This window comes from Hylobates moloch, unplaced genomic scaffold (assembly GCF_009828535.3).
Source record: "Hylobates moloch isolate HMO894 unplaced genomic scaffold, HMol_V3 SCAFFOLD_20, whole genome shotgun sequence".
Classification (NCBI taxonomy): domain Eukaryota; kingdom Metazoa; phylum Chordata; class Mammalia; order Primates; family Hylobatidae; genus Hylobates; species Hylobates moloch.
Genome location: NW_026652295.1, coordinates 25914889 through 25986977, shown reverse-complemented (window position 1 = coordinate 25986977; position 72089 = coordinate 25914889). Strand labels below are relative to the sequence as shown.

Genomic DNA, 72089 nt, shown 5'->3' with positions numbered 1-72089 from the left:
TATTTTTTTAACCTTTTTTTGAGTTGGAGTCTCACTCTGTTGCCCAGGCTGCAGTGTAGTGGTGCAATCTTGGCTCACTGCAACCTCTGTCTCCCTGGTTCAAGTGATTCTCCTGCCTCAGACTCCCAAGTAGCTAGGACTACAGGTGCCCCGCTAATTTTTGAATTTTTAGTAGAGATGGGGTTCCACCATGTTGGCCAGGCTGGTCCCAAACTCCTGACCTCAGATGATCCACCTGCCTTGGTCTCCCAAAGTGCTGGGATTACAGGTGCGAACCACTGCACCTGGCCTGGGCTTAACTTTTATATTTTATTTTATTTTATTTTATTTTATTTTATTTTATTTTATTTTAAGACAAGGTATCACTTTACTGCCAGGGCACTGGTGTGATCTCTGTTCACTGCAACCTCTGCCTCCCGGGTTCCAGCGATCCTCCCACCTCAGCCTCCTGAGTAGCTGGAACTACAGATGCATACCACCACACCGGCTAAGTTTTGTATTTTTTGTAGAGACAGGATTTCACTGGGTTCCTCAGGCTGGTCTCAAACTCCTGGCGTCAAGGGATCTGCCCACCTCAGCCTCCCAAAGTGCTGGGATTACAGAAATGAGCCACCACGTCTGGCCTTGGGCTTACCTTTCAAGTCAACTTTGATTCATTGTCTTCCATCAAACACCACATTCAAGGATTTGCCAAATAATGAACATTATTCTTGCACAACTCTTTTGAATCTATCCATTACTTTCCACTCATTTAGTACATATTCACTGGGGAGATGCTCTGTGCCAGACACTGTAGTATGATCAGGTAGTTCAGAGGAAGTATAGACACCCTAGACCTCAAAAGAAGACAAGATAAATATAGATGAGGGAAGATCCACCTCCAGATTCACCATTTTCAGTCTTTCTGTCATTTCCAGCTAAATAATGCCTTCAAAACTGTTTCAAAATAACTAAGTCACTATTTCAAACTCTTTCAATAATAGCACCCTTCTATATGCTGGACCACTCTTAATTTCCTGGTTATAACACAATCTTACTTTTCTTTTAATTTTTGTCTTGCTTTCTGGCTAAATTTTTATTTTGCATTATGAAGTTGATTAGATCCATTGGTGGATGGTGTGGTTCGGTTCTCCAATATGTTTGCTGATTGGTTGTCTACTAAGCCTACCAATGACTGAGAGAGGAGTTTTTGTGTCTTCAGCTAAAATTGGATATTTCTATTTTTACCTGGTTTACCTAATTTTATTTGTGAGTTTTGAAAATCTGTGTCCTCATATACATTTGGAACAGTATTCCCTGGAGAATGGACAATCGTAATTATTTAGCAGCCTTCATTATTCCTGAAAAGTTTCTCTGCTTTCAAATCTACTTTGTCTGATTTCAATGTATACACCACAGCTGTCTTTGATTAATGCTTGCACGAGATATCTTTTCCACTCTTTTCCTTCAATCTGCTATATAACTTTTATTCTTATATATAAGTGTTTTGCGGGTGGCTTTCTTACAGTCAGCATATTTGCTTTTAATACATTCTGATGATCTCTAGTTTTTAATTAAGAATTTAGATCATTTACATGTAATGTTAATATAGATAAGTTTTTAGATAGATCTACTATTTAATAATTTATTAACCTTTGTTCCCTTTGTTTTAATTCTTCTACGTTCCTCTTTCTATCTTGTTTTGGTTTATTTCGATCTGGTTAGTAAGTGGTCTAGGGATTACCATATACATATATAACTTTTCACAGTATACTTAGAATCAATATTTTACCATTCAAGTTGAATATAGAAACCTCATCAAGAGTTAGGCCCATTACACTTACCCTTTTATCTTATCTATGTAGTACATCTAGATACAATGACGACTGCTTCTGATAAAGTTACAGTTTTGGTTTTCAATCATCAAACAAACCTTAAGGAACTCAAGAGAAGAATAATAGTCTGTTATGTCTACCCAGACATTTTCTATTTCTGCTTTTGTTCCTTCATTGATGACGTTCTAAGTTTCCTTCTGGGATCACTTTTCTTAATCTCAAATCTTTGCTAGTTCTTTTCCAGCATTCTTGCTAAGAAGGAGAATGTATTGACTTACCTTCCAATGAGAATGCATTTATTTGCCTTTATGTCTGAAAGATACTTTTGCTGCACATAGCATTCTGGGTTGATAGGTCTTTTTCTTTTGTTACTTACTGAATATTATGACATTTTTTTCTGGCCGCTGTGGTTCCTGATGAGAAATCTACACTCATTCATATGGTAGTTTCTTTTTCATTTTCCTTTGACTGCTTTCAAGATTGTTTTGTACTTTCCTCGTTTTCAGCAGTTTGATTATGATATGTCTTGAAATGGGTTTCTTTGGGTTTATCCTGCTTGACCTTTGCTGAACTTTAAAAACCTGGTTTATATCTTTTGACAAATTTGATACATTTTCAGCCATTAATTCTTCAAAGTTTTATCCCACAAAGACCTCTTTGTCCTTTTCAGATTACGATAATGTGGATGTTAGATTTGCTATTTTTTATTTGTCCCTGAGCCTCTGTTCATTTACAGAAATACTCCTTTCTCTCTATAGTTCAGATTATGTAGGTATTCTTGTTCTGTTTTCAAGTTCGTTGACTTTTTCTTAGTCATCTGCATTCTATTATTGAGATCATCCAGTTAAGCTTTTCATTTCCCCTAAGAGTTTTGGTTAATACGTTTTTTTTTAATTCTTAAGCTTAAAATTGGTGTTTATATTTTCCAGATATTTGCTGAGACTTTCCAACTTTCCATTCACTTCACGAATGTTATCCCCTAATTCTAGGAGCATTGTTATCATAACTGCTCTACCGTATGCGTCAGATGATTTTGACATCTGTGTCCTCTCAGTATTGTTATTCGAGGAGTCTCTTTGCCATGTGAATTAAGATCTCCCTGTTTTTTTCATAATGCTGAATATTTTGGGGCTTGTAACCTGGACTTCTTTGGATTATGTGATGAGACACTGTGTTTTGTTGAAATCTTAAGAATAATGTTGCTATTTTTGTTTTTGCAGGCACAAAATTGCCTTGTATTCAAGTTCCAAGTACCAATCAGCCTTCCATGTGTTGTTGTTTCAAAGATAACTCTATTTGCAAAGCCTTTACACTACTGTTCAGTTATTTCCGGAGTGCGTGCGACTTCAGTGAGGACTGGAAAGTGGGCCATTGTGCAGTTCAGCTCTCAGGCTCTTTGTAGGTAAGTCGTTTGGGATTAGAGCCACTTATTCACAGCTGGCAGGTGTGTCCACAAGCTCATGAGCAACTTTATGGATTTGCTTTCTACAGTGTCTGTCCAGGCACATTCTAGTTACCTGACACATCCTGGTTTCAGTCCCCTGAGCAGAAAGCCGAGGCTATATTTACCCAGGTGGCTCTGCCCTGCACTTTTCACGATTGTCTGACGTTTAGGACCAAGCTGCAGGCAGAAACAGGGAGAAAAGAGCAGTTTTATATGTCCCTTGGTTTCACAGCTCCTTGAAGAAACAGCAAATGAGTTACACAGTAGATCTACACTATACTGAATGCCAGGAGGGAGCCATGGCCAGCCCTGTATTGTTGCTGCTCCTATGTCTTGAACCAAAGCAGCATCCTGCTCTCAGACACTAACTTGGGTTTGGATACTTGAGTGTTTGGAGACCCAAGGTCCAAATAATAAAGCTTGGAGAATGTGGGCATCGATCCCACTACCTCTTGCATGCTAAGCAAGCGCTCTACCACTTGAGCTAATTCCCCACATCAGGGGAGCTTTATTGATCCTTAGTAGGTGTCCTGGAACACAGCGGATTTCAGGGCCTTCAGCGGGAAAGCAGGGCTCTACTAAGAGCAGATCTTCTCATTGATGGCCCAGGGCCAGGCTCAATGGCTACTCATTCTCTGCAAAGAAGGAGGAGAAAGGGAACAAAGAGAAAGTCACAAAGGGAAAACTCGTGCTGCCAAAATGTGAAGTTTAGGGTATTCCGGGACAGAAAAAGGCACATCCCAGCAAAGGAGGCCCTGCTTAGACCTGCGCAGCTAAAGTGTCACACATTTTTAAAAAATGATTAAATGATTAAAAATGATTAAATGATTTTATGTGTGTGTGTGTGTGTGTGTGTGTGTGTTGTGTGTGTATGTTTATACAAGTGGGATGAAATTATCACTTTTTCCTTGTAGCTGAGACTGTCTGGGGGTTGTGAGATGGTCCAGATTTCAGGAAGGCAAATAGCTCCTGCTGTTTTCGTATCTAGACCATTTCACCAATGAGGCCAGCGTGCTGACCACTTCCCTAGGAAACCCCTGGAGAGTGCTTCTTTCACTTACATCTGAGATATGGGTTGCCTCCTTGCTAAGGTGTGTCATGTACAAGTTACATGTCCAACTATATCTCAGAACAACAACAACAAAATTACAGAGCAGAGTCATAAAGAGTAAGAGACAAGATCATATCAGAGTATAAGAATACGTAAAATATCAGAGTGTAAGAATCAAAATTGAGCTATGCAGAGAAGGAGTGGAAGTATGGTGGAGAAAACTGGGCTGTTTGTAGGAATTCCTGTGTGAAGAAATAAACCTTTTCAATTTAAGTACAGTGTGTTTGTGTGTGTGTGTGTGTGTGTGTGTGTGTGTGTGTGTGAAATACACATGGAGGAAAGCAGTGATTGACAATCCTGGCCACTTGGAGATATGTTGGGAGAGTTTTATGAAAACTCCCAAGAGTAATTGAAAAAATCCCAGGCAGAATGCTTAAATAATTAAAGCAACATGTTAGAGAAAGGTGTTTAGTTTTGAATGTCAGAGCTTGGACATGAGAAAACAGGAACTGGGGAGAAAGGGAAAGAAGTCATAAAGATATTAAAGGATTGAGGTTTATCCACATTTATCGTGCCAGCTCCTGAGGTGGACAGCAGGAGTCTTTCTGCAGCCCCAGTGCCCATCACAATTCATGCCACAGAATGCATCCTCCATAAACACCATAGCATGGATGATGACAGAGGTGAATGAAAAGGAAGAAAAAGATTCTGGGGATGTTGTGCAGGAAGGATCTACAGTATTTGTCAAGACATTGGGTGGAGAGATTTGAGGGGGAGGAGACAAAGACATTGGGAAGTCTTGAGCCTAGTGTGGTAGACACAAAAGAGATTCTGAATTAATAGCTGATGAATGACTCCACTCATTTATTTGTATTTGTTATGTGAATGAATGTTACACAAATGACCTGGTGTGGAGAAAACAGTTGGCGAGACTATGTGCTAGGGTAAAGCAAGAGCTCAAGTTTTTTTGGTTTTGTTTTTTAATTTAGAAAGAAATCTGCTTTTCATATCTGGTTTTCCTGTTAAAGCTACATGATTTGAGGAAAATGGTTTAACTCCTCTGAGCTTTACTGTCATCTACAAAATTTGAATAACGTTACTGAGGGAAGCTGAAAAGTCATATCAACCAACATATATAAAGAATAATAAACATTCACTTCCATTTCTAATGCATGGTGCTGAAAAGTCCTTGTATGTGGAATATTGTTCACCTTTAAGGAATCTGCTCTCAAGAGCTGATGAGGGACTATTTTAGTGCAGTTCTGTTGTCACTGGCTGTTGCGCTCACTCAGTTAGCACCAACAAGTCTCTGTGAACATAAAAATAAAATAAAGATTGTGGAGGAATAGAATATAAACACATAGTAAGGTGAGATTTGCACAACAGAATATAGTAAAGATTTGCGCCTGATTCTTTTTGCATTCTCTTTGAATCATTTTTAGCCTTTATTCTAAGTCCCCAATTACGGTTACCCTTCTCCCAATAACATTGTTTCTCTTCACCACGGATATTCTGGTCAGGCCCTCTGCTTAACCGTCTTGACCTCCTGAGCAATCTGTTTGTAGTGAGACACTGATTTATGTTCAAATGATGCTCTTCCATAGCAGGGCTTCTTGCTTCACTCAAAGAGCATTCAATTTTTGAGGCCATTTAGGGCTCTTTCCTCACCCACTATCTATGTGAAAACTTAGAGGGAAGCCTATTCATTCCATGAAGAGAACCCTGCTGGGTTCTAACCTCAATCTGGAAATCCACTGGGGTAACTGGGGTTAGCTCAGATTAGCAACTGGGGTTAGCTCACCTACTCCAGAGCTTGCTCTTTGAGAACGGATGGTGCTGCTACTTCCCATGAAGGCTGAATAAAAAGAGGCATCTGCAGGCAGGAGAAAGCCCTATGGTAGTTGCTGGAAGATTCCTTCTGACCATTGGCTATCTCTCTGACCTGATGGGAGAAGGGTGACAAAAATTGGAGACTTGAAAGACAGGCAAAAAAAAAAAAAAAAAAAAAAATTCAAAGGAATTTTAAAAGAACCATGCACAAATTCTTAATTAGATTCTTTTATTCAAATCCATTTTGTCTGGAAAATAATACCTTACTATGTATCTGTATTCTATTCCTCCATAATCGATTTTATATTATTTTATTTTAATGTTCACAAGAAGCTGGATGCTAGCTACCAAATGAGCCATGACAACAGAACTGCACTAAAGTCTCTCATCAGATATTGATACAGTCAAGACCCTCATGAGTGCCTGTGATACAAATTCAGTGTGAGAGGCCAGCTTTCCACAGGGAGAAGGCAACCAAAGCAGTAGCTAATACTGAGCAGTTCCTATTGCCCAGATCCATCTTTAGGTGCTGAGAACCAGCCAGGGAATCCCACAGTCCTCATTTTTCATATGAAGAAACATGTGAGGGATTGACAACCCCAGTCCTCATGTATCATCAGTTTTCCAACGAAGCCAACTAGCCTTCTGTGCAAAAAGCTCTCCTAACCCCCAGTTGCCTTAATAGGTAAAAGTACTCTTATGACAGTGTTAGAAAAACACGGGCACAAGTGTTCTGGCAAGAAGACTAGAAGGCCACGCTAAAGTTCTCAAGGTGACAGAGTCCCTGATTGTCCTCCTGAACACTGAATGTGCCACCTGCACATTCCCAAACCCTTTACTGCCTAGCGATTCCCTCACAGTAGACATCGTCAATCACTTCTTACATATTTTTGATTGTTTCCTGTCTGTTTCTCCCCACTCCTCCCAAGTAGGATGTAGTTTCGCAATGGTAGGAATATTTGTGCTCTATACACTTTCTCCCCACTCCTCCCGACTAGGATGTAGTTTCACAGAGGTAGGAATGTTTGCGTTGTATTCACTCTTGACCCCAAACAGTCTCTTAACAAGATATGTGTTCAAGAAATATTTGTTGGATGATTAAAAGAATAAATGACTTCACCCATCCACCCAATAATTAGTGTTGGGTGACCCTGAGAACGGGAAGTTGGAAGAGAAATTTCCCCTGCTTCCTGTGTCAGCTAGAAAGACCAATTATATGACATAGCTTGTAGTTTCTGGTGTAATCTACTCTTCTGTTTTCACCACTCATTTTACTCAAACCACTGGAAAGTCGAAAAAACAAGAAAACTTAAGTTATGTTTCCATTTTTTACAAATATTGGGTCAGTCTTGAAATCCTTATGTGCTATAACATTTGCGTTCCGATATTTAGTGTATCCAACTTCTATGGCAAAAGCGTTGCCCTCTCTGAGGCTTGAACTCAGGACCTTCAGATTATGAGACTGACGCGCTGCCAGCTGCGCTAAGAGGACTTACAGTGAAGCCTGGGCAACATCCACTTTGTCGAAGTGTATTTCCCACCGCTTTACGGTTTCAGCTTTCAAAAACCACAATCAATCCTATTTGAAAATTACTGTATCAATCAATGCTGCACTAGGAAGATTTCATACCCACGACCAGAGGAGTCTACGCCTTTCCAGTATTTCACAGGACCGTCTGGGTTCTGCGTTACCAGGATCAGTTGTACCTGCCTTTTGCTGCTCTTTTTCCCTTTTCCTTCCCGCAGAAACCTTAGTCACTCTGACACTTTCCATGGTCTCCTCTGTTGAAAAGAGACAGGAGGTTCTCAGTTCGTGATAGTTCACTGACCACCTGGATAAATGAATGAAGGAATAGTCATCAAACCTGTCTCTTGATCATACTACTGTCTTCCTTCATATCTCCACTTGCACCTACATGACTGAAGACATTGACGCTGCAAGAAAACACAAAATACTTATAATGGTACCCTCTTTGGTTTTTACCCCTGTTTTTTCTTGTGTGCTGTTAAGTATACTATGAGATTTCTTGCGTTTACATAGTCCAATTGAATTTTGCTAACAGAACGATGTATCCTAATGTGCACTTTCTAGATGTAATGGAGGCTCATATAATTATTGTTTCTAAGATGCCAGAGATGCTAGGTGGCAAAGCCTGAACTGAGAAGCAGATTTATTTTAGATTCCAAAAGGTGAGTCTTTTCTCTGCTCCTGCTCATTATCTCTCTGCCTGTTTTTCTCCACAGTAGTCCATTCATTCATATACTAAATATCTAATTCTCAACCTCCTCCTGGGCCTAGATTTCCAAGTCAACTTTAACTCATTGTCCTCCTTCAAACACCACATTCAGTGATTTGCCAAATACTGAACATTATTCTTGCAGGTCTGTTTTGAATCCGTCAGTCCTCTCTACTCATTCAGTACATATTTGCCAGAGAGATGCTCTGTGCCGGACACTGTAATAGGCCCAGGAATTTCAGGACAAATTTGGCCAGCCCAGACCTCAAGAAAAGGTAGGATAAATGTGGACAAGGAAAGATTCACTTACAGATTCGCCGTTATCAGTCTTCCTGCTATTTAAGTAACTGTTTCAGAAACGTCAGTTTCAATAATGTCACTTTTCTGCACTCGGACCATTCATGATTTCCTAGTTAAAATATGATCTTGCTTTTCTTTGATTTTTTTGGCTCATCTTTCTACATAAGTTGTGATTTTGCTTTATAAAGTCTATTAGATCCATTGGTGGATGATGTTGTTCTGTTCTCTAATATGTTTGCTGATTTGTTTTCTCCTGAATCTATCAATTACTGAGAGAGGAGTGTTAATGTCTGCAACTGTAATTGGATTTTTCTATTTTCTTTCTGGTTTATCCATTTTGTTCACAAGTTTTGAAGCTCTGTGGCCAGAAACAGACATATTTAGGACAGTTGCATCCCTTCGGTGAATAGATGCTTTATAATTATGTAACATCTGTCTTTCTATCTGAGGGCCTCATCTTGTGTTAGGCAAGTGAGTGAGATAACTTCTACACTAGGGAAACCCTCAGACTTCCTAAATCTAAGATAAATGTATCTAAGATATTTAAGATATGTGTATATCTTAGATTTATAAGATATATAAAATATATTTATGTTAGATTTATATATATACACATACATATATCCAAGTCTTTTTAAGTTACATCATATAGAACTCACATATTCACATCATATAAGAAAACAGCAAAAATCACAAAAGTATTACAGACAAGAACCATGGGGATTAAAAGATCAGCTTGTAGTGAAGGGATAAATACGAACCTTGAAGGATGCAGATGAGGAAGAATGCATGTAAGTTTGAAGGAACATGCATAGATGTAGGAATTCCTGTGTGAGGAAACATGCCTGCTCACTTGGGATGCATAGTGCACAAGTGCACGTGTGACTGCTTGTGTGTGTGCCTGTTTATAAAATGAAAGGAAGTAGTAATTGAAATGCCTGTGCACATGGAGATAATGATTGGGAAAACATTGAGACTTAAGAACCCTTGGAAAAATTCCAGACAGCTTACATAATCAAATTAACATTTAAGAAAAAGGTGTTTAGTGTTGGATGTCAAAGAGCTTGGGAATAGGAGGACTGTAATTGAAGAGAAATGGAAAGAATTTATAAATAGATTAAAGAATTGAGGTTTATTCACATGTATTCCGTCAGCTTCTGAAGTGAACAGCATGAGTCTTTCCGTAGCTCCAGTGCCCATTACACTTTGTGGTGCAGACTACATCCTCCATAAATGTGGTAGAATGGGCAAGAGATACGTGAGTGAAAGGTAAGAAAAAGATTCTGGAGAGATTGTGCAGGAAAGCTCTATGGTGTTTGTCAAGACCTTGGTGTACACATTTGAGGGAGAAGTCTTGAAACTGTGTGGCACAGAACAGATCCTGAATTAATGTCTGATGAACGGAACAATAAATCTAGACATTTCTAAGTATTTGTCAAATGAATAGAAGGATCAGATGAGCTGGTGTGGAGAAAAACAGATGAGACTATGCGCTAAATTAAAGAAAGAACAAGAGTTTGTGTTTTCTTATTGCGGTAAAATATACATAACCCATTTGACATTTAAAATTCCAAGTGTTCAATTTAGTGGCATTAAGTACATTTACAATGTGAACAACTATCACCACTACCCATTTCCAGAAGTTTCTCACCATCCCAAACAGCAACTCTGTACCCATTAAACAATAACTCCACATTTCCCTCTCCCGAACAACTTCTATTCTTTCTGTCTGCATGAATTTGCCTATTCAAGATATCTAAAGTAGAATCACAAAACAAGTTTTTAAATTGGGAAAAAATAAGCTTTCTGTATTTGGTTTTGCTCCTTACAGCTACATATTCGCAACTCAGGGGTGCACTCGGTGAGTTGACAAACCACTTGTGGGTTTGCTTTCCACACTAACAGCAGGACTTTCCGGTTACTTGGAACTACACTTTACAGTGCCCTGACCAGAAAGCAAGCTGGAGTTTTACTTATCCTGCTCTGCCCTGCACTTTCCAGAGCTGTGCTGCATTTTGGGTCAAGCTGCAGAAAGGAGAGAAAAGGAACAATTGGGTATGTCCCACCCTCTTGGGATCTCTTCTTTCCTCTGAATAAAGAGAAAACAACTTAGAAAATGGGTACTGCGCACTGAACGTTTTAGGGGCTATTATTAGCACTGTTTCTTTATGCCCACATGTCTTTTACCAGTGAAGCATTCAAGATGGTTGGTACTTCCTCGTTTTCTTCGACAGGTGACTAATGAAGCCATTCTCCATGTAGTACTGTATGGACATGGGGCCCCAAGTGACAACATCGATCCCACTACCTCTCACATGCTAAGCGAGTACTCTACCACTTGAGCTCATTCGTCACCTACCGCAAAACTTTCTGCCCTTTCCTTTATTCAGGAGTAGATGTGCCGCGATTACCCACCAATTCTGGAGGCTCAGAACAAAGCAAATGTCTCGATTATTAATGGGGAACCAGGACTCGACTTAAAGCGAGTCTACTCACAAATGGCCAGGGGCAAGAGCATGATGGCTATTCCTCTGCGAGGGAGACGGGAAAAACGTAACCAGGAGAAAGTGGGCACTGGAAAAGTCTGGTGCTGTAAGATTTCACGTTCCAGATTTTCAGGGAGAGAAGGGAGCACGTCCCAGCTGGGGAGCGCCCGCCCAGAGCGGCCTGCTAATTTGGCACAGTTATCCCAGGATGACGATCTTTTTTTTAAAAGAGGCGGGATTATCACTTGTTCCTTGCAGCTCTGGACTCCCGGGAAGAAGCGGCCACTCCAGGTCGGATTCTGGGAGACCTGAGAAACCTGTTGTTTCCGTTGGGTTTCAAATAGAGGACCTTTCATGTGTTAGGCCAGCGTGGTAACTACTACACCACAGAAACCCTTTGCATCGCAGGCTTTTATATTTTGAGATGAGCATTAAATACCTGTTTTTACAATTTTTTTAGTTGACAAATACAAAACGTATATATTTATGATGTACAACATGCTGTTTTGATATATGCATACATTGTGGAATGGTTAACTCGAGCTAATTAACATATCTGTTACTTTGTGTGTGTGTGTGTGGTGGGAACACTTAAATCTACTCTTTCAGTAATTATCAAGTATAGAATACACTACTATTAACTGTAGTCACCATACGGTATAGTAGATCTGAACTTATTCCCCCTGTTTAACTGAAATTTTGTGTCCTTTGACAAACATCTCCATTCCTACCTCCCATCTCCTCCCCCAGCCCCTGGTAACTACCATTCTACTCTCTGCTTTGATGAGTTCGACTCTTTTTAGAGTTCACATTTAAGTGAGATCGTGCAGTATTTGTCTTTCTGTGCCTGGCTTATTTCACTTAACACAATGCCCTCCAGGTTCATCGACATCGAAAATGACAGGATTTCTGTTTTTTAAAAGACTGAATAGTATTTCATTGTGCATTTGTAATATTTTCTTTATCCATTCATCTGTTGATAGACGCTTAGGTTGATTCGGCTACTTTAGGAGTAATTCTGCAATGAACATGAGCGTGCGGATATCTCTTCAATAGACCGATTTTTGAACATAAACCCAGAAGTGGGATTCCTGGATCATATGATAGTGCTCTTTTTAGTTTTTTGAGGAACTGCTGCACAAAACAGCTGCACTAATTTACATTCCTACCAACAATGTACAAGGATTCTCTTTTCTCCACATTCTTGCCAACACCTTTTACCTTTTGCCTTTTTGATAGCAGCCGTTGTAACAGGTGTGGTTTTGGTTTGCAAGTGCCTGATGATAAATGACATTAAGCAACTTTTCATATGCCTGTTGGCAATGTGTCTTCTTTTGAGAAATGTCTATTAAGGTCCTTTCTCCATGTTTTAATTGGGTTATTTGTTTTCTTGCTATTGAGTTGAGTTCCTTATGTATTTTTTATATCAACCACTTACAGAAGTATGGTTTGCAAATATTTTCTCCCAATCTATCGGTTGTCTCTTCACTGTTGATTTTTTTTGCGGGGGGGGGGTGCTGTGCAGAAGTTCTTTAGTTTCATGTAATCTTATTTATCTATTTTTGTCTTTTTGCTTTTGGGGGGGTTCATATCCAAAAAATCATTGCACGGACCAATGTTATGGAGCATTCCGCATATGTTTTCTTCTAGAATTTTTAGAGTCTCACATCTTATGTTTGTCTTCAATCAATTTTTAGTTGATTTTTGTATATGGTATGAGATAAGGACCTCCTATCATTTTTCTGTGTGTAGATATCCAGTTGTCCCAACACAATTTATTGAAGAGACTATCCTTTCCTCATTATGTGTTCTAGGCACCTTTGTCAAAAATTAATTGACTATAAATGTGTGGATTTATTTCTGCCCGCTCTATTCTGTTCCACTGGTTTATATGTCTGTTTTTCCACCTGTACTATGCTGTTTTGATTGCTATATATTTGTAGTATATTTTTAAAGTCAGGTAGTATGATGCCTCCAGTTTTGTTTTTGCTCAAGATTGCTTTGGCTATTTGGGGCCTTTTGTGCTTCCATATGAATTTTAAGGGTTTTTTTTTCTATTTCTGTGAAAAATGTCATTGGGATTTTGAAAGAGATTGCACTGAATCTGTATATCACTTTAGAGGGTATGGACATTTTAATAATATTAATTCTTCCAATCTATAAACACAGGATATCTTTCCATTTGTGTCTTCCTCAATTTCTTTCATCAGTGTTTAATAGTTTTCAGTATACAGACCTTTCATCTCCTTGGTTAAATTTATTTCTAAGTATTTTTTGTAGCTATTGTAAATGGGATCTTTAAAATTTTTTATTTTGGTTAGGTTGCCGTTAGTGTATAGAAATGCTAGCTTTTGTATGTTGATTTTTGTATGTTGTTTTGTATTCTGCAACTGTACTGAAATTGTTTTTTATTTCTAACAGTTTTGATTTTTGGTGAATTTTTTAGGGTTTTCTATATATAGGATTATGTCATCTACAAACAGGGGCAACTTAACTTCTTCCTTTCTAATGTGGATGTCTTTTATTTCTTTCTCTTGCCTAATTGCTCTGGCTAGCACTTCCAGTACTATGTTAAATAGAAGTGGCAAGAGTGGATATCCTTGTCTTGTTCCTGATCTTTTTTTTTTTTTTTTTTTGAGACGGAGTCTTGCTCTGTCCCCCAGGCTGGAGTGCAGTGGCGCGATCTCGGCTCACTGCAAGCTCCGCCTCCCAGGGTTCACGCCATTCTCCTGCCTCAGCCTCCCGAGTAGCTGGGACTACAGGCGCCCGCCAACACGCCCGGCTAATTTTTTGTATTTTTAGTAAAGACGGGTTTCACCGTGTTAGCCAGGATGGTCTCGATCTCCTGACCTCGTGATCCGCCCGCCTCGGCCTCCCAAAGTGCTGGGATTACAGGCTTGAGCCACCACGCCCGGCCGTTCCTGATCTTAAAAGGAAAGCTTTCAATTTTTTTCCCACTGAATATGATGTTAGATGTGGGTTTGTCCTATAAAGGCCTCTATTGTGTTAAGGTACATTCCTTCAATACCTAATTTTTGAGAGTTTTTAATCATGAAGGAATGTTAAATTTTGTCAAATGCTTTCTCCACATCTATTGAGATGATGAGATGGTTTTTGTCTTTCATTCTGTTAATATGGTGTATCACACATTTACAGATTTGTGTAAGTTGAACCATCTGTGTATCCCTGTGATAAATCTTGCTTGATCATGGTAAATAATTGTTTAAATGTGCTGTTGAATTCAATTTGCTAGTATTTTATTGAGTATATTTGCATACATGTTCATCAGGGATATTGGTTTGTAATTTTTTTTTTCTTTGTAGTGCTCTCCTCAGGCAATGGGTTCATGGTAATACTGGCCTTGTAAAATGTGTTTGGGAGTATTTCCTCTGCTTCAGTTTTTTGAAAGAGATTGAGAAGAACTGGTATTGCCTCTTTAAATGTTTCATCAAATTCAGCAGTGAAGTTGTCAGGTCCTAGGCTTTTCTCTGATGGTAGATTTGTCACTGATTTAATCTCCTTACTTGTTTTTGGTCTGTTCAGAGTTTCTGATCCTGTCTTGCAAGTTGCATGTGTCTAGGAATTTATCCAGTTTTTAGGTTATCCAATTTGTTGGCATATAATTGTTCATAGTAGTTTTTAAATAATCCTTTGTATTTCTGTGGTAACTGTTGTTACCTCTTCATTTCATTTCTGATTACATTTCTGATTTTATTTGAGTCTTTGCATTTTTTTTCTTAATCGGTCTAGCTAAAGGTTTGTAAATTTTATTTACCTTTAAAAAACAATTCTTAGTTTGGTTGATCTCTTTATTTTTTCTATCTTCTGTTTATTTCTGTTCTGACCTTTATCATTTTCGTCTCCTACTAACTTTGTAACTAGCTTAGTTGATTGTTTTTCCAGTCCTTGAGGTGTAATGGATGCTAGCTTGTCTATTTGTGATCTTTCATCTTTTTTGATGAAAATTCTCTTAGAACTGCTCTTGTATCCTGTAAGTTTTGGTATATTGTATTTCCATTTTCATTTGTCCCAAAATATTTTTTTCAATTTCCCTTATGATTTCTTCTTTGACCCACTGGTTGTTCAGAAGCATGTTGTTTAATTTCCACATAGTTGTGAATTTTCAAAAATTCCTCCTGTTGTTGATTTCTTGTTTCATGCCATTGTGGTCAGAAAGGATACTTGATGTGATTTCAGTCTTCTCAAATTTATTAAGACTTGTTTTGTAGCCTTATATATGGCCTATCCTGGAGAGTGTTTCATGTGCACTTGACCAGAATGTGTATTCTGGCTAGGACTTCCAGCACCATGTTAAATAGAAGTGACATTCTACTGCTGTTGGGTGGAATATTCTGTATATGTCTGTTAGGTCCATTTGGTCTAACGTATATATCAAGTCCAATATTTTCTATTGATTTTCTCTCTGGATGAGCTGTTCATTGTTGAAAGTGGGGGACTGAAGTCCCCTCATATTATTCGATTGCAGTCTATGTCTTTCTTTAGATCTATGAATATTTGCTTTCTATATTTAGGTGCTCCAATGTTGGGTGCATATAAATTTATAATTGTTATATCCTGTTGATGAATCGACCTTTTTAACATAATATAAAGACCCCTTTCTCTCTTTTCACAATTTTTGACTTTAAGTCTACTTTATCTGATATAAGTATATCTGCTCTCTTTTGGTTTCCATTTGCACATATTGTCTTTTCCCATCTCTTCACTTTCAATCTGTGTGTCCTTAAAGGTGAGGTGAATTTCTTGTAGGCAGCATATAGTTGAGTCTTTTTTGGGGTATATTTTTTAAAATCCAGTTAGCCACTCTATGTCTTTATATTGAAGAATTTAATCCATTTACATGATTGCAATTATTGACAGTTAAGGACGTAGTATTGACATTTTGTTAAGTATTTTCTGGTTGTTTTTTAGGGTTTTTTGTTCCTTTCATCCTCTCTTGCTGTTTTGATTGGTGATTCAATTATTTTCTGTGGTAGTATGCTGTTATTTGTTTCTCTTTATCTTTTGTGGATTTACTATAGGTTTTGGTCTTGTGGTTATTTATCGTGAGGTTTACCTAAAACATTTTATAATTACAACCGGCTGTTTTAAACTTATAAGAAGTTAAATTTCAATCCCTGTTAATGTGTTTCATATGTAGTCACATAATCATAACATATGAGTGAATAGCAAAAAACTAGAAACGTATTACAGAAAGGTGGCAAGGGGCAAGGCCATATTAAAGAGAAGAAATAAAAATGGATATAGCTGAGAAATGAAGATGAAGATGGCACACAGGACAGAAAGAACAGTGATAGTATAGAAATATTTTGGTGTGTATGTGGGACATACCTATTTAATTGGTAGGGGTGTGTGTGTATGTTTGTAAAATGCGTATTGATGGAAATAGTGTTGGGAAAGCCTAGACATTTGGAGATATATTGAGGAGAGGATTAACTCCAGGCAGATGTCTTATGTAATCGAAGTAACATTTTAGGAAGAGGATTTTAGTTGTGAATTTTAAAGAGGTTGGAATTGGAGAGAAAGAGAAATAAATTATTTAAAAAATTAAGGATCCAGATTCATCCTCATTTATTCTGTCAGGCCGTGAGGTCAACAGCATGAGTCTTTCTGCATCATCAGCATCTAATTCAAAATACACTCTAAATAAATGTTGTAGAATGGATGAAGGAGGAGACAAATGAGAAATGAATATTCTGGAGAGGTTGTATAAGAAGGCTCTACGGTATCTATAAAAACCCTAAGTGTAAAGATTTGAGGGAGGAGAAGTCAAGGGCAATTGGGAGTTTTGAACCTGGGTGGCAGACACAAAAGAGATTCTGAATTAATGTCTGATAAATAGAAGAACTATTCCACTTCTTCAGAGGTTCAAATGTAGATAGTAATGGATGTTCGAGTTTTTGGTTCTTTCTTCATTGGGCATGTACAGGTTGGGCTTTATTTAACTAACACTCCAAGTAAAAGACTGTAAAAGGTAAAGAAAACCAAGAGAATTCGCGCTGCATTACAGAGGGTGGGAGCAGACATCCATTCCCTGTACTCTGGGCCCAAAATAAGGTGATTTCAGTGGTGATGGGAAGAGCTTTTTGCTAACTGAGATTGAGATTTATGTGGAGATTTAGCCTCAAAAATAAGAAAGGCCGATATCTGACACTGGAGATGACAGACAGAGAGAAAGCCAGAGTCAGGGAATAAAAGATTTGGCATAAACTAAATCCTTAGAAAAAAGTCTCACAGGCAGATTAGGAATAAGGTGTATGTGGCAGCAGAGAGTTAACTGTGGTTATTTCCATCTGCCTTGGGCCTCACCTTTGCAGTTCTCTGTCTACCGTTTAATGTAATAACATCCAGAGAAAATTCCTCTGGATAACCTGCTAAATTACAAACAGAACAAATGAGGACATTTTTCAAAGTCACACATGAAACCTGGTAGACTTTTTTTCTCTAAGTGCACAGTGAACTGGAGATTGACCTAATCATGCAGTAAATGCTCAGCAGAAAATGCTGTAAAGCAATTCCTTCCTCATCAGTCCTCAGAATCTGGTGAGGGTGAGCTAGAAGGGAAGGGCAGGAAGGTCATGATCCTCACTGAGCTGAGCAGTGGGACTGTCCCGCATTTCACCACAGGAAAAGTCTGCTTCACCTTGAGCCTATGCGTTAGAGTCACCAAGGAACTGGAAATGGAGTGACCTTGATTGCTTGGGACTTTGGTGTGCAGTCTCGAGGCCTGAGAAAAAAGAACATTTTCATATTTGGCTCTGCCGTCAGTCTGGTAAGTGCGGTCCTCCATTGGCTCATCTTCTGGCTGCCCACAGAGGCCCAGACCCCAGCTGTCAGCCTCTGAACTCCACCGCTTTTGCTCCAGATCCAGAACAGTGGACTCATTTTCATCACTGAGGCCACAACTCAAATGTCACTGTCTCAGAGAGCCCTTCTTTGACCTCTCTAGCTGAATCAATGTCCTGCCTCTCTCTCCATCTTTTAAATAAAATTTTTAATAAATTGGAAAACATATTAAATTATTGTTTTATTTTCTATCTCTCCCCTAGAATATGAGCTTCTTGAAAAGCTGACAATCTAGATTCCTCAGTTTATACCCAGTGTCTACAGTTATGATAATACTTTTCTTGTATTTTCCTGTTCAGAAATCAGTGACATGCAGAGGGAAAGCTTTCTTCTGTGTGTTTTCTTTCACAGGGTAAGTTCAAAAAGAATTCTTAAACCAAGATAAGATGGCAAGCTGTGAGCCTTTCTGGTTTTCTGGAATGAGCAAGATAATTGGCCACAGGTGAAAATAAGCAAGATTAATCTACCCATGAAGATTTTGCAAAGTTATTTCTACTTTGTAATCATAAAGTATGCTCTTTTGAGCTCTTACTGGTTTGATGAAAATGCAATTGGCATGACAAAATTGTAATAAATAGAAGTCATCAGCTTTTCCCAGTGGCCTGTCATGATCCTTTAGTGGTTAGTATTCTGCACTGTGGCTGCAACATCTGTGGGAATCTGAATATGACAGTCTGAAATCTACTGCTTTTTTAGTTAATCCCAGAAACTAATTCTAAGGCTTTAATGGGGAGCTAGGTTTTGTGTTATTTAGAAGATGTATAAAGAAAACCTTCTTTGACTCCTTCCTAGGCACTGATTATCAAATCAGACAAGAATGAGAAAGCATGAATTTTTACAATCCATTAACCTTCAGCTTCCCTTTTCTTTCCATCTCCACTCAAGGTAGTATCCACGGTTACATTTAAAAATGAGGAGCTATCCAGATGCCTTGCTCAAAGGTATTTGCAAAGTCTCAGAAGAATAAAACAACAGGTTTTGAAGGTGAATTAACAATGATTTTGTTTTCTGAGAGTGTGCATAGGATTGAATTCCAGGAGTAAAGCTGCAAGAGAGGCCAGCTTTTTATGAAGGGCTTTGAATGTCAGGATAAAATGTTTAAGCACTGTAAGCAAAGTTTGCTGGTAAATGAATTTAGGAGAGACTGTAACTGAATTTGCATTTCAGTACCATTCCAATAGGGCACAGAGTTGAGAACTGAGTGCAAAGATCATGAGGAAGGTCAGGGCATTACCATAATGGTCTAGGCAGAGAAAGTATACATCTTTAATAGGGCAAGACAATGGAGTTAGACACCTTCATTCATTCAACAAATCTTTATGTGGGGGCATATGGCATGCCTCTAGGCTCTGGCGATGCTGAGTGCCTGTCTGAGGATTCAGCCACTGAATGGTTGCTAGATGGCATTGAGGTCACGAGTATGAGGCTCTTTAAAAATTTAATCTCGTGGAATTACATGGGGAGATTCCAAGGAACCACTTGTGCTGGTGCGTCCTCGGCCGTCGCGAGGTGTCCGTCCTTCCCCGAGGGCGAGCGCCGGGCAGCGGCAGGGACTCGCCACCCGCAGCCTTGGAGCCGGGCCGTGAGCGCCTGCGCGGCGCTGGGTCGCTGTCCAGGAGATTTCTGCGCGGGAGACCCAGCTAAGCCTTGTGCGGCTACCTCCTCCTGGCTGATCCCAACCCGGTCCCACGGCCACTCGATAGAAACACGATTCACATCGTCCCCGTTCCTGAGTGAAGGTCTCGTCGCCCACGACCTGCTTTGCCTCGCTCGTCATGATTTCCTACACTTGACTAGGGATCCCGGTGCGTTCGGCCCTCCCTCCTTAAGCTTCCGTCCTCTATCCGTTATGAAATCATGTAACTTGTTTTGGTGTGAACTGGGACAGCTGAACTTCGGAAGAAATTAGGCAGGATTCCCTGAAAAATGTGTGTGATTATATATATATATCTGCTCCTTGCGGAGCAGGGCTAATCAGGTAGTGTGCCCAGAGTAATCAAAATTTTTGTTAATTCTCAGGAGGCAGCATTAAAAAAAAGAGCCAAAAGTTCTAAAACGGGGGACTTTTCACTCGAAATGGGTTGATGCAGAAGATACTATTAGTCAGTTTGTACCAGATTCTTGTTTTATTCCCTTGTAAATCTTTTCCAGCCTTCTTCACCTTCCTCCACCGAATCTTTCTCAGGTGTGTGATGATCCAACAAGAGTTATAATGCGAGTTTTATGAAGATCTCCTCATAAAGAAATGGTTTCAGAAATATTGCTTTCTGTTTACTTTTTGATATGTGGATGATAAACAACACCCCATCTTTCCAGAACACAAGGAGGGGGCAACTTCAAGCTAGCAGTTGAATCAGGAATCTTCTGATACATTATGCATTGCATCATTGGCTCTGCTTAAGTCAACATCGTTTTTCAAAAAAATTGTTTTGTGTTAAATTTTATTTGTAAAACTTTCTACCAAATAAAGATGTGCAGATTAAATAAAATTTCTAAATGTGGTTGATAGCACTTGGCCTCCCTCCCATTTGTCTGCTCTCAGCTTTCCAGCTGAAAATAATGAAAAGATTCATGGTCTTCTTGAAGCGTCGTTAGTTCAATTTCTTGCCAGCCTCAGGTCCTTGACCTCAGTGGTGAGGAAAGTGAAAGCAGCAGATGATGGAGATTTTAGGATTTTGTTGCTTGAAAAGGAAACCAGGTGTCAGGGACCGGTATGAACAAATGAAATAACAGAAACACTGGCAAACCCTATCAGGCTACTCATTCTCGAGAGTAGTGTTCCTTTCTGTACTTTTAGTGTCCTGAGTATTCATCTCAATTGTGACTTTTATCAGAATTGTAAACAGCTGTTTGCTCAACTGTCTTCCCTACTCCATTGTAATATTCCTTGAGGGCAGCCCATTCAGTGTCTACAAAAACTAATTTTACCTTAAAAGTCTGCACACATGCATGTAGGGTTGAGTGAGAAAAAATGCTTGCAAGAATCAGGAAAAAGATTTAACACATAAAACAGGTAGGCTCACAGGTGTATGATCCTATGCTATTCCAACCCATATGTTTAAATGAAAAAACAGTGGACTGCTATATACAAAAGTGGTTTTCTGGGTTCTTGGATATAATAACTTTGAGGCTTACAATGGCTCTTATATCCTTAAGGCAGGAGAGAGCTGGGGCTGGGCATGTGTCAATTAAATCTAAAGCCACTGACAGACCATAGGGCTAGGCTAGAGCCAGTGGCTGAGAAGTTGGCCTCCTAAGTGAGGAGAATATCTAATTTGCTGACAGGAAAGCAAAAGCTCAGTGAACCAAGTGCACGCCAGACAGACCTTTTTCATACCTTTTATATGGCTGGTTTGAGTTAATGCCAGTGATTAGGATTTAGAACACAATACCCACCAAACTTCTTTATGAAATATTTAGCACAAAGATCTCTACATTACTAGAAAAAACTCAGGAAACTCTTAGCAATAGCTCCACAACATTAAAAACACTCAACCGGCTTTTAAAAAGTAGATTTATTACCACACATAATAAGTCCAGAGAGTAGAGCGGTTCCATCACGTCATCAAGACCCATGATAAATCTTTAAATATTTTGATTTTTTTGAACTTTGCACTCTGTCACTCTCAACATATGGGTCTCATACTTTGGCTGGTTCCCCTGCAGTGCCTCAAACTCTGTCCCCTGAGCAGAAAGCCGGGGCTGTATTTACCCAAGTGGCTCTGCCCTGCACTTTTCATAATTGTCTCACATTTAGGACAAAGCTGCAGGTAGAAACAGGGAGAAAAGAGCAGTTATATAAGTCCCTTGGTTTCACAGCTCCTCGAAGAAACAGAAAATCAATTACATGGTAGATCTACACTATACTGAATGCCAAGAGGGAACCATCACCAGCCCTCTATTATTGCTGCTCCTACATCTTGAACCAAAGCAGCATCCTGTTCTCAGACACTAAACTTGGGTTTGGAGACCTGAGTGTCTGGAGACACGATGTCTAAATAATAAAGCTTGGAGAATGTGGGCATCGATCCCACTACCTCTTGCATGCTAAGCAAGCGCTCTACCACTTGAGCTAATTCCCCACATCGGGGGAGCTTTATTTATCATTAGTGGGTGGCCTGGAACACAGGTGATTTCAGGGCCTTCAGCGGGAAAGCAGGGCTCTAAGAGCAGATCTTCTCATTGATGGGCCAGGGCAAGGCGCAGTGGCTACTTATTCTCTGCAAAGGAGGAGGAGAAAAGAGAACAAAGAGAAAGTCACAACAGGAAAACTTCACGCTGCCAAAATGTCAAGTTTAGAGTATTCCGGGAGAGAAAAATCCACGTCCCAGCAAAGGAGGACCTGCCTAGACCTGCCCAGGTAAAGCATCACAGATTTTTAAAACATGATTAAATACTTAAAAATGATTAAATGATTTTGTGTGTGTGTGTGTGTGTGTTTATATAAGTGGAACCAGAAACAATTGTACCTGTCTTGCTGCTATTTTTCCTCTTGTGGCCCAGTCATCTAGCTTTTCCCTTCTTCAGAGATCTTAGTCACTCTTCTTTTCCGTAGTCTCCTTTGTTGGTAAGAAACAGGGGCGGTGCTCAATTCCTGATAGTTCATCGAGTGACCAACTGAATGAATGAAGGAAGAAATAGCCTTCCAAGGTGTCTCCCGTTTATACTACTCTTACTGTGTATCTACACTTGCGTCTATAGGACTGGAGGCATTCACTCAACAAAAAACACAAACTGAACTTATATTCTTATCCTCCCTGTTTTTTCCTCAATTTTTTGTGCCATGAATTATACTAGGAGACTTAGGAAGTTTACTTGATGTAGTCTGACCGAATTTTGCCAAAATGCTATGTCTTAGTGTACACTTTATGCACTTTTTAGAAGTAACAGAGGCTCAGATAAGTGTTGTTTCTAAGATGCCAAAACTGCTAAGTGGGAAAGCCCGAATTGAGAAGCAGATAGTTTTAGATTTTAAATGTGATTTTTTTCCTCTGTACCAGCTCTTTTATTCTGCCCGTTCTTTTGCACTTTAGCCCGTTCATTCATATACCGAATACCTAATTCCAAACCTCCTCTTTACTTACTTTTTGGACTTAACTTCTTTTTTTGTTGTTGTTGTTTTGTTTTGTTTTGTTTTTTAGACAGAGTGTCGCTCTGTCGCCCAGGCTGCAAGTGCCCTGGTGAGATCTTGGCTCATGGCAACCTCTGTCTCCCAGGTTCAAGAAATTCTCCTGTCTCAGCCTCCTGAGTAGCTGGGACTACAGGTGCTTGCAACCATGCCCAGCTAAATTTTGTATTTTTAGTAGAGATGAGGTTTCACCATGTTGGCCAGGCTTGTCTCAAACTCCTGACCTCAGGTGATCTGCCCACCTCAGCCTCCCAAAGTGCTGTGATTGCAGGTGTGAGCTACCCCTCCCGGCCTGGGTTTAACTATTTTATTTTATTTTATTTTATTTTATTTTATTTTATTTTATTTTATTTTATGACAGGGTCTCACTTCGTTGTGCAGGCACCGGTGCTATCTCTGTTCACTGCAACCTCCGTCTCCTGGATTCAAGCGATCCTCCCACCTTAGCCTTCTGAGTAGCTGGAACTACAGATGCATACCACCATACCCGTCTAATTTGTGTATTTTTTGTAGAGACAGGGTTTCACTGTGTTGCCCACGCTGGTCTCAAACCCCTGGTGTCACGGGATCTGCCCATCTTGGCCTCTCAAAGTGCTGGGATTACAGAAAAGAGTCTGGCCTTGGGCTTACCTTTCAAGTCAACTTTGACTCATTGTCTTCCTTCAAATACCACATTCAGAGATTTGTCAAATAATGAACATTATTCTTGCACAACTCTTTTGAATCTATCAATTACTTTCCACTCATTTAGTACATATTCACTGGGGAGATGCTCTGTGCCAGACACTGTAGGTAATTCAGAGGAAGTACAGACACCCTAGGCCTCAAAACAAGACAAAATAAATATGGACGAAGGAAGATCCACCTCCAGATTCACCATTTTCAGTCTTTCTGTCATTTCCAGCTAAATAACTCCTTCAAAAAACGTCTCCAAATAACCAAATAACCCTTTCAAACTCTTTCAATAATAGCACTCTTCTATATGCTAGACTACTCTTAATTTCCTGGTTATAACATGATCTTACTTGTCTTTTAATTTTTGTCTTTGCCTTCTACCTAAATTTTTATTTTGCGTTATGAAGTTAATAGGTCCATTACTGGATGCTGTGGTTCAATTCTCCAATATGTTTACTGATTTGTTTTCTACTAAGTCTACCAACTACTGAGACAGGAGTGTTAGTGTAGGCAACTATAATTGGATTTTTCTGTTTTTACCTTGCATATCCAATTTTGTTTATGAGTTTTGAAGCTCTGTGTTCTCATATACACTTGGGACAATATTCCCCTGGAAAATTGACAATCTTAATTATTTAGCAGCCCTCATTATTCCTGAAAAGTTTCTCTGCTTTCAAATCTACTTTGTCTGATTTTATATATATACACCACAGCTGTCTTTGATTAGTGCTTGCATGCTGTATCTTTTCCCACTCTTTTCTTTCCATCTGCTATATAACTTTTATTCTTATATATAAGTGTATTGCAGGTGGCTTTCTTTAGTCAGCATATTTATTTTTAACACATTCTGAAGATCTCTAGTTTTTAATTAATGCATTCAGATTATTTACATGTAATGTCATTATAGATAAGTTTTTAGATAGGTCTATTATTTAATAATTTATTAGCCTTTTTTCCCTTTGTTTTAATTCATCTATGTTCCTCTTTCTTTTTTTTTTTTTTTTTTTTTTTTTTTTTGAGACGGAGTCTCGCTCTGTCCCCCAGGCTGGAGTGCAGTGGCGCGATCTCGGCTCACTGCAAGCTCCGCCTCCTGGGTTCATGCCATTCTCCTGCCTCAGCCTCTCCGAGTAGCTGGGACTACAGGCGCCCGCCACCACGCCCGGCTAATTTTTTTTTGTATTTTTAGTAGAGACGGGGTTTCACCGTGGTCTCGATCTCCTGACCTCGTGATCCGCCCGCCTCGGCCTCCCAAAGTGCTGGGATTACAAGCGTGAGCCACCGCGCCCGGCCCTATGTTCCTCTTTCTATCTTGTTTTGGTTTATTTAAATCTTGTTAGTAGGTGGTCTAGGGTTTACCATATACATATATAACCTTTCACATTATACTTAGAATCAATATTTTACCATTCAAATTGAATATAGAAACTTCATCAAGAGTTAGGCCCATTACACTTACTCTTTTATCTTATGTATGTAGTACATCTAGATACAATGACAACTGCTTCTGATAAAGTTACAGTTTTTGCTTTCAATCATCAAACATACCTTAAGGAACTCAAGGGAAGAATAATAGTCTATTATATCTACCCAGACATTTTCTATTTCTGCTTTTGTTCCTTCATTGATTATGTTCTAAGTTTCCTTCTGGGATCACTTTTCTTATCTCAAATCTTTGCTAATTCTTTTCCAGCATTCTTCCTAAGAATGAGAATGTATTGACTTACCTTCCAATGAGAATGTATTTATTTGCCTTTATGTCTGGAAGATATTTTTGCTCCACATAGCATTCTGGGTTGGCAGGTCTTTTTCTTTTGGTACTTACTGAATGTTATGACATTTTTTCTGGCCCTTATGGTTCCTGATGTGAAATCTGCAATCACTCATATGGTAGTTTCTCTTTCATTTCCCTTTGGCTGCTTTCAAAATTGTTTTGTATTTTCTTAGTTTTCAGCAGTTTGATTATGATATGTCTTGCTATGAGTTTCTTTGGGTTTCTCCTGATTGGCATTTACTGAACTTTAAAAATCTGTTTATATCTTTTGACAAATTTGAACCATTTTCAGCTATTAATTCTTCAAAGTTTTATCCCACAAAGACCTCTTTGTCCTCTTCTTTCCAGATTACAATAATGTGAATGTTGGATTTGTTATTTTTTATTTGTCCCTGAGCCTCTGTTCAGAGACAATAAAATCCTCCTTTCTCTCTATAGTTCAGATTATGTAGGTATTCTTGTTCTGTTTTCAAGTTCATTGACTTTTTCCTTAGTCTTCTGCATTCTGTTATGGAGATCATCCAATTAAGCTTTTTATTTCCCCTAAGAGTTTTGGTTAATACATTTTTTTAATTCTTCAGTTTAAATTGGTGTTTATATATTCGAAGTATTTGGTGAGACTTTCCAACTTTCCATTCACTTCACGAATGTTATCCCCTGATTCTAGGAGCATTGTTATAATATCTGCTTTAATGTATGTGTCAGATGATTTTGACATCTGTGTCCTCTCAGTATTGTTATTCGAGGATTCTCTTTGCCATGTAAATTAAGATCTGCCTGTTTTCCACGTACTGAATATTTTGGGGTTGTAACCTGGACTTCTTTGGAATATGTGATGAGACACTGTGTCTTGTTGAAATCTTAAGGATAATATTGCTATTTTTGTTTTTCTAGGCACACAATTGCCTTGTATTCACGTTCCAAGTACCAACCAGCCTTCCATCTGTTGTTGTTTCAAAGATAACTCTATTTGAAAGCTTTGACACTGCTGTTCAGAGATCTCCAAAGTGTGTGCAACCCAGTGGTCCGTGAGGACTGGAAAGTGGGCCATTGCGCAGTTCAGCTCTCAGGCTCTTTTTAGGTGAGTTGTTTGGGATTAGAGCCACTTATTCACAGCTGGGAGGTGTGTCCACAAGCTCATCAACAACTCTATGGATTTGCTTTCTACAGTATCTGTCCAGGCACATTCTAGTTACTTGACACATCCTGGTTTCAGTCCCCTCACCAGAAAGCCAGGACTATATTTACTCAGGTGGCTCTGTCCTGCACTTTTCACAATTGTCTCACATTTAGGACCAAGCTGCAGGCAGAAACAGGGAGAAAAGAGCAATTTTATATGTCCCTTGGTTTCACAGCTCCTTAAAGAAACAGCAAATGAATTACACAGTAGATCTACACTATACTCAATGCCGGGAGGCAGCTGTCACCAGTCCTGTATTGTTGTTGCTCCTATGTCTTGAACCAAAGCAGTATCTTGCTCTCAGACACTGATTCAGGTTTGGATACCTAAATAATAAAGCTTGGAGAATGTGGGCATCGATCCCACTACCTCTTGCATGCTAAGCAAGCGCTCTACCACTTGAGCTAATTCCCCACATCGGGGAAGCTTTGTTTATCCTTAGTGGGTGGCCTGGAACACAAGTGATTTCAGGGCCTTCAGCAGGAAAACAGGGCTCTATTAAGAGCAGATCTTCTCATTGACAGCCCAGGGCAAGGAGCAGTGGCTACTCATTCTCTGCAAGGAAGGAGGAAAAAAGGGAAGAAGGAGAAAAAGTCACAAAGGGAAAACTCATGCTGCCAAAATGTCAAGTTTAGGGTATTCCGGAACAGAAAAAGGCACGTTCCAGCAAAGAAGGACCTACCTAGACCTGTCCAGCTAAAGAGTCACTGATTTTTAAAAAATAATTAAATAATTAAAAATAATTAAATGATTGTGTGTGTGTGTGTTGTGTGTGTTGTGTGTGTGTGTGTGTTTATAAAAGTGGGATGGCATTATCACTTGTTCCTTGTAGCTGAGACTCTCTGGGGCTTGTGAGATGGTCCAGATTTCTGGAAGGCACAAAAGGTTGTGAGATGGTCCGGATTTGTGATAGACACAAAAGGGATTCTGAATTAATTTCTGATGAATGAATCCACTCATTTATTTGTGTTTGTTATGTGAATGAATGTTACAGGAATGACCTGGTGTGGAGAAAACAGATGGTGAGACTGTGCTAGGGTAAAACAAGAGCTCATGTGTTTTTGTTTTTGTTTTTTTAATTTAGAAAAAAATCTGCTTTTCATATCTGGTTTTCCTACTTAAAGCTATGTGATTTGAGGAAAATGATTTAACTCCTCTGAGCTTTAGTGTCATCTACAAAATTTGGATAATGATACTGAGGGAAGCTGAAAAGCCATATCAACCAACTTATACAAAAAATAATAAACATTCACTTCCATTTCTAATGCATGGTGCTGAAAAAGTCCTTGTATGTGGAATATTGTTCACCTTTAAGGAATCTGCTCTCAAGAGCAGATGAGGGACTTTTTTAGTGCAGTTCTGTTGTCACTGGCTGTTTTGTTCATTTAATTGGCACCTACAAGTCTTTTTGAACACTAAAATAAAAGATTGTGGAGGAATAGAATACAAACACATAGTAAGGTGAGATTTGCACAACAGAATATGGTAAACGATTTGTGCCTGATTATTTTTGCATTTTCTTTGAATCATTTTTAGCCTTTATTCTAAGTCCCCAATTATTGTCAACCTTTTCCCAACAAGATTGTTTCTCTCCGCCACGGACATTCTGGTCAGGCTCTCTGCTTAACCATCTTGACCTCCTGAACACTCTGTTTGTACTGATAACCTGATTTATGCTCAAATGATGCTCTTCCACAGGAGGGCTTCCTGCTTTGCCCAAAGCGCATTCAATTTTTCAAGCTGTTTAGGGCTCTTTCCTCACCCAGGGTCTATTTGAAACCTTAGAGGGAAGCCCATTCTTTCCAGGAAGAGAACCCTGCTGGATTCTAACTCCAATCTGTAAATCCACTGGGGTAACTGGGGTTAGCTCAGATTAGCGACTGGGGTTAGCTCAGTTACTCCAGAGCTTGCTCTCTGAGAACTGGATGGTGCTGCTACTTCCCATAAAGGCTGAATAAAAAGAGGCATCTGCAGGCAGAAGAAAGTGCTATGGTCATTGCTGGAAGATTCCTTCTGACCATTAGCTATCTCTCTGACCTGGTGTGAGAAGGGTGACAAAAATCTGAGACTTGAAAAACAGGCCAAAAAAAAAAAAATGGATTCAGAAAGAATTTTAAAAGAATCACTCACAAATTCTTAATTAGATTCTTTTATCCAAATCCGTTTTGTCTGGAAAATAATATGTGGGGAAAAGAAAGAGAGATCAGCCTGTTACTGTGTCTATATAGAAGGAAGTAGACATAAGAGACTCCATTTAGTTCTGTATTTGAGATGCTGTTAATCTGTGACCCTACCCCCAACCTTGTCCTTGCAAGAGACATGTGCTGTGGTGACTTAAGGTTAAAAGGACTTTGGGCGGTGCAGATGTGCTTTGTTAAACAAGTGCCTAAAGGCTGCTTATGGTTAAAGGTCATCACCATTCTCTTAAATCTAGAAAAAAAAGAAGAACATTCGTCTCCTGCCCGTCCCTGGGCGATGGATGGAGCAATACTGCCAGAAGGTTTATGGAGATGTTCGCATATGCATCTCAAAGGCACAGCATTTTCTTTTGAACTTATTGATGTTGCAAGGCCTATTGCCCAGTCACTCCCTTATCTTTTTGATGGTAAAGATAATTATCAATAAATACTAAGGGAACTCAGAGGCCGGTGCCGGTGTGGGTCCTCTGTAAGCACAGCACCGGTCCCCTGGGCCCCGCTTTTCTTTCTCTACACTTTGTCTCTGTGTCTTATTCCTTTTCTCAAGTCTTTCGTCCCACCTAACGAGAAGCACCCACAGGTGTGGAGGGGCAGGCCACCCCTTCAATAATACCTTACTATGTATCTGTATTCTGTTCCTCCATAATCTATTTGATTTGATTTTAATGTTCACAAGAAGCTGGATGCTAGCTACCAAATGAGGAAATCAGCCACGATAACAGAACTGCACTAAAATCTCTCATCAGATATTGATACAGTCAAGACCCTCATGAGTGCCTGTGATACAAATTCAGTGAGAGGCCAGCTTTCCACAGGGAGAAGGCAACCAAAGCAGTAGCTAATACTGAGCAGTTCCTATTGTCCAGATCCATCTCTAGGTGCTGAGATCCAGCCAGAGAATCCCCCAGTCCTCATTTTTCATATGAAGAAACATGTGAGGGATTCACCACCCCAATCCTCATGTATCATGTTTTCGAACAAAGCCAAGTAGCCTTTTGTGCAAAAAGCTCTCCTAACCCCCAGTTGCCTTGATAGGTAAAAGTATTCTTATGACAGTGCTAGAAAAACATGGGCACAAGTGTTCCGGCAAGATGACTAGAAGAAGGGGAGGCTAAAGTTGTCAAGGTGGCAAAGTCCCTGATTGTCCTCTTGAAAGCTGAACGTGCCACTTCATGTGTATATGTGTATGTGTGGATGCATACGTGTATGTTGTGTGTACACACGTACACATATATCTACAAATGCATGTGTGTATGCATGCATGGGTGTACACGTGCATGCACACATGTATCTGTATACATGTATTATATACACAGTATGCATGTGTACATGTATGTGTCCGTGCATGTTTAGATGTATACGTGCATGTACACGTGCATGTACACATGCATGTGTATGCCTAAATGTATGTACACATGCGTGCATATGTGCACTATACATATGTGTACACGCATGTGTGCGTGTATCATATTTGTACACGTGTATCTGCGCATGCATGCATACATACATGCATGTACATGTGAATACATGTGTGTATGTATACATGTATGTACACTTGTGTGCACATGCATCTACGTGTGTGTAACTATATGTATGTGTGTGCACCCATGTGCATATGCATCTGTGTGTATGCATGTGTGTACACACATGTCTGCACATGCATGCCTGCAGGCACAGATGCATGTGTGTGTGCATGCATGCATGTGTATCCATGTATGTGTGTACATAGAATGTTTGCATGTTTGTGTGTAGGTATTCGTGTATGCATAAATGTGCACATGCATGTTTGCATGCATTTGTTTACACATGTATACGTGTGTATGCATGTTATACACATGTACGTTTGTGTGCATGTGTATGCACATATATGCATGTGTACATGTATACATTGTGCTCATGTGTGCCTACATGTATATATGTGTACATGCATTATGTGTGTGTGCACGTATGTGTGTGCATGTGTGTACATGCATGCACACACACATATATGTTATTTATGTGTGTACATGCATGCATGCACACATATATGTTATTTATGTGTGTGCATGCATGTATTTGTACACATATTTGTGTGTGCACTGTGTGCACGCACGCATGTGTGTAGGCATGTGTGTGGATGTGCACACATATGTATGGACATGTGTATTTGTGCATGCACATGTACATGTATGTGTGCACACATGCATGTGTAGGGATGGGTGTATGCTGTATATGTGTGTGTGTATACATGTATGTATGTACAAAAAATCTGTTTGTATGTACACCTGGATCTGTATTAGTTAGGGTTCTCTAGAAGGACAGAACTAACAGGATGGATGTGTATATGAAGCGGAGTTCATTAAGGAGTATTGACTCACACAATCAGAAGTTGAAGTCCCGCAATAGGCCGCCTGCAAGCTGAAGAGCAGGGAAGCCAGTCTGAGTCCCAAAACCTCAAAAGTAGGGAAGCCGACAGTGCAGCCTTTAGTCTGTGGCCAAAGGCTCAAGAGTCCCTGGCAAACCACTGGTGTAAATCCAAGTGTCCAAAAGCCAAAGAACTTGGAGTCCAATGTTTGAGGGCAGGGAGCATCCAGCATGGGAGAAAGATGGAGGCCTGAAGACTCAGCAAGTCGTCTTTTTCCAAACTATTCTGAATGTATGTATGTATACATGCATGCATGTATGTATACATGTATGTTTTCAATATTTATACACATGGAATCATTTAGGATATTATTAGATCTGGCTTCTTTGATATCAACTTTTCATTATGTTTTTAAATTCCATCTATGTTGTGGGATGACCACTTGCCTGATATTGTTCATTGCAATACAGACTTCCATGTATGAACATATCACAGTTTGTATAACCATATTGCCATTGATAGCTATTATATTATATCTATCCTTCAGTTATTACAAATGATGCCATTCTAAGCATTCCTGAATGTGTATCCTGGTACACATAAGCATGCATTTTCTATACAAAAATGAGTGGAATTGAAACCATCTTTGCAAAAATTATGACAGTGAGAAAAATCTAACATAGCTGACTATCTTGCTTCTAACTTCATAAACTGTCCTTGTTCATTCTTGGGCATAGGCCAAGCTAACTATGGAGGAATTCATAGTTTAATTTTAAAACAAAGATGATAATAGCTGCTTCCCAAAAGTAACCTCTCCCTGCTAAGGGACTGAAACTACCTTTGTAAAACTAACAAATTAGGCACAAGGTTAAAATTATGGTTCAGGAATAACGTAGCTGGAAGTCACAAGATTGTAGCCTCCTCAGTTGCTCCTATAGATAACATCACTACTGTAAAGCCTAAGATTGGTGCTTGATGTATTTTTTAGACCCTGTATTTTGATGGACCAGCTAATGTCACCTGGACAGGTAACCCATTAAAAAGCAAACAAACAAACAAAAAACTGCCAGCCTGATCAAAATGGGGAAACCCCATCTCTACTAAAAATATAAAAATTAGCCAGGCATGGTGGTGCATGTCTGTAATCCCAGCTACTCAGGAGGCTGAGGCAGGAGAATCGCTTGAACCCAGGAGGCGGAGGTTGCAGTGAGCCAAGATCGCACCATTGCCTGGGTGACAGAGTGAGACTCCGTCTCGAAAAAAACAAAAAACAAACAAACAAACAAAAAACTGGCTCAACTGGTCTCATGAACCCCTGATCCAGGAACTGACTCAGTGCAAGATGACAGTTTTGACCCTTTATGATTTCATCCCTTACCCAACAAATTAGCATTCCCCAGTACCTACCCCCTGTTCACCAAACTATCCTTGAAAAACTCTGGCCTCCAAATTCTCAGGGAGGTGGATTTGAGCATTATCTTTCATCCTTCCACTTGGCTGGCCCTGCAATTATTAAACTCTTTCTTTGCTGCAAAACCTGCTGTTCTCACTGCATTGGCTTTTCTGCGCAGCAGACAAGAAGAACCTGTCAAGTGATTACAGAATTGCTGGTAAGAAAAATGTATCTTCAGCTAGATACTGCCACACTCTTTTCCAAATTTACTGCATTCACTTGCACTCGCAGTAGCTGTATATTAGTGTTTTCCTTGCTCCACTTAGTTGAAGTCACTGTAATGTTTCTCATTGTGATTACTATGCAGATTCTCAAACCATTTCTCTGTTTATTTCATTTTAATCTATTGATTGTATTTAAATGTATACTCTGTATTGTAGCCTCTGAAGTTATCTTAAAAACATAGCTTTTTTTTTTTTTTTTTGTGGTGCCACTGTTTACAACCCTTCAAGCACTTCCTAATATTGTCTTAAAAGTCAAAGCTTCTTAGACTTTCATGTTGGGTCTGATATGGTTTGGCTGTGTCCCCACCCAAATCTCATCTGAATTGTAGTTCCCACAACTGCCACATGTCTCAGGAGGGACCCTGTGGGAGGTAATTTAATCATGGGGGTCAGTTACCCTCATGCTGTTCTCATGATAGTGAGTTCTCACTAAATCTGATGGTTTTATAAGAGGCTTTCTCTCCTTTCGCTTGGCACTTCTTGCTGCCACCATGTGAAGAAGGGCATGGTTGCTTCCCCTTCTGCCATGATTCTAACTTTCCTGAGGCCTCCCTAGCCATCCTGAACTGTGAGTCAATTAAACCTCTTTCCTTTATAAGTTACCCAGTCTCAGATATGTCTTTATTAACAGCATGAGAATAGACTTACACAGGTCCCATGCTTAACTCTCAAATTTTATATCCCTCTCCTCCTACATTTGAACTCATACTAAACTATTTTTAACTTCCCCCTAAAAATGAAATTTGTATGTCTTGGTTTAATCATAGTCCTGTAAATTAATGACCCCAATCCTTTCTTCCCTTAACTTTCACAAAGATAACTACTACACAGTCTTCAAAACCTATTTATGACAACCATTGTCTATAAAGCTCTCCCCAGCCTGAAGCCTATGTTAGATTTTTCTTACTATGAGGTCCATGCAACTGTCCATAGTGTTTTCCAGGCCGTATTGCCATGTTTCCATGTGGAAATTCCTTCCTGGCATTTCTTGGGAAATTTATAATTTTCCAAATCGTGACAAAAATCAGTCAAGAAAGAAGGAAAATGGGGAAAGCATAATTAAAATTCTGCATAGGCAGAATAATGCCCCCCTCCAAGATATTCGTATTTTAATCCTCAGAACCTGTGAATATATTACTTTGCATGGGAACAATGACTTTGCAGATGTGATTAAAGTTAAGAGTTTGAGATAGAGAGATTTTCCTGGATTATCCAGATGAGCCTAATGTAATCACATGAATCCTTAAACGTAAACAAACTTTCTCTGCCATTTTAGAAAGCATTTGAATGACAGAGGATTAGAACGAAGTGACATGAGAAGGAACTGATCTTTCATTGCTTGAAGATGAAAGAAGAGGGTCATAAGCCAAGGAACGTAGGAAGCCTAGAAGCCAGAAAGAGCAAGGAAACAGATTCTCCAGAAAGGGACACACGCCGCCAACATAGTGAAACCCAGGTTAAACTTCTGACCTACAGAACTTTAAGATAATACATTTATTAATACATTGTTTAATACACTAAGTTGTGGTAATTTGTTACAGCAATAATAAAAAACTAATTCACATTCCTCTTAGGGCAGGGGTCCCCAAACCCCAGGGCGCAGACTAGCAACCATGTGTGGCCTGCCATAGCAGGTGATGAGTGGCAGGCGACCGAGCATTACCACCGGAGCTCCGCCTCCTGTCAGATCAGATTCTCATAGGAACACGAACCCTATTATGAACTGCTCATGCAAGGGATCTAGGTGGTGTGCTTCTTATGAGAACCTAATGCCTGATGATCTGAGGTGGAACAGTTTGATCCCAAAACCACCTTGCCCCACCAGTCTATGGAATAACTGTCTTGCATGAAACCAGTCCCTGGCCCCCAAAAGATTGGGGACTGCTGTTTTAGGGTATACAGAGTCATATCTGTCTTGAGAACTGCTGCTTCTCTCTTCCAAAGCGATTTGGGAGCATGATTTCCCACACACACAAAGCCCTTTGGTGAGAGTCTGCTACTCACCAAATGAATAAATTAAAACTGCCCCAATTGTGTTCAAGAATGTCTACCTAGATTTTTGGCTAGCTTGAGGTTGAGGTACTTTATGATTGTTCTCCAAAAAGAAGAATCACCGGTATCTTACAAAACAATTCCATTGAACCAGAAGTTATTTCTTGACTATGTTTTACCTGCTTTTTATTTTTATTTTCTACTTTTTTCCTTCACTTGCAAAAGTTTCTCCCATTTGTTTTGAGGGCTTCCGTTATCTTACACACATCAGCAAACAGTTGTTGATTGATAAACTGACAATTAATATGCTTTCTGTTAACTGAAAGATATTGTTCTTCAGCTGCAGAAGAGGAGGGACTACAAGGGTCTATACAAGGTTTTACTTGCTCATCTGAGCTGATAATGAATCCCTTTTAAACTACCTTCTTGTCTAAACTGAAACCTGAGTCTACATGACTCACTAGGCAGGATTTACAGAAAATGTATTAACCAGGATACAGAGCCAATGAATATAAAAGGTACAGCACAATGAGACTTCCAGATGTAACTCAAACACTCAAGTGCTGTCACTTCTACTGTGGGCAATCTCAGAAAGATTCAGTCTATTCAGGGAATATGCTTTAGGTTCACCTAAACTTCCTTATAGTTTACCTTCCTCAGGTTATGTTAGTCCCCTTAAGGCTAGTCCTCCAAGTATATCTGGTTGAGGATGGATTGAATGAAAGGAATCTTGGGAAACAGAAATAGCAAAAGAGAAATCTGAATGTAAATGAAAAATAAAGATATAATAAAATCAAGAGACAGAGACAAAGACAAAAACAAAGACTCAAAAGAAAAGTCTCAAATTTTTTTGCACTTGTTTGGCATCTAAGGGCTCAGAAAACTTTGGATCCAAAAAGAAACAGAGAGCATGGTTCCCCCTTAGAGCAGCAGTTCCCAACCATTTTGGCACCAGGGACCTGTTTTGTGGAAGACGAATTTTCCACAGATGGTGGAGGGGGATGGTTTTGGGATAATTAAAGCATATTACATTTATTTATTGTGCACTTTACTTCTATTATTATTACATTGTAGTATACAATTACATAATTATAGAACTCACCATAATGTATGATCAGTGGGAGCTCTAAGCTTGTCTTTGTGCAACTAGACTAGACTCACTGGGCAGGATTTACATAAAATGTCTCATTAACTTAGATACAGAGTCTATGAGTATAAAAGGTACAGCACAGTGAGGCTTACAAATGTAATTCAAATACTCATCTGGGAGTAATGGGAGACAGTGACAGATCATCAGACATTAGATTCCCATGAGGAGCATGCAATCTAGATGTCTCTCATCTGCAGTTCACAATAAGGTTCGCGGTCCTATGAGAATCTAATGCCACTGCTGATCTGACAGGAGGTGGACCTCAAGCGGTAAGGCGGGTGATGGGGAGTAAATACAGATGGAAGCTTCACTCACTCGCCTGTCACTCACCTCCTACTGTACAGCCCAGTTCTGAACAAGCAACTAACTTGTACGTGGCCCAGGGGTTGGGGACCCCTGCTTTAAAGAATTTTTTTCTTTTTTTGAGACAGGGTCTCACTCTGTCACCCAGGCTAAAGTGTAGTGGCACAATCTCAGCTCACTGCAGCCTCAACTTCCCAGAGGACTCCAGGGATCCTCCCACCTCAACCTCCTGAGTTGGTGGAACCACAAGTGTGCACCACTACATTCGACTAATTTTTGTATTTTAGGTGAAGATGGGGTTTCACCACATTACCTAGGCTGGTCTTGAGTTGATCTCGAACTCCTGAGCTCAAGCAATCCACCACCTTGGCTTCCCAAAGTGCTGGGATTATAGGTGTGAACCACCATGCCAGGCATAGAACTAACATTTTATTGGGTATCTATTACATGCCGAGTCACTACGATGATACCTTTGCATTAATTACTACATTTCATTCTTACCTCAGCGCAGGGAGGGAGGTATTGTCTTATGAACTTGTAACAGTCAAGATGGAAAGACAAAGTAGAGCACTGTAAAACAGATAAGCTGGAGAGCTGGACAGAAAACACAGAAAGGCAGCCATGCATCATTCAGGAGAAGGAATAATGGTGAATAGCCAGATAGATTCAATGTATGAGAGAAAAGGTAAATTAAGAAGAGATGGGCTGGATGCAGTGGCTCATGCCTGTAATCCCAGCACTTTGAGAGGCCGAGGTGGGCAGATCACCTGAGGTCGGGTGTTCGAGACCAACCTGGTCAACATGGTGAAACCCTGTCTCTACTAAAAATACAAAAATTAGCCAGGCATGATGGCACATGCCTGCGGTCCCAGCTACTCGGGAGGCTGAGGCAGGAGAATCGCTCAAACTCGGGAGATGGAGGTTGCAGTGAGCTGAGGTTGTGCCACTGCACTCCAGCCTGGTGGACAGGGCAAGACTCCATCTCAAAAAAAAAAAAGCCAGGCACAGTGGCTCACGTCTGCAATCCCAGCACTTTGGGAGGCTAAGGCAGGTGGATCTCTTGAGGTCAAGAGTTCCAGACCAGCCTGGCCAACATGATGAAACCCCAACTCAACTAAAATACAAAAATTAGCTGGGCTTGGTGGCGCATGCATGTAATCCCAGCTGCTTGGGAGGCTGAGGCGGGAGAACTGCTTGAATGAGGGAGATGGAGGTTGCAGTGAGCCGAGATCACGCCACTGCACTCCAGCCTGAGCGACAGAGCAAGGCTCCGTCTCAAAAAGAAACAAAAAAAAAGAAAAAAAGAAGAGATGACAGGGATGAAAGACCTTTTCTGTACTAAGTTAAATCTAGTTGGATTAACAGGTATGGAACAATCACCAGAACTCTCAGTAACAAGCTGCAGCAGATGAAGACAAATTGAGGCCACTAACGTTGATTTTGGGTCTGACTCCTGTAAATCTTCATCAACAGTGCATGCATCAGGATCCCAAAAATCGCAAATATGCCTGCCGTGGAGACACAGAAGAGGACTTTCTCTTTTTCAGAGTTCCTTCCTGGAAACTTTCAGCTTAGATTTGGGCAGGAAAAATTCTAACATAGCCAAAACCTGCCATGGTATTCTTTAGCCTTCCTCTGACCCCAATTGTTTCCTTAAGTACCTTGGGAATTTCCACTGAAATCTTGATTATGTCCTGTCCTTTAGATTATCTGTCTGTCCTTTATTGCATGGTCTAAGGTATTCCTTTTTAGTGTGTAAATCACTTTGGAAAATGATTTAGAAAAATAAAAAGACTGCATGGTGTCTAAGAAGAATTTAAAAGGCTTTCAAATGGAATTCCAATGTATCTACACCTTCCAAAAAAAACTCTCTCTTCAGTCTCAAATCCATTGATCATTTTCCTCTACAACTCATCAACTATCCATACTTCATCCAACCCCAACTCATACCCTGCATGCCTCTGACTTGCTTGCCTAATCATGTTCATCCAATCAACATTAATTGATCATATAAGTAACCTATTTGACATCACTTTCTACTCAAACTTACCTTTCCACCTCAATATGGTTCATGCACTAAACCTATGCTGTCCCCTGATCCTGCTCCTTTTCCCGATCTCCAATCTCTTATCCTTCTACTTGACATTAGTCCTAAACTTATATTTCTTATTTCCCAAATCGCCACATCCTTATTCCTACCAAATATTTGACCGAACTAAAGATATAACTCAATCTTTCTCTCCCATAATCAGATCTTATCACATTAGTTCAGTCACTCACACAATCTAACCCTCTTAGGTGATGTCTCTTTATTCTCCCAAAAGGAGAAATCCTAGGAAACTGCAATTTGCTGCCTCATCTTATCACAAATGCTGCCCCTTGTAAACGAACTGCTTCCACAGAATATGTTTCCATACAAAGGCTACTTATATGATTGCCAGGTACAATACAGGATGCCCAGTTACATTTAAATTTCAGATAAACAATGAATCATTTTTTTAGTGTATGTCCCATGGGAAAAATATATTCCCTAAAAACTTTTTTTATATCTATTGTTTATCTAAAATTCAAATGTAACTGGGTTTCCTGTACTTTTTTCTTTCTAAATTTGGCAACCTTAGATACAAACACTCTCCATAGGACCAGTCTACTTTCCAGTGGATAAGCTCAGAAAAAAGTTTCAGACCTACTGGCTTCTAGGAAACAAGATACTGAAATGCACCTTTCCAGGGGCTGCAGTTCACAATTTCCCACTTGCTCAACTCTAGTCACAATAGTCTTTCCATACTCTTCATCTCTATCCTCAAAGCCACATCCTCTTCAGAACCACAAGAAGTACGTTGCCCAAGCTTGGTCTGGAACTCCTGGGCTCAAGTGATCCCCCCACCTATGCCTACCAAGTAGCTGGGGCTACAGGCATGTGCCACAGTGCCTGGTCAAAAACCTCTTAACTGAAACTCTCCTCCCTTGTCATAATCCACTTTTGTTTTCCTCATAATTTGCTGGCTGCTCCTTCTTATTCTTTATCTCCATACTTAAAACTAAAAATAATTTTTCTAAAGATTTTAAATTTGGGGATAATTGCCCTATTTCCACAGCTTGAAATTCCAAGAATTGCTTCCCATTTCATATAACATAAATTCCACTAATTGAATTCAAATGTCTCTGTACTTATTTTCCATCTTCCATTTCAGGCTCATCTTCAGCCAACCCTTACTTCTATTCCTTCGAGTCTCACCTTATGTCTCATCTCCTACATAGTCTTTTCTGACTCTTTCTCAAAGTTCTTACAAAGTGCTTCACCTCTATGCCCCCAGATTACCTTATACAACTTCTACCTCTACCACACCACTTAAAACCCCTGCCGTCTCCATACCAGACTGTGAGTCATTAAAGGAGTGGTACTGAGTCTCACTGGCCTTTAAATTCCTAACACACAGCATAGTGTCCTGATTTTTTGGTTTTCGTTTCTTTTTGAGACGGAGTTTCACTCTTGTTGCCCAGGCTGGAGTGCAGTAGCGTGATCTTGGCTCACTGCAACCTTCACCTCCCAGGTTCAAGCTATTCTCCTGTCTCAGCCTCCCAAGTAGCTGTGATTACAGGCATGCGCCACCACACCCGGCTAATTTTGTATTTTTAGTAGAGATAGGATTTCACCATGTTGGTCAGGCTGGTCTCAAACTCGCGACCTCAGGTGATCTACCCACCTCAGCCTTCCAAAGTGCTGGGATTACAGGCGTGAGCCACCGTGCCCAGCCTATGGTGTCCTGTTAATTGGAGGTGCTCAATAAATGTTTAACTGAATAAAACAATTAATAAAAAGAGTACTTTGGGCCAATGTCTCCTGAAAGAAAAGACTGAACAGTTCAATTCTACACATATTCAGACCTTGTTATATGCAATGAAGAGATCAGAATCCAACTTGCTTAATTTTTATTCCAATAATTTTCCACAATACACTCACCACTATTGACGTAGCCATAAGTATAGTGTTGCAAGCACAGAATCTGGCATCAGACTGTTCACATTACAGCTTCATCAGTTAGTAATATGTGATCCTGGGCAAGCTACTTAATCTCTCTGTGCACCAGTTTCCTCCTAAAAGAGTACATATCTCACACGATTTTTGTTACAACTGAATGAAACAATAGTGTAAAGTTATTAGAACAGTGTTTGATAGATGCTACACACTCAAAATGTTATTATTCAAAATATTAAGACAATCCTGAGTGGAATATTTTGACCTTGGAAGTTTCATTAAAAATAAACATGAAAGTAGAATAAGCTGCAGCCCCTCTGCGGAAGAATCCCACTAGTAGGAACATGATTAGTTAATACTGAACACGTGTCTCAGAGGCTGCGTTTCCCCAGTTACTAAACCTCAGCAATTGGCTCACAATCCAAGTCCTTGGCCAGGCTGCCCAGGGTTTAGTTTTCCATATTCCTACTATTCATCTTTTCCCTTTGATAGCTGAAGACATTTAAAAACTGTTTTTTGTTGGTTTGTTTTTTTTAATTGAACAATTGAGCTGGGCGAATACCCAGTGTTCAAGCTAAAGAACTGAGTTCTGCTCCAGCCCACCACTAGGTGATTTACTCTTAGCTGATTCCAAATCAGAAACATAATCAGCAAGGACTGGGGAACCTCCCACAGTACTTTCTCTCGCTGCTGTTTTCTCCACCCACACAAGTCCACCACTTTTAAAAGCATTTCTTCCATCTCGCTGGCCACATCTTCGTGGATGACAGCGCTGCCACTGTGCTTCAGAATCCTCTTATCTCTTCCAGATCTTTCCAGGTGTTTCTCTCAGGGTCAGTGGCATCTAATCTTTGTGACTCTACTCCTGGTTTAAGTCCTCGGTTAACAGCCTTGTGGAAACTGTAACATAAACTGCAACGCTGTTGGTGCCGTTTCTTCTTAGACAAGGTGGCAGCGATCGCCTCCTCCCACAGCCGGCCTTCCACTGCGCCAGCAAGACCCCCTCCCATCAAAGCGCCGAGGGCTCCCAGAGCGCAGGCGCCCGGACCCCGCCCCTTTCCGAAGACTCGACTCCTATTGGCCCAGGGGCCGGGGTTGGAATGCCCTAGTGGCCGGAGAGGGTGATCATGTGACTTGCGGGGGTGGGGCTGCGCCGGCCTCTTCCCAGCCAGCTTGAAAGGGTTTGCGTAGCCGGCCTTGTGGGCCCTTGAAGCTCTCTGTTAAGGCGCTCTGTTAAAGCGCTCTGTGGGCGGCCTGGCCCCAACTCCCCTAGTCTAGGCGCACGAAGGGAGTTGCTGCTAGCTCTTGTCCGTCCCGGGTTCGCTTTTCTTTCCTTCCCGAAGCCTAGCCCTTGGATCCACTATCGCAGAGTCTGCGGCCGCCAGGAAGCCCAGATTCCAGTGTCCGGAGAGTAACCGGAAGTGCTGTCCCCAGGCCTAGGGGCGGCGCCGGCGGCTGCCAGGGTAAGCGCGGCCTGCGGGGCCCAGGGGTGGGATGGGTGCGCGGTGGCACCCAAGACCCACCGCCACAGTCGAGTGGGAGCAGCCCCTGTTCCTGGACATTGAGCATGGTCCGGTCCCCCCTGACGGCGGACGGGGGACTGAAAGATGGTCAATGAAAAGTTGAAAGAAGAGAGCCTTAGTACGGTGGTTCCTAGAGATAATAATAGCAAACACTGCAAGGCACTTTTCAAAGCAATATAATCTTTCATATATATCGAGGAATAAAAGGACCTTGAATGGATTTTTCGCTTCATCTTCAGTGCAGAAATTAGTTATGTTGCAGTTGAATCTATCTGCAGAAAAATCTGGTTTGTTTAATCTTCCTGTAACCATTTTTTTTTTTGGAAAACGGAATTACAGATAACTTTATATTATATACACTTATCACATGCACTTTGGGGTTTGTAGTGGTAGACGAATGGGTCTTTGATCTTAGGAGTTGAGATAATACAAACAAAAACAATTAGCAGAAGGAGAAAAAACAAACGAAAAACGAGGCTTAGGGCTTTGTTATGAAGTTACAGTTAGTAATTATTCAGAAAGATTCTTGACATTTTGTCTAGAGCTAGTCGGAACTGATGGCTACCGGTGGCAGGTACTTCCTGCAGGAGAAACAGTGTAAGCAAAGATGGGAAGAGGTAAGCTATGGTTGAAGGATGCTCACTAGAATGGAGAGGAAATGGGACCAATTTTCTAGCCAGCTCTAGAAAAATTATGAATTATAAATTTCACAAGGTCATCGTCTACATTATTGATTTTTCATCTAGGAGAGGGAAGAATTGAGTGTTGTGAATAGTTCTGGACTAGAGACCTTTTGAAACCAAAAGGAAGATGGTCTTGAGTCTTTCTTGTTATGGTAAGTGGTATACCAGGCTCTGTTTCTGTATAAATGTGGATGGGGGCGTGGGGTGGGGCAGGGTGAAAGACAGGAAAGTATGGGAGAAGATAGATGGAAAAAGAAAATGGCCCTTTCTTATCTCCTAAGATAGCAGAGTGACAAAACTGAGCTCTGTCTTACCAACTTAAGGCTATTTTCTACTCCTTTTCAACATGCGTGCATATTCACATTAGGCTTGCAGTAATTGCTTTTTGATTGATTTGTAGCACAAAGAGGGTAGTATGCCTAATGCTTAGGCAGGCTCTGGAGTCAGAAGATAGGTATTTAAATCTTGGCTCTCCTACTTACTATTTGTAAGTTATTGGGTGATTATCTAACTGCCCTAAGCATCAAGTTTTCTATCTATAAGATCCAAACATTGGTATTAATACCTATTTTACAGGGTCCTTGGGAGGACTAAATGAGATAATCCATGTAATCAATGAAAAATAAATGAGAAATTTCCAAGCCTAAGGCCTATAAACACCATCTAATTTTTAAATAATGCTTTACTAACTTTGTCTCTTGGTCCCATATACACTTTAAGGATAACCATGAACTCTCAAGTTGTATGAATTAGCCTGTCTGCTTGGACTTTTGTTGTATTGCAGTTTATTCCTTTCCTTCGACCCTAGGCAGGAAAGAGCACTAGTCTCTTCCTAGGATGGGGCAAGAGAAGCATCCTAAAGGAGGGTACCCTGGAGCTAAGACTTGAAAGATGTATTTGGGCTTGCTAGATGAACCAGCCAGGGCTACTGATCTAGTCTGTTATATAGCTACTGGGGGTCCAAGGATAATGATTGCCTTTTTGTTCTGGTATTTGTTCACACTTTTCATTTATTCAACAAATGTACTTTAGGTACTAGGGATATTATAGTAATCAAAAGACTAAGTCCTAACCCTAATAGAAGTTATATTTTAGTGAAAAGACAAACAAATGAACAAATATAAAATGTATACCACAAAGTTGAATGGTGATAAGTGCTGTGGAGAGAAATAAAATGGGATAAAGCAACACAGGCTATTTTAGATAAGGTAGTCAGGGTATGCTGCTTTTTGAGGAAGTGATCTTCAGGCAGAGACTTGAGTCCAATAAAGGAGTAAGCTGCATGGGGAAGAGCATTCTAGGCAGAAGGAACAAGTGCAAAAGTTCAGAGGTGGCCTGTGAGGTTGAAGATAATGCAGAGGTGCCACATTATGTAGGGCAGTAAAAACTTTGGATTTTATTCCGAGTGTGATAGAAAACAGTATTTTAAATTAGGGAAGTGTCACGATATTTTTTTTTTTTTTTGAGACGGAGTCTTCCCTCTGTCACCTAGGCTGGAGTGCAGTAGTTCTCAGCTCAATCTCAGCTCACTGCAAGCTCCGCCTTCCAGGTCCACACCATTCTCCTGCCTCAGCCTCCCAAGTAGCTGGGACTACAGGTGCCCACCACCACGCCCGGCTAATTTTTTTGTACTTTTTAGTAGAGACGGGGTTTCACCGTGTTAGCCAGGATAGTCTCAATCTCCTGACCTTCTGATCCGCCTGCCTTGGCCTCCCAAAGTGCTGGGATCACAGGCGTGAGCCACTGCGCCTGGCCTTGTGATCTGTTTTGAGGTTTGACACCCAGACTTATTTTTTAGGTGTTGACATCTAAAAAAAGCTTGGATATGAATAGGAAAATTATTTCCTTATTTATTCAGTTTTTTTTTTCTTCTTAATGCCCCACACTTCATTGGTTGTTTAGGGCAAATAAGACACCTTGGACTGATAACTAGGGAATAATGTAAATGATTTGCCTGGCTGTGACAAAACTAAGAATCCTTTATTTTCACTCTTTTCTCCTTTTGAGCTTAACAATAATACAAATGTTAAAAGACAAAACCTTTTATGAACCCCCATCTTATAACAGCTATTTGTGTGTATCCCTGCATATCTTTACTTAGTTGTGATTCTGAGTTGGAATTCTTCCTTTTCTTTCTAATATTTCTCCATAAATTTTTTCTAGTTCTTGCATAATTTTTATATTAATCATTAACTGGCCAAATTGTTTTATTAGTTATTTCAAGTGGGTTTTGAACAAGGCTTTGCACAAGAATCAGGCATAGAAAACGGGCTTAATACGTTAATGGTTTTGTGCATGTGAAGGTAGAATTAAGAAAATAATAGAATCTACCATTTATTAAGCATCTACTGAGACCTAGGCATTGAGCTTAGTACCGGCAGTGTCTTGGTTCTCATAGCAACTCTGTGGGAAAAAAGAGAAAATTGAAGTTGAAGGAAATTAAGTTACTAACCCAAGTTCTCACAGCTACAAAGGAGTAGAGTGGGAATTTGAACCAAAATCTGCATCCAGAGCTTAAACTGTCAGTATTAACCACCAGAATAAACCAACCTTTAGCCACCATGTTTTTGAAAATCCAAATAAAATACCTTTTAATTTTGAATAAGTACAGATATACAAAAAATTGCAAAACGGTACAAAGAACTCCCATATACCCTTCACCCATATGCTCTAAATGTTAACATTTTACCATGTTTGCTTTATGATTTTGCCTCTCTCTATTAAACAAATGTTTTAGTCTGTTTTGGGCTGCTGTAACAGAATACCATAGACTGAGTAATTTGTAATGAACAGAAATTTATTGGCTCATGATTCTGGAGATTCGAAAGTCCAAGACGGGGGCTGGCATCTAGTGAGAGCCTTCTTGCTGTGTCATTTCATGGCAAAAGGGCAAAGAGAGGGTGAGAGCAAGCAAGAGTGCTCAGAAAGGGACCAAACTCATCTTTTTATGAGGAACCGACTCCTGAAATAATGGCATTAGTCTATGAGGGTGGTGTCCCTGTTACCTACATACCTCCCATTAGGCCCTGTTTCCCGACATCACTGCATTGGGGATCAAGTTTCCAATGCATTAACTTTGGAGGACACATTCAAAGCATAGCAGTACACATATACATATATATAGATTTTTTCCTGAACCATTTGAGAGTAAGTTGTAGACATGCCTCTTCTCAAACAGAGAATCAAGACATGGAGTCCTGCTCTCGTATGCGTGTACTGTACTACTAGCTACATGCCATCCTTCGGAGAACTGAGAAAACAGTCATTCAAATACATTTTCTGTGGGGACTTCTTTTCTAGAACCCTAGTTGAGAAAGCCTGTCCTAAATATTCAACTGTATATTTCTTAAAAACAAGGATATTCTCTAGAAATTATCATTACCATTATCAGAGTCAGGAAATTAACATTCATACAATAAGTACTATTATCTAATCTCCAGACCTTATTCAAACTTAGCCAATTGCTCCACTCATGTTGTTTAAGACAAAAAGAAAAAAATGTTTTCTGTGGACCAAGATCTAATTCAGCATCAGTCATTTAATTTAATTATAATGTTGTCTCTATTGTGAACATATCTTCAGGCTCTGTCTTTCATACCTTTGACATTTTTTGAATATTTAGGCCATTTGTTTGGTAGTTTCCCTCAGTTTGGGTTTTTCTGATGTTCCCTCGTGATCAGATTCAGTTTAGACATTTTTGGCAAGATACCGCAGAAGTGATGTTGTTTTTCTCTTTGCATCATATTAGGAGGCTCATGATGTTTTATCTCATTACTGGTCATGTTCAGTTTAGTTGAGGATACCACTTGGTTAAGGTGGCGTCTTCCAGGTTTCTATACTGTGAAGTTACTCTTTTTGTATTTATAATTATTAAATATCTAGTAGGGAGATATTTTCAGATTATGTAAATATCTTGATTCTCATAAAATTTTTCATCCACTAGATTTTTGCACAGTACTCTTCTTTTGATTGAACATGGTGAAATTTTTAATTCCATAATTTCTTCTATATTTAATTGTTTGCTTTTCTAATGTAAAAAAATTTTCCCTTCTATACACTTTTTTTTAATGAGTACAAATTCATGGATTCTTATTGCGTGACTAATTTATTACTGTTACTACTTATTTCAATGTTCTGCTTGTTCCAGATTTGTACAGTGGCAGTCCTTCCATCCTGAATTGTGGGTCCTTCTGGCATATTGCACCACTTTTTGAGCACTTCCTTTCTTTCTGACACATCAGGATGGTCCAGGCTTATCTTATACTTTCCAAACCGTGGAAACAGCCATTTCTCCAAAGAGTCTTGATTCTTTTCAATGGAGAATGGTATTTAGAAACCCATGTCTGAATGCTTGGTATACTCATTACTACTAGGATTTTATTGTTTCCATGACTTCTCAGCAAACACTACTAGGAAAAAAAAATAAACTTACATAATTTCACATATACATACATTTCTTTATTCTCTATATAAACCTTAAAATCTTGATTTATACTGATACTTCTAATTACAGTTAAACACTACAGAGTTCATTCTAGCCTTTCTCTTTTCTATGTTTGTAGCCTTCTTCATTGACAATGGGGAATCTAGGTGACATTATCCATAGTATATTTACTTATTTCTTCAGTCCTAGGATACACATTAAGTAGTGCACCCTTATCCTGGCAGGGGGGAAAACCTCTACTGATTTGAGTTATTTTTATCTTTAGATTGAATATACATAGTCCCAATATTGTGTTAAAGAGTTACTTTTTTTCCTTTTCTCTGTAGTTGTTATTTATTTGAAACACAGGCGCATTTGTTTTTGTGCTTTTCTCCTCCATCTTGACTATTTACTTCATTAGTTCATTCATGTATTGAATATGTAAAATGTAACATAATTCTAAAAGTAAAAATATGTGTGCTGTGTATTCATATTCTTAGAGAAATGTGACTCTTCTCCTCCACCCAATTCTGTTTTCCTGTGCCATCAATTCCATTTTTATCTGCCTTGTAATGATAACCAATCTCATTAGTTTCTTGTTTTTTGGGGGCAAGTGGAGAACTACATATATAATTTTTTATTTCTACTTTCTTACATAAAATAACAACATACTTTTTTACACTTTGCTTTTTTAAATGTATAATTTATCCTGGAAATCACTCCATATCAGTTGATAAAGATTTTCCTCATTCTCTTCTACAGTTGCATAGTACTCCATTATATGTGGATGTATGTACCATAGTTTATTCATCATTTTCTTATGTACAGATATTTATTTTAAATATTTTCCCCTTACAAACATTACTACAAGTAATTTTATGCTTTATATTTTCATGTTATCGGAGGTGAATCTTCAGAGTCCATTTCTAGAAGTGGGATTGCTGAGTCCAAAGTAAATGTATATCTAGTTTTGTTACATATTGCCACGTTCCCCTCTGGAAGAGATTGTACCCATATGCATTCCCTCCAGCAACATATGAGTTTGTCTGTTTCCTTACAGTGTTGACAGCAAAATGCATTGTCATGCCTTTTAATGTATACTGATTTAATTGATGATACTGCTATTTCATGTACTTTTAAAAAATTATTTCATTTTTTTATAGACTTACCAATTTGCATTCCCTCCAGCAACATATGAGTGTGTCTGTTTCCTTACAGTGTTGATAACAAAATGCATTGTCATACCTTTTAATGTATGCAGATTTAATTGGTGAGAACTGGTATTTCATGTACATTTAAAAAATTATTTCATTTTTTATAGACTTTATTTTTTAGAGAACTGTTAGGTTCATAGCAAAATTGAGCAAAAAATACAGAGAGTACCCATATGTCCCCTACCACTCCCTTTACCCTGACACGTGCACATACCGCACACACAGCATCCCCCGCTGTTAATCTCTTCAACAGAGTGATACATTGCTTACAATCAGTGAACTTAAGTTGATACATCATTGTCACCCAAACTCCATAGGTTACGTTAGGGTTCACTCTTTATGTTGTACATTCTATGGAGTATCTACAATTTTTTTTTTTTTTTTTTGAGACGGAGTTTCGCTCTTGTTGCCCAGGCTGGAGTGCAATGGTGTGATCTCAGCTCACTGCAACCTCTGCCTCCTAGGTTCAAGTGATTCTCCTGCCTCAGCCTCCCTAGTAGATGGAATTACAGGCTCCTGCCACCAGGTTCAGCTAATTTTTTGTATTTTTAATAGAGATGGGGTTTCACTATGTTGGCCAGGCTGATCTCGAGCTCCTGACCTCAGGTGATCCACCCGCCTCAGCCTCCCAAAGTGCTGGCATTGCAGGCATGAGCCACCACACCTGGCTTGACTTGCCAGTTTTTTAAACTGGTTTGTTTTCTTGTTGAGTTTTAAGGGTATATGTATATTTGGGAGATTTTTAAATGTTTGGAATAAGTCTTTAATCAGATGTGTCTTCTGCAAATATTTTCTCCCAGTCTGTGGCTTATCTTCTCATTCTCTAGACAGTTTATTTCATAGAGCAGACTTTTTTAATTTTTAAGTCCAGCTTATCAATTTTCCTCCATGGATCATGCCTTTGTTGTTGTATCTAAAAAGTCATTGCTAGCACAGGCGTGGTGGCTCACGCCTATAATCCTAGCACTATGGGAGGCCAAGGTAGGCAGATCAGTTGAGCTCAGGAGTTCAATACCAGCCTGGGCAGCATGGTAAGACCCATGTCTCTACCAAAAATAGAAAAAATTAGCCTGGAGTAGTGACACACGCCTGTGGTCCCAGCTACTCAGGAGGCTGAGGTGGGAGGACCACTTGATCCTGGGAGGCAGAGGTTGCAGTAAGTTGAGATCGCACCACTGCACTCCAGCCTGGGTCACAGAGCGAGACCCCCATCCCAAAAATATAAAGTCATTGCTATATCCGAGGTCATCTAGATTTTCTCCTTTGTTATTCTCTAGAGGTTTTACTGTTTTGTGTTTTATACTTAGGTATCTGATTCATTTGGGGTTTGTAAATTTTTTTTAATTGAGAAGTAAATATGTATGTATTTATGGTGTAGAACATGATGTCTCAATATATATATATACATTGTGGAATGGCTAAATCAAGCTATTTAACATATATTACCTCACATACCATTTCTTGTGGTGAGAACATAAAATCTACCCTCAGCAATTTTCAAATATGCAATGTATTTTTATTAGCCATGATGTAGAACTCTAGAACTTACCTACAGTAGAACTCTAGAACTTATTCTTCCTGTTTAACTGAAATTTTGTATCCTTTGACCAATATCTTACCAACCCTGCTATGTCTCAGCCTCTGGTAACCACCATTTTACCATCTGTTTCTATCAGTTAGACTATTTTATACTCCATATGTAAGTGAGGTTATGTGGTATTCATCTTTCTGTGTCTGTCTTATTTCACTTAACGTAATGAATGTCCTCCAGGTTCATTTATGTTGATGCGAATGACAGGATTTTCTTCTTTTTTTTTTTTTGCATGTGAATGTCTAGTTACTTCAGCACCATTTGTTGAAAAGACTATCTTTTTCTGCATTGTATCTATTGCCTTTGTTCCTTTATCATGGATCAGCTGACTCTATTTATATGGGTATATTTTTGGACTCTATTCTGTTCCATTTATCTATTTGTCTGTTCTTTCACCATTACCACACTTTCTTGATTACTATAGCTTTAGTCTTGTAACTTCAAGTAGTATAGTAAGTGTTGAAGTTAGGTAGCATCAGTCCTCCAACTTTGTTCCTCCCCTTCAGCATTATGATCGCTAATCTAGGTCTTTTACCTCTTCATATAAACTTTGTATCAATATGTCAGTATTTACAAGATAATTTGCTGGGATTGTGTTGAATCTGTAGTACAAGTTGGGAAGAACTATTTGACAGTATTGAATTTTCTTATCCATGGATGTGGAATATCCCTCCAATTATTTAGTTCTCTTTTTTATTTCTTTTATTAGAGTTTTTAAATTTTCTTTGCATAAATTATGAACATATTTGGTTAGATTTATACTTAAGATGTTTCATTTTTTAGAGTGCTAATGTAAATGGTATTGTGTTTTTAATTTCAAATTTTACCTGTTTATTGCTGGTACAGAGGAAAATAATTGATTTGTATGTTAACCCTGTATTGTACAACCTTAACTGTAATCACTTCTTAGTCCCAGGAGTTTTTTGTTGATGATTTTTTCAGATTTTTACATATATGGTCATGTCACTTACAAAGACAGTTTTATTCCTTCGTAATCTGTATACCTTTTATTTCCTTTTCTTGTCTTGTAGCATTATCTCTCTATTCCAGTATTATGTTGAAAAGCAGTGGTGAGAGAGAACATTCGTACCTTGTTCCTGATGTTAGCTGAAAGCTTCTAAGTTTTCACCATTAAGTATGATATGATGTTAGCAGTGGTTTTCTTGTAGATGTTCTTTATCAACTTGAAGAAGTTTCTCTGTATTCCTAGTAATGACACTTATTTTAATTTGCATTTCTCTAATTATGAGATTGAACAGCTTCTCAAATATTCAAGGGACATTTTTATATTTTGTGTGCGTGAGAATTGTCTTTTGCTTATTTTTCTATCAGATTTTTGTTGTTTTCCCTCAATTTTTAAGAGATCTTTATATATTAGGTATATTGTCCCTGTATCTCAAATATTGTTACAAATATTTTCTCTCAGTTTGCCCATTGACTGTTGACTTTGTTCATTTTTTATATATATAAAATGTTTTTGGCCGGCACAGTGGCGCACGCCTGTAATCCCAGCACTTTGGGAGGCTGAGGCGAGCTCCTGAGGTCGGGAGTTCGAGATCAACGTGACCAACATGAAGAGACCCCGTCTCTACTAAAAATGCAGAATTAGCCAGGCATGGTGGTGCATGCCTGCAATCCCAGCTACTCAGGAGGCTGAGGCGGGAGAATCACTTGAACTCAGGAGGCAGAGGTTGTGGTGAGCCAAGATCACGCCAAAAGAAATGGTCTCAAAAAAAAAAAAAAAAAATATATATATATATATATATATATATATTTTTTATATATATTTTTTATATATATATATATTTTATATATATATATATTTTTATATATATATATATTTTATATATATTTATTATATATATATTTTTATATAATATATATATATATATATATATATATATTAAAAAAATTTATTAGTCAAATGATTAGTCTTACAGATAGAAAATTTTTGGTACCCTAAGATTAAAGTAGAATTTACTTTAGTTTTCTTGTAGTATCTTATCGTTTCCATGTATACATTTAGGACCCTAACCAATTGGGTGTTTATATTGGTGTGTGGTATGAGGTATAGACCAAATTGTACCTATTTTCATGTGGCTACCTTGATGTTTTACCATCGTTTATTAAAAAGTCCATTTTTGCCCTGGTGATTTGAGATGTCATCTTTATTGTATACTAAATTTCTATATGTGTTTGTGTCTATTTCTGGATTTTCTATTCTATTTGTCCCTTTATCTAATTGTGTTTCGAAACTCTGTTGTTTTAATATTAGAAGCTTTAGAGTTTATTTTAATGTCTCATGGGTTTAGTTACCCTTCATAGTCTGTCTTTTCATTGCTTCGTGGCTGTCCTTGTTAGTCTTTTCAAAGTGAACTTGAGTAGCAACTGTACAGCTTAGGCATTGGAGATTTTTCTGTAAAGGGCCAGAAAGTATTGTATTTAGGCTTTGGTGACTATCTGGTCTCTGTTGTGACTACTCAATTCTGCCTTTCAATACATTAATGAATAAGTATGACCCTATTTCAGTAAAATTTTATTTGAAAAAAACAGATGGGCCATAGTTTGCCACCCCTTAGTCTAGTTTCATAAAGAAGCTTGTTATTTTTATTGAGAGTGCATTGTTTATAAATCTTAGGAGGGAACATCTTCATAATGTTGAATTGTTCTATACAAGAACAAAGGATGTCCTTCCATTTATTCAAGTCTATTTTTGGGTCTTAGGGGGAGAAGGTTTTCCTGTGCTTTATTTGGCATGGCTATTTTTTATTTATTTCTAAGTAGTTTTATATTGCTGCTTTTATACAAAGGTTGTTCTCTATCATTGTGTGTTCCAATTAGTTATTCTTTATGTTTATTTAAAAAACTGGTGGTTTCCGTGTGGCAAATTTTATACCCTGCTACCATACTGAATTCCTTTATCATTTGAGTTAGTTTTAGCATTGGTCCTTTGTAGGATTTTCTAATTCTACTATTAAATTACCTCCAAATAGAGATCGTTTTACTTCTTTCACACCTCTAATTGATTTTTCTAATTGCATTGATTAATACTTCCAGGTCAGTGATTGAAAAGAGAAGTATTGGCCATACTTGCCTTGTTCCTGATCTTAGTAAAAATTATTGTAGTTTTTCTAATTTAAGGTACTGGATGAAGGAATGTATGTTTTATCGTATTAAAAGGAAGTATCTATTAATTCCCACTTTCTTGAGTGTTTTTATCCAGAATAGATGTTGATTTCTGTTGCAAGTTCTTTCACTATGGAGATAATTATATTATTTTTCTCCATAGGTCTGTTCATATGGGGTATTATATTTAGTGGATTTCCTCATATTGAAAGATAGTCTAATTTTGAACCAATTTTGCAAAAATTCCACTTGGTCATAGTATATTATTTTTTTAATGTGGTATCGATTTTTGTTAGTATTTCTCACATTCATAAAAAATGTTAGCCAGGCATGGTGGTATGTACCTATACCCCAGCTATTCAGGAGGCTGAGCCAGGAGAATTGCTTGAGCCTAGGAGCTTGAGGCTACAGTGAGCTATGATTGTGCCACTGCTCTCCAGCCCGGGTATCAGAGCAAGACCCCGACTCTTTAAAAAAAAAGCGATATTGGACATTAAAATTTTTTTATGCTCTCTTCATCAGGTTTAGTTACCAGTGCTATCCTTATTTCACAAAAAGAATTAGGAAGTTGTTCTTCATTTTCAGCGCTCTGGAAAATATGTATGAAGCATTGTATTTATTTGGTCTGTGTAGATTTGTAGAATTATTTTGTGAAATAATCTGGGCCTAGTGCTTTTTATGGAATGGTTCCTTTATAGCTTTTTCTATTTATTCTCTGCAAATTGGTGTTTTAAGACTTTATATCTTTAATGGAGTCAACTCTAATAAATTGTGTTTCATAAAGAAACCCTTATTTCATAGTTAATCATATTCATTTATATAGAGATTTGCAAAGTGGTTTCATGTATGTGTGTTTTTCTGTTCGGTGGTTATTCTTCCTTGTCATTTCTTACTTTGTAAATGTGTGCTTTCTCCCTTTTTTTCTTCATTAAGTAACCTAGTGGTTTATCTGTTTCTTTAAGTTTTACAAAATAAGTATGATTTTGAGTTATCATTAGATTTACTGTCTTTTTGTTCTCTAGTTCGTTGATTTCTCCTTTTATCTATTTTTGTTATTATTTTGATTTTTTTTCCCATTAAAAAACAAAATAGAGACAGGATCTTGCTATGTTGCCCAGGCTGGTCTTGAACTCCTGGGCTCAAGTGATCCTACTGCCTCGGCCTCCCAAAGCACTGGGATTGTAGGCATGAGCTACCATACCTACTTATTTATTTATTTAAAATAGAAATTGGGTCTCATTAATATTGCCCAGGCTGGTCTTGAACTCCTGGGCTCAATTGAAATTTATTTTTTTCTTAGCTTTTGATCTAAGAATTTAACTTGTTCATTTTAATTCTTCTGTTTTTATTGATTAAAGAAATATAGGCATAAACTGGTTTAAATTTATTCCATAGATTGTAATATATAATATTTTCAATTATGAATACTTAAAAATTTTTTAAACTTTTTCATTGCCCCTTTTACTGAAGTCTTTTAACAGTTTATTTTCCCCCCATTTGAAAGGACCTTTTGTTATTTGATATTTTAATAAATTTCTAGTTTTGCTGCAGATTGTTTCTTGTAATGTTTCTTTATGATAATTAATGATGCTTCCTTTATTACGTAATATATGACAGATTTTTGTGGATGATTCATGTGTTCTTGAAAAGAATGTGTACTTATCAGGACATACGGTTTAATATAAATAAGATTTACTTATTAATTAGGTTATTTAGGCCTTCTGCATCATTACTTCTTGGTCCAGTTTGTATGTCTTTTATCGAGAGTGGTATATTAAGCTTTTCTATTATTAATATTTTTATCTCTGTTTCTTTGTATCTGTATCTCTGTTTTTCCTTTGTAAATGTGCCTGCTGTGTAATGTGATACATAGATAACCATGACTTTAGTGTAATTTAGAAAGTATTATTATATTTAATGCTTTTGTCTTGAACTCTGCCTGGTATCAGGATCAAAAGCCCTACTTTTATTGTTTCTGTTTGCCTAGTGTTCCTTTTCCCACCTCCTTATTTTTAGTCTGCCTGAATCACTTTGCTTTAGGTGTCTCTTGTATTTAGCATATAGTTAGGTCTTGCTTGTGAGCCAAAATGAAAATCTCTTTAATAGGTGTGTTAAGCTCACTTATAGTTATTGATGTAGTTGATGTTTGGTTTTAACAATGTCATATTATTTGTTATAACTGTATTTTGTTACATTTTTTTCTACATGATAGGTTTTCATAGCTCTTTCATGACTTTCTTTTTTGAATGTTTGATTTTTGTTATATTAGCTACTTTCGTACTTAGATTTATTTATTTATTTATTTATTTATTTTTATTTTTTATTTATTTATTTATTTTTTGAGGTGGAGTTTCGCTCTTGTTGCCCAGGCTGGAGTGCAATGGCCTGATCTCAGCTCACTGCAACCTCCGCCTCCTGGGTTCAAGTGATTCTCCTGCCTCAGCCTCCCAAGTAGCTGGGATTACAGGCATGCACCACCACGCCTGACTAATTTTGTATTTTTAGTAGAGACAGAGTTTCTCCATGTTGGTCAGGCTGGTCTCGAACTGCCGACCTCAAATGATCCGCCTGCCTCGGTCTCCCAAAGTACTGGGATTACAGGCGTGAGCCACCACACCCAACCATATTTAGATCTTTTTTAATGCCTTTAGTTCATTAAAAAAATAAATTTTTATATTTAACCTTTAATTAGTTGGTTTTTAAGGGTTTCTAAAATTTTTCTTTTCTAAAAGGCCATTTCAGCTTCAGATGGTTTTTTAGTTTAATAGTGTAATTTAACTCTCACCTGCCATAAATACAATATAGTAATCCCACCTTATTTGTGGGGGATATGGTCCAAGACTCCCAGTGTATACCAGAAACTGCAGATAGTATTGAACCCTAAATGGCTTTTTTTTTTCTATACATACTTACTGTGATAAAGATTTTGGTACTTAGAGTGGGTTTTTCTTTCTGGCAATGAATTTTAGGTCAGTCTTGCCCACTGCTAGCTCTCTTCTCTTTACCTCACATTCTCAGATTTTCCTTGCTCTTATTGATACCTTATGGCTAGAATGTGAGAGATAGCTATATGGGATTTGGTGGCAGTGTGGGCTTTGTATAGTACATTTGTTCTTCTTATTCTTACTGCTTTTAAAGGATGTGCTGAGAGATTTGGATTTCTGTAGCCAGTGTTATCCCCTCTGACTGTGTTTTATTACCACGTTCTTTATGTTTCCTCTAGAGATATTTTCTTTTTTTTTTTTTTTCATATTTAAGTCAGTTTTCTGTCCATTGACTTCCATGGCCAATTTTAAATAATTGGCATGCAAACACTGCATGTTCTCACTTACAAGTGGGAGCTGAACAATGTGAACACATAGACACAGGGAGGGGAACAACACACTGGGACTGTAGCAAGGTGCGGGGGGAGGGAGAACATCAGGAAAAATAGCTAATGCATGCTGGGCTTAATAACTAGGTGATGGGTTGATAGGTACAGCACATGTTTACATAGGCACACGTTTACCTATGTAACAAGCCTGCACATCCCACAAGGTACCCTGGAACTTAAAATAAAAATAAATAAATAAATAAATGGTGTGAAAACTTACAGGTTTTCTGAAAAGCCTCAGTTGACAATTACGTTTTACAACTTCCCTCACTTCTGTATTTAGGGCTACACTGATTTTAGGCCCCATACTGAAGCGGACCAAAAAGGGGGGAAAAAAAGAAGTAAAATCACTGCTGGTCGAATGGCATTTAAAATTCTGGTCTTTCCTGACTTGCATGCTATGTGCTTTTCGGAGTTGTCAAATAACTGGGCCATACATTCTGTCCAGACTTCATAGTTGGATTCAATGGGATGACATTGATGACATGTGTTTCCTCCATCTTACCTGGAACTAGAGCCATAAAACATGTCATTTTTATACTAGCAGCTATGAGCTAAGTGTCATAGAGAGCTTCAGCTGTATGGCCCTATATGTTGCCTGGGTCCAAGTAGTTCCATTTTTGTTTCTGATCCTCAGTAGCAGGAAGGTTGTTGAGGGAACTGAAAGTCCCATTAACCTAAGTATAAGGCAGGTTAAAACTTCTAGAGAAAGACATCAATGGTTAAGTGTGGACTCTCTAACTTCTTTTTGTGCCCCTAATTGACCACCTCCTGGGTTGTTTGTGGTTGAAATATAAATCAGCTTAGGGTGTTATAAATTTTGAATAACCAAAATTGTGATGATTACGTGGGTTCCAGTCGTGGTAAGGTGGTAATTTTTTTTTTTTTTTTTTTTTTTGAGACAGAGTCTCGCTCTGTCACCCAGGCTGGAGTGCAGTGGCGCAATCTCGGCTCACTGCAAGCTCTGCCTCCCGGGTTCACGCCATTCTCCTGCCTCAGCCTCTCCGAGTAGCTGGGACTACAGGCGCCCGCCACCACGCCCGGCTAATTTTTTGTATTTTTAGTAGAGACGGGGTTTCACCGTGGTCTCGATCTCCTGACCTCGTGATCCGCCCGCCTTGGCCTCCCAAAGTGCTGGGATTACAAGCGTGAGCCACCGCGCCCGGCCGGTAAGGTGGTGATTTTGTTATAATCCCAAAAATACTTTGTAGTCCCTATTACACTTTGGATCAGGACAGCCTGAGTTCCTGTGGGGAAGATAATGCCTTCGTGTTTTCAAGATACCACCGAGATTTAGTGTTAGGAGCCGTTTCCTTCAATGTTGTTATAGTTGCCAAGGAAGTTATAGATTGTGTATATGGGTTATAGATTCTGTATTGTCCTTTTCTCTAAAGAGTCATATGGGATGATTTAAGACTCTACACAATTGACTGTAAGGGATTAGATAAGAAAACCCATCTGTTCTTTTTAACTGTCGTTTACCCATTGTTAAGTCCTTTGAGTGTAAATGATCTAGTGCTAAATGCTCTCATTTATGGCTTTTTATCCTTGTCTTTGTGTTTTACAGAATGCTATCTTCCTTGAGAAGTCAAATTCTCAGGATCAGGAATGTATGTATGTTCTTCCATCTGGATTCTAGGTAAGCTACAGTTACTTCAGTATTTTGAAGTATCCCTTCTCTTTCCCAGACTCCATCTCATCAGAGTACCTCCCATTCTTTGTGACATTCAGTCCTTTTATCAGACAAGGAGAGAAGTAGAATTTCAATGAGAATTCATACATGGACTCAGCAGATGCTTATTAAGCACCAACTTTGTACCTGTCATTACTTTACATGGTAAGGAAAGATCATCAAACGAAACAGACATCCTTGTCATATTTTAGCAATAGACAATAAACTGAATAAAGTGAATTATATAGTATGTTAGAAGGTTTTAAGTGCCATGAAGAAAAGTAAAGCAGAAAAGGGGAATAGTGAATGCTGGGGCATGAAGACTATTCACAACTTTAAACAGAGTGGTTAGGAAAGGCCTTCCTCAGAAATGACATCTGAAAAAATAGTCTTTGAAGGAATTAAGAGAAATTCATGCACACATCTGGAGGAAGAAAGCTGTAGGCAGAAGAAAGAAAGGGCAAAGGCCCTAAGAGTAGTATGTTTGAATGAGGAACAGCTAGAAAGCCATTGCGGCTGGATTAGAACATGCAAAGAGAAGAATAATATAAAAGGGTGTCAGAGAGGCAGTGACAGGCTAGCAGGGCAGCTCAAGTAGGCCTCTTGGGCTATTGTGAAAGTAAGAAATAAGAGTGGTTTGGACTGGAATGTAACAACAGAAGCTGGTGAGAAGTGGTTAGACTCTGGATGTGTTTTGAAATGGAGCCAACAAATTTGTTGATGGCTTGATTGTGAGGTGTGAGAAAGAAGAGTGCAGGATGACTTCAAGGTTTTAGCCTGAGGAAATAAAGGATTAATTTGCCATAAACTGAGATGAGGGAGGTGATAGGTGGAGTAGAGCTGGAATCCAGCCCCCGTATAAGTCCTTTGCTCACTTCCTTTGACTGTAAGGCAAAAACAGATACTTGCCATTTAGCTCTGTAAACTCAATTTAATAAAAGAAAATAGGAGTAATGCTTGTGATACTTTAGGCTTTGAGGATTGAGATTGTGACGGTGACAGAGTATACTCTGGTCTTGTAGTCTAAGGAGTTCTGTGATACCGTGAAAGTCACCTGAAAGCTGTAATTTGGACCAAAAAAAGTAATTTCTAGGACAGTTCATAGATCATGGAGATAATGCTCAAATATTTGTGAAGGGGGCCTACCCCTCCACACCTGTGGGTATTTCTCGCAAGGTGGAGACGAGAGACTGAGAAAAGAAGACAAAGAGAGACAGAGACAGAGACAAAATATAGAGGAAGAAAAGTGGGCCCAGAGGACCGGCGCTCAGCAAGTGAGGACCTGCACCAGCAATGGTATCTGAGTTCCCTCAGTATTTATTGATCACTATCTCACTATCTTGGCGAGGGGGATGTGGCAGGATTATAGGGTAATGGTGGGGAGAGGGTCAGCAGGAAAACATGTGAGCAAAGGACGCTGTGTTGTAAATAAGTTTAAGGAAAGGTGCTGTGCCTGGATGTGCACATAGGCCAGATTTATGTTTGACTTTACACAAACATCTCAGTGCAGTAAAGAGCAGTATTGCCGCCAGCATGTCTCATCTCCAGCCATAAGGTGGTTTTCTCCTATCTCAGTAAATAGAATGTACAATCGGGTTTTACACCGAGACGTTCCATTCCCAGGGACGAGCAGGAGACAGATGCCTTCCCCTTATCTCAACTACAAAGAGGCCTTCTTCTTTCACTAATCCTCCTCAGCACAGACCATTTACGGGTGTCAGGCTGGGTTACGGTAAGGTCTTTCCCTTCCCACGAGGCCATATCTCAGGCTGTCTCAGTGGTGGGAAACCTTGGACAATACCCAGGCTTTCTTGGGCGGAGGTCCCTGCGGCCTTCCACAGTGCATTGTGTCCCTGGGTACTTGAAAATGGAGAATAGCGATGACTTTTACCAAGCATACTGCTTACAAACACATTTTTACCAAGGCACATCCTGCACAGCCCTAAATCCATTAAACCTTCAGTCAATACAGCACATGTTTCTGTGAGCACAGGGTTGGGGCTAGAGTTACAGATTAACAGCATCTTAAGGCAGAAGAATTTTTCTGAGTACAGATCAAAATGGAGTTTCTTATGTCTTCCTTTTTCTGCATAGACACAGTAACAGTCTGATCTCTGTTTCCCCCACATATTTGAAATGTAGGATTTTAATCACTGTATTTAGCATAAACATGTCTGTTTTGTTTAGCTTGTCTACTTCAGTTTTGACTTCCCTATTGTTAGCCTTGCAGTGCATTTTTCTCCCATTATGTCCCGCTGTGGTCACAATACTACATTTCCTGTGGATCTGTGTTTTGACTCTGAAGAAATTGCACTACTCCCACCTCATTCAGTTCTCTCTCCTGTCCCTTTAAGTTTTAGAACAGTTCTGAGTTGACATTTGAAATCTTGGTATATCTTTTTATATTTATAAATAACTTTTACTTACTACAATAAAAGTAAGTAAAAGTAGCAGCCTCTGGGCCGGGCGCGGTGGCTCACGCTTGTAATCCCAGCACTTTGGGAGGCCGAGGCGGGCGGATCACGAGGTCAGGAGATCGAGACCACGGTGAAACCCCGTGTCTACTAAAAATACAAAAAATTAGCCGGGCGTGGTGGCGGGCGCCTGTAGTCCCAGCTACTCGGAGAGGCTGAGGCAGGAGAATGGCGTGAACCCCGGAGGCGGAGCTTGCAGTGAGCCGAGATTGCGCCACTGCACTCCAGCCTGGGCGACAGAGCGAGACTCCGTCTCAAAAAAAAAAAAAAAAAGTAGCAGCCTCTGTGCCTTTCACAAGGAAAGCATACAAATTGCTGAATGGAAATTAGAAAACTGTTGTTAACAAATTGATGAAACAGAATGTTATCTATCATCTCATTACCCAGAGGTAACCATGTTAGTGCCATGTCTTTTGGATCCTTTTGACTTCCTGTTGTCTCTGAGTGCACGTGTTGCTTTGTGTTCTGGTCCATTACACTTACTAATTTACTGTATTCGGTGAGCTTTAATATCATTTCCTTTGCAAATAGGCTCCAATCTAATATCTAGTTTCTTGGATACTGGACCTTTTTGATAATTTAAGGAACTGTGTACCTTCTCCCCAGAAAAGTGCACATATACTGTACATTTTGCAGTCAAAGTTTTCATAAATTACCTAGGAGTCTGTGGATGCCAAGTAAGAACTCCTCTTCTAGGTTTGAGTACCTACTCTGTGCCAGGCGCTTTTCTAAGTGCTGGGGAAACAATAGTGAATGAAGTGAGCCAAAAATCCCTGTCTTTTAGGGGCTTACATTCTATGGAGAAAAACAAAACAAAAAACATTCTATAGGAAAGGAGAGGAGTGTTGTTTGTGTGAGTCAGCTGGGATGGAGGTATGGTACAGTGTAAAATAGTGTGGTTGGAAATGACTTCACTGAGAATATTCCAGTTGAGCAAAGATGTGAATGAGGTGAGAGAGAGAGCCTTGAAGATTCCTGGAGGAAGAGCCCTTCAGCCAGGAAGAGATACCAAGGATAAAGGCCCTGAAATGGGAGTGAGTCTGGCTTGTTTGAACAACAGCAAAGACTTAGGGTGACTGGAGTGCAATGAGTAAGTAGAGGAAGAGCAGAGAAATGGATCAGAGTAGTAACTAGGAGTCAGATTTCTTAAGAGCTTGTAAGTTTCTAACAGAAGTGGTTTTGGTGGAGTAGTGAGGGTTGATTGTTTAATTGGAATATGTTGCAGAAACCTTGGAAGACAAAAATTGGAGACAATGAACAGGTTTATTTATTTCAAAGAGTTTTACTGCAGAGAGGAACAGAGAAATGGGACAACAGCCTGAGTGTGAGAGGTTTTTCTTGTTGATTGTGCTTTTGTTTTTGAGAAGAGAAATAATATTGGAATGGTCCAATAGGAAGGAATAAATTGATAATGCAGGAGAGGGAGGGTGGAATTGCTAGAGTGATGTCCTTGTGAACAAAGGGGGTATACAGATGGAAAGGCTGTCCTTAGATTGAGCAAGGGAAGTTTGTCATCCATGGTAGCTGAAGGAAAGATGCAGTACGTGACCACGCTTACAAGAGGTTGGTTGATGTGGTGGGAGCATGTGGAAAGGATTTTGGTTTTTGTGTATGTGTTGTTGTTTTGCTTGCTTGCTTCCATTTTCTTAGTAAAATAGGAAGCAAAATTATCAGGTTGTACTCTTCAGGTGATGGATGGGGGGTGGTCTGAATGTATGAGGGAGAGGGTCAAACATATGAAAAGGTCACTGAAGAGAGTTAAGTGTGAAGGATATGGAAAATGGCTTTTTTTCTTCCTTTTATTTCTGTTCTTTAGTCTATTTTTGGTAGTCGATAAATGCATTGACTCATTACTCCCTCTGAACTCTCTTGAGTCAACCTTTTTTTAAGACACTTGATCCTTTAGGCATTTCTGTATGTGCACATACCTCTAAACCACAGAATGAGGAAAAAACTTTTTTACAACTTTTCACCATGTAAAGAAAAGCCTGTTATAAAATCTATGTTCCAAGCCTAGACTTGTATCTATTGTCAGTCAGGATTTTTCTTTTTGAGCAAGTTACGTGCTTATATAATCATATCAAAGCAGAATCTTAAGCCCCTTTGTCATAATAATAGTGATAGTAAGAGCCAAAACAGAGGGCTTACCAGGAGATTAATAGTGATTTAATATTCCACAGAACCGTGTAAGGTAGTTTCTGTTATTAATCCACTTCACAGATGAGGAAACGAGGCTTACAGTGGTTAAGAAACTCTCCTAATATCACTACTAAGAATTAGTGTCATAGAAACCTTACTTTTCTCTCTGTTCACTGGGAATTCTAATGATCATTAACTACTTTCTTCCAAGCTTTCTGCAGAAAGGACTCCAGAGATACTCATTCACGGTCCCTTTTGATTTGCTTTCTTCATGAGCAGGCATAATAATTATTAGTCTTGTCTTGATTTCTCAACTGAAGCAAGGAAAGATGAAGAGCTCTTATTTTAAAATTACCCAGATTCATAGAGGAAAGAGTTCTTACTTGTAGTTTCCCATGTGTATTGCTGATCAGTTTTATATTAGCAAAGAGTAAAAGTAAATAACTGATTTCAAGCAATATAAAACCTAGAAGACTTAGGGACTCTGATACAGAGTTTGTCTTTTCTGCAGTGATTTTAATTTTGAGAATTCTTTTCTTAGTCGTAGGAATATAAATAATATTTCTACTTTGTCTCACAGGGTTGGAAATACCAAGTAAGGAATTAACGTATATGATGCTGGAAACTTGTAGAGGCTCATGACTGAAAGGCCTGAAACAGATGTATCTTCCAAATTCTTACCAAGAAAATGACTGTGAGGGCAATGATGGGTCAAGAAGACCAGTGGAAAACTCCCTAGGAGAGAGCCATAGAAAATGTACACTTCAGAAGAGAGATGTAATCAGAGAACTCAAAAAAGGAATATATATAATGTATGCCCTCAGAAGGGTAAAAAGATTTTTATTCATGTGCATGAGATTACTCAGATAGATGGTCATATATACCAGTGCCTTGAATGCAAGCAAAACTTCTGTGAAAACTTAGCTCTTATTATGTGTGAGAGAACCCATACTGGGGAGAAACCTTATAAATGTGATATGTGTGAGAAAACCTTTGTCCAAAGCTCAGATCTTATTTCACACCAGAGGATCCACAATTACGAGAAACCTTATAAATGTAGCAAATGTGAGAAGAGCTTTTGGCACCACTTAGCGCTTTCAGGACATCAGAGAACACATGCAGGTAAAAAATTCTATACATGTGACATTTGTGGCAAGAATTTTGGTCAGAGTTCTGATCTGCTTGTCCACCAGCGAAGCCATACTGGCGAGAAACCGTATCTATGTAGTGAGTGTGACAAATGCTTCAGTAGAAGTACAAACCTCATAAGGCATCGAAGAACTCACACAGGTGAGAAACCATTTAAGTGTCTCGAGTGTGAAAAAGCTTTTAGTGGGAAATCAGATCTTATTAGCCACCAGAGAACTCACACTGGGGAAAGGCCCTACAAATGTAATAAGTGTGAGAAAAGTTACCGACACCGTTCAGCCTTCATTGTACATAAAAGAGTTCATACTGGGGAGAAGCCCTATAAGTGTGGTGCCTGTGAAAAATGCTTTGGCCAGAAATCAGACCTTATCGTGCACCAGAGAGTCCACACAGGTGAGAAGCCGTATAAATGCCTGGAATGTATGAGAAGTTTTACTCGGAGTGCCAACCTAATTAGACACCAGGCAACTCACACTCACACTTTTAAATGCCTTGAATATGAAAAAAGTTTTAACTGTAGCTCAGATCTTATTGTACATCAGAGAATTCACATGGAAGAGAAACCACATCAGTGGTCTGCATGTGAGAGTGGCTTCCTCCTAGGTATGGACTTTGTTGCCCAACAGAAAATGAGAACTCAAACAGAGGAGCTACACTACAAATACACTGTATGTGATAAAAGCTTCCACCAGAGCTCAGCCCTTCTTCAACATCAGACAGTACACACTGGTGAAAAACCGTTTGTCTGTAATGTGAGTGAAAAAGGTCTTGAGCTTAGCCCTCCCCATGCATCAGAAGCCTCACAGATGTCTTGACCAGGCGAGAAGCTGTAATACCAATATTAAAAATTATTTATGTATCAGAGAACTCATTAAGATGAAGACAAATCTCAGACTTTGCTCAGAGCTCAGAATTCAGTGGGGACCAGAGAGCCTGCAATTGGAAGTATGAGAAATTCTTTGCCCGGAGAGCTGCCCTAACAGAACACCTCATCCTCACTCCAATGAGAAATCTACAGATGCCCAGAGTTTTTGAAAACTTTCCGTCTGAGCTCAAATTTGATCACTCACAAGAGGATTCATACAAGTGGGAAACCTTACAAATGCACTGAGTGTGAGAGAGCTTTCTACTAATGCTCAGCCCTTCTCGTTGTAAGAGAATTCACACCGGAGAACAACTTTTTAAATGCCTTCAGTGTCAGTCATGCTGCAGACAGTATGAACATCTCATTGGACCTCAGAAAACCCACCCTGGGGAGAAGCCCCAGCAAGTGTGAAAAAGCTTCTAACAAAACTCTGACTTACCCATCAGAGAAGCCATACTGGTGAAAAATTGTATATTTGTCTTAAGTATGGCAAAAGCATTCATTGGAGAGCCTTACTTGGGTTTGCACCCAAAAAAAAAAAAAAAAAAAAAACCAATCTGAGGAAAGACTGCAAATGTCTGAATGAAGAGTGCTTGTCAATGATCCACTCTTGTGGTATATCAGGGAACTCACATAAGTGAAAAAACCCATACTTACCTTGAGTCTGAGAAAACCTTTGGTAGAAGCTCCTGTCTTATCAGGCCCAAAAAACCTGTTCTGCAGTGAGAGATTTAATTGTGGGTGAGAATCTATGTACATATAATATGTATGAGAAGAACTGTTCTCATAATTAGTTGACTCATATGGTAGAGAGGACTTTACATGAAATCAGTATGAAAATAGTTTTTTAGATACCCAGAAGCTTGTTCTGGGAGAAGCTAGGGCGGGTCAGAGTAGACCTGATGGGTAACTCAGGTAAAGATGCTTTTCTTTTATCTGAACCACTTAATGATTGCTTTACTTTTACTTTTTAAAAAATTCAGAAATCCAATAAAGGAAAGGACTGTAACCTTATGATAGAAGGTGTGGCATGTGTTACTGTTGGGGGAAAGGAGTATATTGACTTTGCCTTGGTTGATATTTTTATGCTTGTCTAGGATGGGACTAGAGTGTTGATAGTAACATGGCAGCCTTTTGCTGGCAGTGAAATGAACTAAGAAGCTAGGGAGTAGCTATCCTAGATCAAAACTCTCCCAATAGTTTTCCCTTTGCAGGACCAATCTTATAAAGAGACAGCATACTCAGCTTTTTACTTAGTGTCAGTTGAGGTATACTCTCAAAAGTTTTTTCCCCTAAAATATCTTTCAAGTTATTGCTGGTATTTGGAATTTCAAGTTTAGAAATTCATTTCTTTTTAACTCAAAGTGCAAATTTCATATAATGGTTATGATGGTTTTAGTGTCCATATTTTTGTGACTTCACTTATCAACTCTTACAGCAATAGATACCCACAGTCAGCTCCTAGTAAAATGGCTACAGGAAAACTGAAAGACAAGTTTAAGCCTGAGTAGGCATAGAGTAAAAAACGCATAATGATGCATTATTAATATAAGAGTAAGGCTTTTTTTATTTTGAGTATCCTGACTCCAAACCTAGTGTTCTTTTCACTCCATTATCCTGCTGTTTATAGCAAATCAAGACCCCTAATGATACGTCTTTCATTTATTTCAGTTCTGCCAAGGAAAGAGAAAATACCTTTTAATCCCAGGGAAAGGATTGCAGTCACCACATTATAAGGTATATGGCGTGGAATGCAGAATTCTAAATACTAGAAGGGAAAAGTAGTTGGCAGATTCATCAGAGGCTTAAGGATAAGTACTTGTTTCCAATTTAAAAGTGTAATTAGGATTGTCTTTAATGATCTCTAGAAATACTATAATTAATCCAGAGATCTATCAATGGTCACATCTCAGTTTTTTTCTTCCCTCAGATTCAAAGACGTGTAATACCAATACTTCAGATTCCTATAGTATTTGGGACTTTGTAGACTAGTGAATAAATATTTTGTTGCTAGGCCAAATCCTCTGATTTTGGTTTGATTTGTCCTAGCAGATCCCTGAGCTTCAGAGAGTATTGCCATTTGGATTCATGGAGTTGGCAAACTGCTACACTGCTACCTTGTGTATGGCTCTAAGCTTTGATCCTAATGACTGGTTGATGATCATGATAATATTAGGGCCAGTGAATATAGCTCATAGTGATAATAAGGATTCTAGGGTATTTTTTTTTTTCTTTTAGAAAAATATCCTGGAAGTTTATTTGATCTGACATGTTTTTGTAATATTTAGAAATAGCTCTTGTACCATGAAAAGTTGCCCAGTGTGATAAGACACACAAGATGTATTTTTTTCTCTTTGGTGAAAATCATGCCTATCACTAGTATATGTTTGACATTTGTAGTATACTTAAAATAGTATTGGGTGTGAGGCATGGTGGTGATGAAAAGTAGTCCTTACGGCTACTTGTTAGTCATTAGAGAGAACATGGAGAAGGGGTCAAAGTTGGTATCATTAACAGGGCAATGACTTGACCCTTCTTTCAACTGATCTTACTGGTAGTTGTCTCTAGTTTTTAAGTAAATTAATGATGGACCATCCCTCAAACAGAGAACTTTGGGGGTATGAAACAAGGCTGAAGGCTTTTAACCATGGGAGAAAAAGGTGTTGGTATTATTCATATAGCATAACCTGAGGTTGGAGAGGACCACTTGGGAGCCTGTAACCAAAACTAGAAGGTAACTTCTGGGATGGACGGAGGTTCCCTTGAAGCAGTGCCAACCTAAATCTACCTCAGGTAAGTAGTTAGATTAACTTTTTCAAGATTTCAGACCAAACAAGACAACTTGTATTCAGTTGATGTATTCCTATGCTTTAATGTTTTTGTTTGCCCTTAATTCGTAAATAAACATTTGTTCTGAAAAACTCCATTTCTGTCTCCACTGTACCGAGAGAAACAGCATTTCCTCTACACTTGCATTAGAATGAAGTGGTTAATAATGTGATACTTAGACCTGGAGGTAGAGATAACCATTGGACCATCTCTATAATTCTAGCAATTTTGGATGCTGAGGCAGAGAGGAACAGAAGGAATACTGTCTGTGCTCCGCTGTGGACATTGGATCCTTTTGGAACCTCTGCACTGCATTCCTTAAATAGGGCTAATAGTTTGAACTGACCATGTTTGAGGCCCTGCTGAAATTCATTAGCAGCAAAACCATCTATGGTTTTTTTGTGTGAGTGACACCGTCAAAATTAGGGAAGATTTTAAATTTATAATTCCTAGTGAAATCCACATTTGGTTCCAATTCTTCCCTGTTGCTCTTATTTGTTGAATTAGAGTGGGATGGAGATGGTATAAAAATAGTTGCTCTAATTTACCCACCATTATAAAGTTTGTCCTAGTTTATGTCTGTCTGCTCTACCAACAGAATAGATGCCAGAGTTTTAAGTGGCTTTCATTGTGAGAAGAGGCTAAGAAGGAGGTATGATGTGGATGAAACAGGGAAGGGAAAAGGTACAGCTTTAAGTTTGTTTTTTCCTCCTGAGATTCATATAGAGTTGTGTACGTAGAACAAGATTTGCAGCCTTCATGCTTATTTTTCTAACTTAAAGTGATATTACTCCCAACATTGAAGTGGACTATTGTGAGAAATATTTCTGGGAAAAATAATAACTGTGACCCCCAGAAGTAACTGAAAGAGAAATGATGTGTGCTTCAGTGTCTCTGGTGAAGTAGACAGGGAAAAGTGCTATCCAGCACACACACCATAAGTGTTTCTTGAAATGGTCTTTACATTGTTTACTGAGAAAAGAAACTCATAGTGCAATTGAAGCTTCTTTGTCCCTGAAACATCAGCTTGTGTCATCACTTTCCCCAGGCAGGGATTTGGATTTTAAATGAGAGAAGCTGAAAGCAGTTAACACTTGCAGAGGGAATCCTTCCATCTGGCAAAGGAAACTTAAAAAGTTGGGATAGGCCGGGTGTGGTGGCTCACGCCTGTAATCCCAGCACTTTGGGAGGCCGAGGCAGGCGGATCACAAGGTCAAGAGATGGAGACCATCCTGGCCAACACCTTATTCTTTGAAAAAGCTGATAAAAAAGATAGTCCCCTAGACAGGAAAGTTAATAGAAAATAACAAAAAGATAATGCAGAGAATCAGTAAAACCAACACCTTATTATTCTTTGAAAAAGCTAATGAAAAAGGTAGTCCCCAAGACAGGACAGTTAATAGGAAAAGCAGGAAAAAATAATTAAGATTTTTAAGTGGTGACATTTATGTATCTAAGACACTTGATGCAGACACTTAGATAGACTTGAGCAGAATGAAGCCAAACACGGTGGCTCATACCTGTAAGCCAGTACTTTGGGAAGTGGAGGCAGGTGGATTGCTTGAGCTCAGGAGTTTGAGACCAGACTGGGTAACATGGCAAGACCCTGTCTCTACGAAAATTAGCCAGGCATGGTAGTGCCCACCTGTAGTCCTAGCTACTCTGGAGGCTGAGGTGGCAGGATCGCTTGTGCCCAGGAGGTAGAGGCTGCAGAAAGCTGAGATTGTGCCACTGCACTCCAGCCTGGGTGACAGAGCCAGACCCTGTCTCAAAAAAAAAAAAAAAAAAAAAAAACAACTTAACCCGAATGGCATAAAGATTGAGCTGTATGATTGTTTTCCCTTAGAGTACTGACTTTGTGGCCCCTTCATTGCTGTAATAGGTTCTGCTTCTGAAACTCAAGAGCTACAAAAAAAAAAGCAAAAACAAAAAAACCCAGTACCCCTTTTGCTACTTTCTGCTATCTCCTTTCCCAGATGCAAGAACACAGACCAGTCTAAGAGCGTGACAAATGGATTTAGGAAATGGAGATGGGCTGCAAATGCTGCTAAGTAATACAAATGCCATTGCAACATACACACTTAGCTCAGTTCCAATTGAACTCAAATGCATGAGACTCCAAAGTGACAAGAGCAATCTTCTCCACCAAATAAAAACCTAGAAGTTAACCATACAGCAGAGTCAGTTTGGAAAGTAAGTCACAACCTATAGGGTTAAATAAAACCCATCTGATGAGAATTTATGATTTTCAGGGCATGACTCTCCAAACCCCTTAGATAGGAATTTAGGCAGGATAAAAAAAATTGGAGTTTAGTCCTCACAGGTAATAATCACTAAATTGCAGAATTTTAAAAAACAGGTTATAGAAGTTGATCCTGCAGTTATGCAGCTTATAAAGTGTTGGAATGATTTTAACACATGGCATCCTGGGAATTGTTTTATTTTACTTTATTTTATTTATTTTTTGAGACAAGGTGTGTGTCTGTTGCCCAGCTGGAGTATGGTGGTGCAGTCTCTGCATACTGCAACTTTCACCTCCCAGGCTCCAGCCATTCTCCCACCTCAGCCTCCTGAGTAGCTGGGACTACAGGGACGAGTCACCACGCCCAGCTAATTTTTGTAGAGATGGGGATTTTACTATGTTGTCCAGCTGGACTTGAACTCCTGAGCCCAAGCTGAAGTGATCTGCCCACCTCGGCCTTCCAAAGTGCTGGGATTACAGAACTAAGTCACTGCACCTGCATGCTTCTCTTTTTTAAGCTAGACTTGATGTCATGGGGTATGCCATCATCATTGGCCTTTGTAACCCCTATTGATCAGTGTTCAAAACTAGAAAACCATTGTGTGCCCTTTACTCTTTTTTGTTTGAATTCTTAATTACTCATATTTTCTAACTTAATTTTATCTCAATTACAGCCCTCAAGAATGAGACTCTATCCAGATACATTGTGAAATCTTGCTCTGTTTTGCTAACGGATAATTTTATTAGGTGATTCTTTCTCACATTCGTGGTGTTTCACATTCATGACATTTCCCCTTCTGGGTTTTATGTGCTGGACGAGTGGGTATATGATGCGTCCCCTCTACAGACATCACAAGCAAATACAGCACCTTCAAAGGTCAGGCCCCTAATTCAAAATGAACCCTGGGGCCAGACACGGTGGCTCATGCCTGTAATCCCAGCATTTTGGGAGGCTGAGGCAGGCAGATCACCTGAGGTTGGGAGTTCGAGACCAACCTGACCAACATGGAGAAACCCCATCTCTACTAAAAATACAAAATTAGCCAGGCGTGGTGGTGCATTCCTGTATCCCAGCTCCTCAGGAGGCTGAGGCAGGATAATCACTTGAACCCGGGAGGCAAAGGTTGCAGTGAGCTGAGATCACACCATTGCACTCCAGCCTGGGTAACGAGTGAAACTCCATCTTCAAAAAAAAAAGGCCTGGGATGAAAGCAACTAAAGAGACCATCATTTTGACCCTGTATTTCATTTTTTCCTGTGGGCTTTATCTCGGCCGGGCGCGGTGGCTCACGCCTGTAATCCCAGCATTTTGGGACGCCGAGGCGGGCGGATCATGAGGTCAGGAGATCGAGACCATCCTGGCTAACACAGTGAAACCCCATCTCTACTAAAAATACAAAAAATTAGCCGGGCGAGATGGCGGGCGCCTGTAGTCCCAGCTACTCGGGAGGCTGAGGCAGGAGAATGGCGTGAACCCCGGAGGGCGGAGCCTGCAATGAGCCGAGATCGCACCACTGCACTCCAGCCTGGGCGACAGCGAGACTCTGCCTCAAAAAAAAAAAAAAAATGTGTGTGTATATATATAATCATCTCAACTAATAAAGAATAAAACCTGATCATCCAGGCCAGACACAGTGGCTCAAACCTATAATCCAGCACTTTGAGAGGCCGAGGTGGGCAGATCACCTGAGGTCAGGAATTCGAGCCCAGCCTGACCAACATGTAGAAACCCCATCTCTACTAAGAATATAAAATTAAGTGGGCATGGTGGCGCATGCCTGTAATCCCAGCTACTTGGGAGGCTGAGGCAGGAGAATCGTTTGAACCCAGGAGGCAGTGGTTGCGGTGAGCCGAGATCGCTCCATTGCACTCCAGCCTGGGCAACGAGCAAAACTCCATCTCAATAAAACAAAAAAACCATAATCATCCATATTGTCTTGTCCTTAGAAAAATAAATCATAATTCTTCAAGCAGGAAAATAATATATACTAGTAAGAAAATTAAAATAATTGTTCTGAGTGAAATAAGCCAATACTAAAGGTTATATACTGTATGATTACATTAATAACATTCTTAAAATGATATAGAAATAGAGAACAGCTTAGTGGTTGTCATGTATAAGGGTTGGGGAGTGAGGTGGGTATAATTATCCAAGGGTACATGATGGATGCATGTGGTGATAGAAATGTTCTGTAGCTTGGCTGTATCATTGTCAATATCCAGGTTGTATGTTTGTACTAATTTTGCAAAATACTAGTTACCACTGGAAGAAACTGGGATTTCTCTGTATGATTTCTTACAGCTGCATGTGAATCCACATTTATCTCAACACTTAAAGGTTAAAAATTTTGAAACATTATATT

At 39.3% G+C, this 72089-nt stretch overlaps 1 protein-coding gene and 4 non-coding genes across 12 annotated transcripts; 1 reads left to right on the top strand and 4 right to left on the bottom strand.

Annotated features, from left to right (window-relative positions):
• Positions 1-3679: 3679 nt before the first annotated feature.
• Positions 3680-3752, bottom strand: TRNAA-AGC (transfer RNA alanine (anticodon AGC)). The gene has a single exon. It is a non-coding gene; the product is annotated as a tRNA-Ala (tRNA).
• Positions 3753-7558: 3806 nt separating this feature from the next.
• On the bottom strand, positions 7559-7631 carry TRNAM-CAU (transfer RNA methionine (anticodon CAU)). The gene has a single exon. It is a non-coding gene; the product is annotated as a tRNA-Met (tRNA).
• Positions 7632-22035: 14404 nt separating this feature from the next.
• Positions 22036-22108, bottom strand: TRNAA-AGC (transfer RNA alanine (anticodon AGC)). Its single transcript has one exon. It is a non-coding gene; the product is annotated as a tRNA-Ala (tRNA).
• Positions 22109-27121: 5013 nt separating this feature from the next.
• TRNAA-AGC (transfer RNA alanine (anticodon AGC)) lies at positions 27122-27194 on the bottom strand. Its single transcript has one exon. It is a non-coding gene; the product is annotated as a tRNA-Ala (tRNA).
• Positions 27195-41567: 14373 nt separating this feature from the next.
• Positions 41568-68314, top strand: ZNF322 (zinc finger protein 322). Of its 8 annotated transcripts, none has more exons than XM_058432321.1 (5): positions 41568-41886; positions 42693-42781; positions 57924-57995; positions 59205-59324; positions 63222-68051. In XM_058432321.1, the coding sequence occupies exon 5, from the start codon at positions 63397-63399 to the stop codon at positions 64603-64605; it is 1209 nt and encodes a 402-aa protein (XP_058288304.1). In that variant the 5' UTR covers positions 41568-41886; positions 42693-42781; positions 57924-57995; positions 59205-59324; positions 63222-63396; the 3' UTR covers positions 64606-68051. The 8 variants fall into 8 exon arrangements, 6 of the variants coding, with proteins under 6 accessions (XP_058288304.1, XP_031996502.1, XP_031996503.1 ...); XM_058432318.1 differs by lacking the exon at positions 42693-42781 and adding an exon at positions 58045-58193 and having other exon boundaries at positions 41597-41886; positions 57924-57966; XM_058432319.1 differs by lacking the exon at positions 42693-42781 and adding an exon at positions 58088-58193 and having other exon boundaries at positions 41597-41886.
• Positions 68315-72089: the final 3775 nt, after the last annotated feature.

Bases quoted from the DNA above. Each gene is read 5' to 3' on its own strand.
- ZNF322 (XM_032140612.2), top strand. From the start codon at position 63,397: ATGTACACTTCAGAAGAGAGATGTAATCAGAGAACTCAAAAAAGGAAT.